The following is a 72,089-nucleotide window of genomic DNA, read 5'->3' as shown; positions in this document are numbered from 1 at the left end:
TGAAACTGTGCCTACTGCCAGAGCACAATAAACACACTCATCCACGATACCCAGCTTCATGTCCCATTTTGCAGGGCGGCGCAGGACACAGCTCTCAATGTCAGACCAGTGCGACCAGGTGGTCGGTTGGGAGGCAGCATATAATGCTTCCAGACGTTAAGCATCACCCTGTCTTCCACAAAGTCCAGTCTCAGTAACCAAGAGTCTGGTCAACAGAATCCTCACCCTAATCCTCCTTCCACCCACCATGGAGAGTCTTGGCAAACAAGTGATCCCACACTCGGGTATTCTGAGGAGCTCTTTTCATCGGGAAACCTTAATTTGGGCCCTAATTCCCAAACTCTGGAGCATCCACAGTCATAAGATGAGGGTGGGGAACGACAATTAGTGTTTCACGAGGTGGATGATGATGATGAGACACAATTGGCAATAAGTCAACCGCAATTATTGTCTCAAAAGGTTGATGTTGAGGATCAGACACAGTTGTCAGTAACTGAGGTTGTTGTTAGGTCGACAAGTCAGGAGGATGACCAGAGTGAGAAAGTGGAACAGAGGAGGTGCTGGACGATGAAGTCACTGACCCAACCTGGGAAGGTGGCAAGCCTAGCTAAGACAGCAGTACAGAGGGGGAGGTATCCACCGCACCACAACAGGCTGAAAGAGGCAGTGGGGTGGCAAAAGGGAGAAGGTGGGCCACACCAAACAGGCACGCAACTGTTCCACGGAGCACCCCCTTGAAGCAATATCCCTTGCCAAGCAGTAGGTGTTCCGCAGTATAGCGCTTTTTTGAGGAAAGTGCAGACGATGAAAGAATTGTCATTTGCAACCTGTGCGGTATGAAAAGGAGCAGGGACGTGAACACTAGCAACCTCACTACCACCAGCATGATCCACCACATAGCCTCAAAGCACCCTTATAGGTTGGCCGAACACCTGGGTCCACAACCAGTGTCTGCGGGTCACACCACTGCCTCCTCTTCCCATGTGTTACGTGATGGCCAATCCCCTTTCCAAGATACAGGCCAGGATCCCTCCCGTCTTGCACCTGGACCTTCACAAGCACCATCAGCTAGCACATCCACTTCTGTGTCCTAGCACAGCATACAGATGCTTATACCTGTTGTGCTTTTTCATAAGTTTAAACAATTATATCTACTTATTTTAGTTGTGGTCAGGGCGACGGCCCCTGGACGTAGGAACTAGCGCCAACCTCTGGCTGGTTAATGCCGGAAGCCTGTAACGAGGATAGGCCTAAAAGGGGGCCCACCCCAAAGGGAGAGCTAAGAAAAGGGGAGGGAGGGAGGGGTACCTGGCTGCACGTCCCGTCCCTTGCACTCCGTGGGATTTAATAGCCAAGGGGCGGGGCCTATGCCCCTCCCACAAATACAGGCTGCACGGCAGCCTTACCTACTTGTGGTCAGGGCGACGGCCCCTGGACGTAGGAACTAGCGCCAACCTCTGGCTGGTTAATGCCGGAAGCCTGTAACGAGGATAGGCCTAAAAGGGGCCAAAAAGGAGACACAACCATACGGACAGACACTTTGTTGTACTGTTACAGGGCCAGAGAACAGAAAGCATTACGGACCTCTGACTGAGGATTTGGAACGTATCTAGAAAAACACGACGACCTTCAGCGCCCTATGCACTTGATGACATGCGGAGGAATCTGGTGCCTAGCTGCCGCAGAGGCAGCCCCCAATACAAAAGGAGTGGCCCGAGATGCCCTTCGGGTCCTGACCTAACCCCGCCAACAATGAGCATACGTGTGACATGACCTGGGGCGTGGACAACGGCCCTCCCTTGAAGGGAAGTAGAGGACTGTCTGCTACCGCCACCTGCAGGGCCACAGACAATTGTCGCAGCACCTTGACCGGGCACCCGTCGCTGAGCGAGGGGTAGAATGATACCAGGGTTGGAGGCCCTGTCTGAGCGGTCTTAGTAGACGGAATGCTCAGAACCAACAGGTCGTGATGCCAGGTCAAGTGCTGCTTCTGGAGATGACAGCCGTCCCGGACGGAAGTGGTGAATTCCCCCGGTCGAAGGAACCCGTAAAACCCTAGGTAAAGGGCGGCTTCAATGATTGTGCTAACCAAGGGCCCAAAAGGAACACCACCCAGAGCCAAGGACAACTGCCTGAACAAGGAGCCGGACATAGGTTGACGGACCACCGGCCTACTTGCCCCGGCTTTCTCAATGCCCCGAAGCGTGGCCTTGATGGCCTGCGATGTAAAGAAAGAGATCCGGGCCGGATTGACCAACGTGAACTGATGTTGAACCCCCGCCAAATACAGGCGGATGGTATTGTGAGCGAGTCCGAGGTCGGCATGGCAATGCGCGATGAAAGCCATTATGAATGACAAGTCATCCACATTGCCCTGTGGATGATTTACGGCAAATTCTCCATACAGATTCCAGCCCGTGCGATAGTTCCTGACTGTATTCTCAGACAGGCTCTGGTGCCACAGGTCCTTTGCTGTGCTGACCAATGATGTTAATTCCACACCAGGTCACTATATGCTGGAACGCCTGCCCCTGTTGCGTCTGCGAGTGGTATGTTCTGAAAAAAGATATTGACGTTAAACTGGGACAGCGCATCAGCAGCAGTATTCCTGGAACCCTGAATGTGGGAGCCCTCAATGCAAACACTTATGCACCATGGACAACCAAACCAGCCTACGCATGAGAGCCATGATCTTAGGGGATTTTCCTCTGCCATTGCAGATGATGTCAACCAAGTCCTGACTCTCGGTGATGAATAACACCCTTGAGTCTGACCAATCGTGGCCCCATACATGGGCCGCTGCCATCTGGGACGGCCAGGCACCGGCAAGCCAGTGGTTGCCAAAAATGGCTGCAAAGCCCTTGGATGCGGCCGCGTCAGAATAGACCGTGGGAGAGGACGGGTCACGAGGGGGAATGAACAATCTCACGCCATTCCACGAGGACATGAATGTGCTCCACATTGACAGGTCTGCCATGGCCTGTTGGACGTACTTAGACAGGACACCATGCCGCCGAGGCGGCTGACGCGACATTGCCTGAACGCTTCAGACAGACGTGCAACAATAGACAAGCAAGACAACCTGGCCGTACCAGGCAGGACCACGTGCCACCGGCGTGGCAGACATACTTTGCCTGAACGCTGCAAGCAGACGTGCAACAGGAGACGATTATGGCCACCTGGACGTTCCAGGCAGGACCACCTGTTACCGGAGTGACCACCACAATAACGCCTGAACGCTTCAAGCGGACGTACGACATGAGACGAAAAGACACCCTGGAGATCCAGGCAGGACAATGTGCCACAGGAGTGGCGGACGTAAAAATTGCCTGAACGCTTCAAGCAGACGTACCACAATAAATAAAGTGACAACCTGGAGTTCCAGGCAGGACCACATGCCACAGGAGTGACGGACGCAACATTGCCTGAACGCTTCAAGCAGACGTACCACAATAGACAAAGTGACAACATGTGACACCGGAGTGGCTGACAGAATAGTGCCTGAACGTTCCAAGCAGACGAGCAACGAGAGAGACGAAGTTGAACTTATTGCACATCTGGCTCTTGCCCAGATACACAATCGGCCTACCAACCTTGTCCATGAGGGCCGGGCCCCTGGTGACCCCCGAAGTCCCTGGAAGGCTCTGTCTGGCTAAACGGCCGCCTCGTTGGGGCACCATCCTGCGGCATGAAAAATGGACTGGCATGTGCCACAAGGGTCAGAACCGATACTCACCTGGTTATGGAATTTGATGAGAATGGAACAGATACCGTACCGGAGGCCCGTACCCACTGACCGAGATGGAGGCCTTGTTTAAGGAAGGACGACGGCACTGAGACCCCACAACGTGCTGCTGTATAAACAAAGAACAATGTATGAACATCTTAGTGCACTGGAAATATTACCGACCTGGTTGCATCAGGCCGTGCAGCCTGCCCCTAAGGGTAAAGAAAAACATGGCCTGAACGCTTCAGGCAAACAATGATGAGGACTGACGAGCAGACCAACCAGGGGACAAGCCCCCCGGGGGTGCTGCAAAGTCATGCATGCTGCTATGGCGGATGTGTGCCAAGATTGGAGAGAAAGACCCCTTGGACATATTCAGACAGGACACCATGCCACCGGAGCGGCGGACGTAACCTTGCCTGAACGCTTCAGACAGACGTACAACAAGGGCGACGAGTAAGACAACCTGGACGTTTAACAGGCAGGACCACGACGTAACATTGCCCGAACGTTTCAAGCAGACATGCCACAAGAGACGACTATGACAACCTGGACGTTCCAGGCAGGACCCCGTGCCACAGGAGTGGCGGACGTAACATAGCCTGAACGCTTCAAGCAGATGTACCACAATAGACAAAGTGACAACCTGGACGTTCCAGGCAGGACCACGTGCCACTGGAGTGGCGGACGTAACATAGCCTGAACGCTTCAAGCAGATGTACCACAATAGACAAAGTGACAACCTGGACGTTCCAGGCAGGACCACGTGCCACAGGAGTGGCGGACGTAACATAGCCTGAACGCTTCAAGCAGATGTACCACAATAGACAAAGTGACAACCTGGACGTTCCAGGCAGGACCACGTGCCACAGGAGTGGCGGACGTAACATAGCCTGAACGCTTCAAGCAGATGTACCACAATAGACAAAGTGACAACCTGGACGTTCCAGGCAGGACCACGTGCCACAGGAGTGGCGGACGTAACATAGCCTGAACGCTTCAAGCAGATGTACCACAATAGACAAAGTGACAACCTGGACGTTCCAGGCAGGACCACGTGCCACAGGAGTGGCGGACGTAACATAGCCTGAACGCTTCAAGCAGATGTACCACAATAGACAAAGTGACAACCTGGACGTTCCAGGCAGGACCACGTGCCACTGGAGTGGCGGACGTAACATTGCCTGAACGCTTCAAGCAGATGTACCACAATAGACAAAGTGACAACCTGGATGTTCCAGGCAGTATCATGTGACACCGGGGTGGCTGACAGAACACTGCCTGAACGCTTCAAGCAGACGAGCAACGAGAGAGACGAGTATGACAACCTGGACTTGCCAAGCGGGACAACATGCCACCGGAGCGGCGGACATAACATGACTTGAAACCCAAGCTGACGTAAAACAACGTAGGTGAGTACGCCACCAAGGAACCCCGGCTGGCCACCTCTCGTGAGTGGGAGACGTGAGAACGTGCCTACGGCCAAACCCACCGTGACAGTGACACATAACATACCCGTATGTAAAATCAGAACGTACCACCTACTGTACGTACGGGAATCCTTGGAATGGTGTCAATCGTCAGATAACCGACCAGAACGAAGCCACTGAAATATGATGATGCATCACAACAATGTAACTGTATGGCGGAACTTTTTTTTTTTTTTTTTTTTTTTTTTTTTTTTAGCAGGGCCGGGCCAGCCCAGCTTTCCCGCCGGAGCCACAGGACGCAGGCAACTGCTGCCCCAGCACGAAGAGCCCCACAAGTCCACAATACCGGCTGACCAATGGCAATGTTAGAACCCACCGGATACCTGTTGGATCCAGGTAAGATGTATTCAAATGGACCACATGGAGCGGTCTTATCTATACATGCCTGATAAGGTAACTCCGGTAGTGTGCTCCACGGCCCAACAGACCACCGGGGTTGCGGGAGCTATGGACATGGCCTCAGATACAACTATGGAGGCATGACGTAACTGTCACGTATTGCCACCAATATGATGCGTGTATGAAAAGAGTGAGAAAGGTGTTTAGTAAAATGAATATTCTGGAACAGCTCCTGCCAACAATTCCCAGCCCACATATCCCAGTGCCGTGATCAGTGATCTTATTCAGATACACCCAGCATGGGATACAGCTCTGGGAAAAATGGGAACAGGGTGAATTGGAGAAAACATAACCCTGAGCGATTCAGGGAAGCCATGACACCTGCGATTCCTGGGGACCTGACACCTGTGATTTGGAGAAAAAACATAACCCTGAGCGATTCAGGGAAGACATGACACCTGCAATTCTTGGGGACCAGACACCTGCAATTTAGAGAAAACATAACCCTGAGGGACTCAGGAAAGACATGACACATGCAATTCTTGGGGACATGACACCTGAGATTTGGAGAAACATAACCTGAGCGATTCAGGGAAGACATGACACGAGCGATTTTTTGGGAACGTGACCTGCGATTCCGGGCACGTGACACCTGTGATTCGGGGGAAAACATGACCTTTGAGCGAAACAGGGAACAAAACCTGAGCGATTCAGGGAAGCCAGAGCACAGGCGTGCTTCAAGAAAAACCACAAACGCAAGCGCCTGAGCGGTTCGGGGAACGTATGACCCCCGACTGATTCCAGGAATTCTCAGCTGAAAAACCCTGAAACATAAAAACGTACACTTGCGAGGTTTGGCGACCCCAGTGCCTTGGTGACACCGGGAGTACTCTGACCCGTGGGTAACCGGGACAGGGGGTGGCCGCCGTATGCGATTCAGGGAACATAATGAGAATGTGCACAATGAATACATGTCTAGGTTCCCTGAATTACAATGAATACATGCCCAGGTAGACTGTCTCAACTGCACCACCTTACCTAAAGAAACTAGACGCAGATCTATAGGTATGTGATGCTGGGTGACTGTGCCCCTAAGTGAGCTGAGCCCAGACATAATGCTATTGACATGGTATTGACCGAAGTTCAGTAATGTGGGCACCGTATGTGGAACACTGAAGCAGGGTGACGCTCCCCTGTACCAGCCACGTGCATAGTGATGTGCACGTGCTGGTGTGCGTGCGCCTCTGTGACTGCACCCGCAGGGCCCCGGCCGGCGGCGGGGTTACCAACATAGGCCGAGCGTGACCAGGGGCGGAGCCGCCGAGCGTGCCTAGCAACCGGCACACGCGGCCGCCCCCGGACCACCCGCCCGTCCGCGAACAGCCAGCGCCGCCCGGCCTGAACCAGAGGTGAGGTGTGGAGTTCCGGCCCCAACTCCCCCCCCCCGCGTGTCTGCGGCGTCCCCGGTGTGGGACAGATATGATACACCATCACTGTATATATATGTGTATTTGTAGGTGCCCCGCAGATCCCCGTTGCAGCGGCGTTCTCGAGTGGCCAAGCGTTGCCAGGGGCGGGGCCGCTGAGCGTGCCTAGCGACCGGCACCCGCGGCCGCCCCCAGCACGCACGCCCGTACTTGATCACACGCCCCCGGCCGGCTTGCCACGAGGAAGCCCGCAGCGCCTCCGGCCCCCCCACCCCCAGCGTGCCCGCGTCATCCCTCGTGCAGCGAGGTCCCGACCAGTCGTGCGCCGCTCAGACACGGGTACCTTGCTTACCTGAGCCACCGTACCGAGCCGAGGCAGGTCCCATACTCACCCAGACCGAGGCTTGCGGGAACGGGACGTGCAGGAGCCAGACGAAAACCGGAAGTACCAGGTACCTGGCTGCACGTCCCGTCCCTTGCACTCCGTGGGATTTAATAGCCAAGGGGCGGGGCCTATGCCCCTCCCACAAATACAGGCTGCACGGCAGCCTTACCTACTTATAATGGGTATTCATTGCCTGTAAGAGCAATGTTGATTTATATTCACTGTTTTGTATGGATTTTCATGTAGGCCGAAGTAAATCCATGAGAAGATTACTGTGCTGTTCAAAAGCTAGTATTATTGTAACAATATATTATACATTTAGAAAGTTAGAAAATACACCACACCTGCAGATTCTGAGGATTCATTGTTTTTCCTATCTGAACATGAATTCCACAGTGTAAGAATGGTCTAGATGTTCCTCAAAGTATATATTCATGTATCAAAGTTTGTCTCTCAGCCCTGAGACAAGGCCTCCAGATGTCAGAGATGTGAAGTATTGAAAATATCAGGCATGTATGAGTTAACCCTTAATGGTATGATGCTTATTGCTTATACAACAGTGCCACCTAGATATGAGCAGTTAATACTACATCATTAGCAAAATTGCATTCTGGGTAGTATTATGACATCATGCTCCTTATCAATGCACACACCCATCCAACAATGATTGGAAAGTTCCAAATTTGGATGGCGTGTTCATCTGATAAGTTTTGGGTTAAGAAACCAGATACGAGGAAAGAAAAAAAAAAAAAGGAAAAAGGGAAAGAGAAAAAAAAACATTTGGATTATAGATATCTGGAGAATCATTTGGATTATCAGGAAAAACTCTTGAGAGCTGGCTGCCCCAAGACTCTGCACATCACTTGACCCTTGGGTAATGTATATTTTGTTTTTATGTAGTATTGATCTAAATTAATTGGCTTGATACTTAGCCAGATACCCGCTCATTTGCGGATGTGTAACTTTAGTTGCTACATCAGTATTTTCTCTGATTTCAGTTACGATGCATATAACTGAATAAAAGGGACAATATTGGAGAAACTCTTTGTTGGGAATCTTTGTATTCCCTAGTTGATATCAAGCCAACAATTTATAAGTTTTGTTGCAATACTATAATTATCTGAAGATTGGTCATCAATTTTGGGCAGAGCAAGGGCTCGTATCTGTCATCTTCTTGATTGAGTTTTCCTCAAAATCCATTGATTGTATATCTCTCACAAATTTAAAGCTGTATTGCATAATATTCTTGTGTTGGTTGAGTAGTGTTTTGTGGGTATCATATAGTGGTGAATTCTGGGTACTGCATATCATTGTATATTATTGAAATGTATGTTGATTAATTTTTGATTGTATTTTAAACTATTGTATAATAAACCATTTATATTTTTGCATAGACGCTTGTACTCTGTTTTACTGATTGCACAAAATAATCAGGTTCTCGATTGAACTCTTATTGAGATGTTTATGTTCATCTCACGGGTCAATATAGTTTGCATAATTTTTCTTTTGACCCGATAATTTTTTAAAAATATTTATATAAAGCATTTACCTTATATACCCGACATACCCCAGGCATTTGAACGAAAGCACAAATACCCAGCCACCCACTCACAGACCATAGCACTAAATGCACACATTTCCAAATTGCTGGCCCTGGAAATGTTGCCATTTAGGCTTGTGCCATTTAAGCTTTCTGCAGCCTGATGCCGGCAGCCGTCCCACGTTACACAATTCCCAGCCACAAACATGTGTCCCATAACATCACCTGTGCCCTGACCAACGCAGTTATTGGGAAGGTCTGCTTAAGGACTGACACATGGACAAGTGCTTTTGGCCAGGGAAGCTACATTTCCTTGACAGCACACTGGGTGAATGTTGTGGAGGCCAGGAGCGAGTCGTACCCTGGGATGGCACAGGTGCCACCGAGTACCAAGGATTGTAGGTCGTACTTCTATCAGGGTTTCTGCCGCCACCTACGTTAGTGGCTGCAAACCCCCCTTCTCCTCCTCCGCCTCCTACTCCATTTCCACCTCTGAATTATCATCTTGCATCACCAGTCAGCCGTCAGTCAGTAACTGGAAGCAGTGTACCATTGCAGTGGGCAAGCGGCAACAGACTGTGCTTAAACTGGTCTGCTTAGGTGACAAACAACACACCGCTTCACAGCTATGGCAGGGGATAAGGGACCAGAATGAGCTGTGGCTCTCGCCACTCAACCTACAACCAGGCATGGTTATGTATGATAATGGCCGTAACTTAGTGGTGGCTTTGCAGCTCGGCCAGCTCAGACACATACCATGCCTAGCCCATGTGTTCAACCTAGTGATTCAACGGTTTCTCAAAACCTAAACCAATTTTCCTGAGCTACTGGTAAAGGTGCGCCACGTGTGTGCCCATTTTTGCAAGTCATTGACAGCTTCTGCCCATCTGGCAACGCTGCAGCAGCGCTTGCAATTGCCAACTCATCGACTGTTGTGCGACTTGAGCAGCTGCTGGAATACGACGTTCCACATGTTGACCAGACTTTGTGAGCAGCAGAGGGCAGTAGTGGAATACAAGCTGCAACACGGTAGTCGCTTTTCCAGTCAGCTTCCGCTCTTCACAAGATGCTTTTCATGTGGAAGAGATGGAAATGGGGGAAGACATTACACATGGTGATAGCCAGACCACCCTCAGTTTGTCTTGTCAGCGCAAATTGGATGATGATGAGCAGGAGCAGGTTGCCTCCGCTACAGAGGGTAGTACCCATGGAAGTTTTATTCCATCTGTTCAGCATGGGTGGGTAGAAGAGGAGGAAGAGAATGAGGAGATTGAGAGTCATCCTCCTGATGAGGACAGCTAAGTCTTGTCTGTTGGGACTCTGGCATACATGGCTGACTTTATGGTAGGCTGCCTTTCCAGTGACCTTCACGTTGTATGCATTTTGGCCATCACTGATTGCTGGTTGTTCACCCTTCTTGATAGGGTTCAGCGAACCCAAACTGTAAAGTTCGGGTTCATACCGAACTTTAGGATTTTTTGACCCCGGACCCGATCCCGAACTTTTCAGTAAAATTTTGGATTCGGTTTCGGTGTTCGGCAATTTAATGGCGCATTTTGAAAGGCTGCAGAGCAGCCAATCAACAAGCGTTTTACTTTTGTGCCCTTAGAAGACAAAGCAGCCATGCCTACTAATGGCATGGTTGTGACTGGCCAGTGCAGCATGTGACCCAGCCTCTATATAAGCTGGAGTCATGTAGCGCTGCACGTCACTCTGCTCTGATCAGTATAGGGATAGGATGCAGCTGCTGTGAGGGAGAGAATAGGAAAGAATCTTTAATCTGAAGTGCTTGTTAACTCAGCGATCTACATAGATTTTGTTTTGTGGGTGCAGTGCACAATCTTTTTACCCTGCTCTGAGCCCAGTGACCCAGAAAAATAACTTTTATCCATCTGTTACTTAGATGGGCTCGGAGGCCATTTTATGCAAGCTCAGTGCACCAGCACAGCATATGTGCATTTGTGACAATCAAATACAAACTTGAAATACTGCAATTATATTCTGGGTTTAAAAAAAATCACCCATTTTTGGCAATATCCTACATCTGGGGCCTTTACAACATTTGTCAGTGTGAAATACAAGCTTTAAATACTGCAATAATTTTTTTGGTTAAAAAATCACCCATTTTTGTCAATACCCTACATTTGGGGCCTATGCTGCATTTGTTAAATACAAGCTTGAAATACTGCAATAATATTCTGGACTTAAAAAAAATACTAAATTTTCAGCCTTTGCTGCATCTTTCAGTGTGAATTACATGTGTTAGATACTGCTGTTATATTCTGTTATTAAAAAACACCCATTTTGGGCCAAATACAAAATTTGCGGTGTTTGCTGCATCTGTCAGTGTGAAATACAAGCTTGAAATACTGCAATAATATTATGGGTTTAAAAAAAAAACACCAATTTTGGCAATACCCTACATCTGGGACCTTTGCAGCATTTGTTAGTGTGAAATACAAGCTTGAAATACTGCAATAATATTCTTGTTTTTAAAAAAAAAAATCTAATTTTGGCCCAAATATTAAATTTGCGGCCTTTGCTGCATCTGTCAGTGTGAAATACACACGTTAGAAACTGCTGTTATATTCTGTTAATAAAAAAAACACCCTTTAGTCAGTCAAATACTAAATTTGCGACCTTTGCTACATTTGGTCGGGCCTAATGTGGCTCTATGAATAGTGAGGCCAGAACAAGTACAGGCAATAGTAGATTGGGTGGCTGACAGTGCCTCCAGATCCTTTACATTGTCTTCCACCCAGTCTCCTGCTAAAAGATCAGAGTTGGCATAAACAAGTGGGGGACAAAATCAGGTGTGCACTGCGCAACAGCATCTGTGGCAAGGTCCACCTAACTACAGCTACGTGGACCAGTAAGCACGGTCAGGGACGTTATAGCTCCCTAACAGCACACTGGGTAAATGCAGTGGCGGCTGGGCCTGAGGCGATTAGCAGTTTGACGCACGTCCTTTCACCTCCGAGGATTGCAGTGTGCTTCAGTTTGCCTCCTGTTGCTTCATCCTCCTTCTCCGCTTACTCATCCTCAAGCCCGACTTGGTGGTGTGCGATAATGGGTGAAATCTCGTAGCAGCTCGTGGACTAGCCAGTTTGACGCACATCCCTTGCGTCATGCATGTGCCTTGTTGCGTTGTTTTGAGTACTCCACCAACATGGCCACTGCCACTTCTATGCCTCCTTAAAAAAACGCTTTGGGCGATGATGGAAGAGGATGCACCACAGTTGGAGGAGGAGGAGTAAGAGGGATCATTTTATAGGGTTTCAGGCCAGTCATTGACAAGTAGATCCGAGGGTGGGTTCCTGCACCCACAAACGCAAGGTACACAATTGTCCAGCCAGGGCACAGTACTGGAGGATGATGAAGTAGAGGATAAGGAGGAGGAGATGGAGGAGGAGGAACCATGTTCACAGCAGGGTGGCACCCAAACCAGCTCATGGCCATCACTGGTGCGTGGCTGGGGGGATACAGAGCACACAGATGATACACCTCCTACAACTTTGTTGCCTCTGGGCATACTGGCACACATGAGCGATTACATGCTGCAGTGTCTCCGCAACGACCGCCGAGTTGCCCACATTCTAACTTGTGCTGATTACTGGGTGGCCACGGTGCTGGATTCCCGTTATAAGGACAACGTACCGTCATTAATGCCGTCAATGGAGCGTGATTGTGGGATGCGCGAGTAAAACCGCACGCTGGTAGACGCGCTGCTGGTGGCATTCCCACCTGACAGCGGGGGCACAGTGGAAGCAGAAGGTGAAGGCAGAGGAGGAGGAAGAGGTTACCAACGCAGCTGGGGCATCGCCAGCACCTCAGAAGGCAGGGTTAGCATGGCCAAAATATGGAAAAGCTTTGTCAGCACTAGTGATGAGCGGCAGGGGTCATATTCGAATTTGCAATATTTCCCGAATATTTTGTAGAATATTTGTTGAATATTCACAAATTCGAATATTCGTTATATTCTAAGATTTTTTACTCGAAAAATCGGCAAGGTAATGATCGTATAATATGCAAATTTTCGTAATGCAAATTTTTATTGCAAATTTTTCGACTTACAACTATTAGACAAAGAAGATTATAGCACTATAGTAGCTAAAAAGCTCTATATTCGTTGTTTTTTTCGAATATTCGCTATATTTCTATAACTTTGTTTTTTTAATATTCGTAATATTCTAAAACAAGAATATATAGCAATATAGCGAATATTCGAAAAAACTAATATAGAGCAATTTAGCTAATATAGTGCTATAATCTTTTTTTTATAGTTGTAATTTTTTTCCAATCTGATTTTCAGATGAGAAAAAAATTACAACTATTAGACAAAGAAGATTATTCGCAATAAAAATATGCATTACAAAAATTAGCATTACGAAAATTCGCAAATAACACTACTCCTAAAGTCAAATATACTGCAGCCTTCTCATTGGCCCACAAGCTAGAAGCAGGGAGGGATCATGTGTACTGATTAAAAAAAATATTGAATATTGAAAATTCCGAATATATATCACTATATTTGAATTATTCGCAAATTTTCAAAGAACCTATATTTGCAATAAAAATTCGAAATTTGAATATTCGTGATCAACACTAGTCAGCACGCCAAAACAAGCAGCACCACCAGCTGATATGGAACGTTTCAGCAGGAGGCAGCATTTTAGCAACATGGTGGAACAGTATGTGTGCACACGCCTACACGTACTGAATGATGGGTCTGCCCCCTTCAACTTCTGAGTCTCCAAATTGGGCACATGGCCTGAGCTTGCCCTTTACACCTTGGAGGTGCTGGCCTGCCCTGCAGCCAGTGTATTGTCTGAACGTGTGTTTAGCACGGCAAGGGGCGTTATCACAGACAAGCGCAGCCGCCTGTCCACAGCCAATGTGGACAAGCTCATGTTCATTAAAATAAACCATGAATGGATCCCACAGGATTTGTCTGTACCTTGTGCAGAATAGACATGTATACCGACCTTACCCAGCCATTGTTATACTACAGCACAATTGCTCATTGTTGTATTTTTGATATTTCCCACTCTTTTGGGGTGTACCCTAATTTCAAGAATTTTTATTAATTTTTTTACCAAAAACCAGTGTTGGCTACCTCTTCCTCCTCCACCGCCGCTTCCACTTACACCGCTACGTCCACCACCTCCTCAACCTCCTACTCCATATGGAGGTCCACCTCATACATCAAGATTATTTTTTTTAATTTGTACATATTTTATTTTATGTCATTTCACTAATTTGTCAGTTACATTTTTGGGTGAAATTTACCAATTTTTGGCTGTGATATACCCCTGCTCTACCTAGCAGACAAGTAAACAAATCTCGCTAATTTGTCTGTTACATTGTCAGGTGACATTCACCAATTTTTGGCTGTGATATACCCCTGCTCTACTTAGTGGACAGGTTAATAAATTTCACTAATTTGTCTGTTACATTGTCGGGTGAAATTCACAAATTTTTGGCTGTGACATACGCCTGCTCTACCTAGTTGACAGGTTAATAAATTTCACTAATTTTTTCTGTTACATAGTTGGGTGACATTCACCAATTTTGGGCTGTGATATACTTCTGCTCTACCAAGTAGACAGGTTAATAAATTTCAATAATTTTTCTATTACATTGTCGGGTTACATTCACAAATTTATGGTTGTGATATACCCCTGCTCTACCTAGTGGACAAGGAAATAAATTTCACTTATTCGTTTGTTACATTATTTGGTGACATTTTACAATTTTTGCTATGAATAAACCCCTGAATTGCATAGGTGACAGGGACCGAAAAAAAAAAAAAAATCGCCTGTTCCATTGATGGGTGACATTAACCCATTTTTGGCCATTAAAAAAACCCTGCTCTGCATAGGTGACAGGGAATTAAATTTCAAAAATTCATTTTTAATTGAAGCGCACCCCCTCCTTTCATTCGATGCTTCAACTTTAGCAACTTGTCCCACATTTCCGCTTGATCACATTGGAGCCATTGACCTCCCTTGGATGTGGTATTTCATACTCCCTCTCCGGCGTGGAACCCTGATTCGCCATTAACCGTGATCAACAACGTAGGCAGAGAAAAGAACATCAAAAGTTGATAGAGAAGATATCCAAATGGATAGTGGACGTCACGCGGATGTGCGATCAGGCAGAAGTAATCTAGAGTCAACAAAGCGGCAGCAGGGCCTCTCCTGTCTAACGTTTCCAAATACAAAATACCCCAGTGAAATTCCCTACAATTTTTTATTAATCCTTCCAATAACAGGGCATCTTAAGAGTCCTGTATTGTTATTTATCGTCACTACCTCCCTGAGTCGGGAGTGAGTAATTGCCGAGCGCCCCCTCCTTTCCTTCGATTCTTCAGTTTTAATAAATCTCCCACATTTCCGCTCGATCACATTTAATTTCATCCATTGACCTCCCTTGGAAGTGGTACCCCTTTCTCACGCTCCCTCTCAGGCGTGGAACCCTGATTTGTCACTAACCGTGATAAACATCTTAGGCGCAGAAAAGAACATCAAAAGTTAATAGAGCAGATATCCAATTGGACCGTGGACATCACGGGGACGTGCAACATGGTGGAGCAGTATATGTGCGCACGCCTTCACATACTGACTGATGGGTCTGCCCCCTTCAACTTCTGGGTCTTCAAATTGGGCTCATGGCCTGAGCTTGCCCTTTATGCCTTGGAGGTGCTTGCCTGCCCTGCAGCCAGTGTATTGTCTGAATGTTTGTTTAGAATGGCTGGAGGGGTTATCACAGGTTATATTTCCCAATCTTTTGGGGTGTACCCTAATTTAAACAAAATAAAAATAAAAAATAAAACCAAAAAGCAGTGTAGACTAACTCCTCCTCCTCCACCACAGCTTCCACCTACACTGCCACATCCACCGCCTCCTCAACCTCCTACTCCATATGGACCTCGTCCACTAAGATCAAGATGATTATTTTTTATTTTTACGGATTTTATGTTATTTGAAGTAATTTCCCTATTCCCATTTTATGCAGAGCACTTGCCATGCTCTTAACCACATTTTGCCGCCATTTGCAGCCCTCTAGCACTTTCCATGACTTTCTTAGAGCTATTTTAGTGCTCCAAAGTTCGGGTCCCTCATTGAATTTGATGGGGTTCGGGGTCAAGTTCGGGTCAAGATCGGGTCCCGAACTAGAACTTTTTTGTGAAGTTTGGCCGAACCCATCGAACCCCAACATCCAGTTGTCCGCTCAACTCTACTTCTTGACCCCCGCTACAAAGAGAACTTCTCATCTCTCATTCCTGTGGTGGAGAGGACAAGCAAAATGGTACAATTCCAGAAGGTCCTTGAGGAAAAATTGCTCCAAAGATTTCCAGCTGACAACCCTGGCTGCAGAGTACTTAGTTCCTTGGCCAACCGAGGAGGGGATATGAGGGGAACACACAGCAGTTCTTACAGAAGCAGGGCAACACTCATCAAGGGACAGTTTTATGACACCCTGCCAGCACTCTCAACCTGATGCGCGGCCTAGTGTCACAAGGAAGGAAACATTTTGGAAGATGGTGGAGTACGTAGCAGACCGTATCAGCGTCCTCAGTGATCCCTCTGTGCCTTACAACTATTGGGTGTCCATGCTGGACATGTGGCACAAACTGGCGCTCTATGCCTTGGAGGTGCTGGCCTGCCCCTCCACCAGCAATTCGTCTGAGTGTGTATTTAGTGCTGCTGGGGGCATAATAATTGATAAGCGCATCCGTCTGTCAACTGAAAATGCTGACAGGTTGACTCTAAATGTGGCTTTTATGGTGTATTGAATACACTGTATTCCCATGCATCCCTTCCACCACTAAAAAGGGTATATGGTTCAATATCCCTTTTTTTCATCCTCCTCATATCATCATGCTCCTAGTGTTTTAGAGGGTGAGCTCAGCAGCGTGCCCTCACCCATAATGTTTTAGAGGGTCACCAGCAGGCCCTCACCCATAATGTTTTTGAGGGTCACCAGCAGGCGTCAACCATAATGTTTTAGATGGTCAGCTTGGCAGCAGGCCCTCGCCCACAAGATTTTTTAGATGGTCAGCTTGGCAGCAAGCCCTCGTTCCTAAAGTTTTAGATGGTCATCAGCAGGCCCTTGTTCCTAATGTTTTTGAGGGTCACCAGCAGGCCATCAATTATAATTTTTCAAGGGTGTGTATGATGCCCTCCTTTATGTTTAATAAAGGGTGTATTGGAGTGCCAGTTCCTTGTAATTTCTGGCACTCCTTTCACTTAGGGCATAGGCTTTATGAGTGTAGGAGTCCCATTAACTGAACAATTGTACCACAATGTGAATGAGGCCTCACCAACTTGGAATCATGGTCACCGACAACGGGAAGAACATTGTGTCGGCGCTGCATTAAGGAAGGCTGAGCCATGCACCCTGCATGGTGGATATCTTTAACCCTTTCAACCCTGGGCCAGTTTTCACCTTCCTGCCCAGGCCATTTTTTGCAAATGTGTCAATTTGTGTGGAAATAACTTTAAAACGCTTAAACTTATCCAGGCCATTTTGAGATTGTTGTCTCGTCACATATTGTACTTCATGACAGTGATAAAACTGAGTCAAAATATTTCATTTTTATTTATAGAAAAATACAAAATTTACCAAAAATTTGGAAAAATTTCCAAATTTCAATTTCTCTCATTTAATATTTGATAGTAATAACTCCAAAAATTGTTATTATTTTACATTCCCATATGTCTACTTCATGTTTGGATCATTTTGTGAATGCCATTAATTATTTTTTTCTGGGGACGTTAGAAGGCTTAGAAGTTTAGAAGCACAAAACCCACTTTTTAAGGACAAGTTCAGGTCTGAAGTCACTTTGTGAGGCTTACATAATAAAAACCACCCAAAAATGACCCAATTTTAGAAACTACCCCCCTCAAGGTATTCAAAACTGATCTTACAATTTTGTTAATCCTTTAGTTCAGGCATCCTCAAACTGCGGCCCTCTAGCTGTTGCAAAACTACAACTCCCAGCATGCCCAAACAGTCTACAGGTATCAGCCTACAGCAGGGAATTGTAGGAGTTGTAATTTTACAACAGCTCGAGGGCCACAGTTTGAGGCTGCCTGCTTTAGGTGTTATACAAGAATTAATGGAAAGTGGAAATTAAATTTCAAAATTTCACTTTTTTGGCAGATTTTCCATTTTAATAAAAAAAAACAAAAAAAACAAAGCAAGGGTAAACAGCCAAACAAAACTCAATATTTATTGCTCTGATTCTGCATTTTACAGAAACACACCATACAGTATGTGGTTGTAAACTGCTGTATGGGCACAAGGCATTGCGCATAAGGAAAGGAACGATATATGGTTTTTGGGAAGCAGATTTCACTGGGATAATTTTAAGTTGCCTTGTCAAATTTGAAGACCCCCTGATGCACCCCTAGAGTAGAAACTCCATAAAAATTACCCCATTTTGGAAACTATGGGATAAGGTGGCAGTTTTTTTGTAGTAATTTAGGGTACATATGATTTTTGTTTGCTCTATATTACACTTTTTGTGAGGCAAGGTAACAAAAAATATCTGTTTTGGCAAAGTTTTTATTTTTTGTTATTTACAATGTTCATCTGACAGGTTAGCTCATGTAGTATTTTTAAAGAGCAGGTCTTTACGGACGTGGCATTACTTAATATCTATACTTTTTTATTTATGTAAGTTTTACACAATGATATCTTTTTTTTTATCATATTATGGTGTCTCCATATTCTGAGAGCCATAGTTTTTTTCAGTTTTGGGAGACTGTCTTAGCTAGGGTATCATTTGAGATGACAGTTTGATTGGCACTTGGGGTGCATATGACTTTTTGATCGCTTGCTATTACACTTTTTGTGATGTAAGGTGACAAAAATGGCTTTTTTGACACCGCATTTATTTTATCTTTTTTTACGATTTTCACTAGAGGGTTTAGCTCATGTGGTATTTTTATAGAGCAGGTTGTTACGGATGTGACAATACCAAATATGAGTACTTTTTTGGTTGTTTGTTTCACATAATAAAGCATTTTTGAAAAAAAATATTTTTAAGTGTCTTCATATTCGTAAAGCCATAGTTATATAATATTTTTTTTAGTGACTGTCTTATGTAGAGGCTTATTTTTTCGGTATGAGATTATGGTTTGATTAGTACTATTTGAGGGTGCGTAAGACTATTTGATCGCTTTAGTATTACACTTTTTGTGATGTAAGGTGACAAAAAATGTATTTTGTGACACACTTTTTATTTTAATTATTTTTACGGTGGTCACCTGACGTATGGTTATGTGATATTTGTATACAGTAGATTCTTATGGACGTGGCGATACCTAATATGTATACTTTTTTAAATTTATTTAAGTTTTACACAATAACAGCATTTTTGATTAAACAGAAAATCATGTTTTAGTGTCTTCATATTCTGATAGCCATTTTTTTGGGGGGGCGATTGTCTTAGGTAGGGTTTCATTTTTTGCAGGATGAGCTGATGGTTTGATTGGTATGATTTTGTGGTGTGTATGACTTTTTGATCGCTTGCTATTACACTTTTTGTGATGTAAAGTGACAAAAAATGGCTTTTGGGTTTTTATTTTTATTTTTTTATGATGTCCACCTGAGGGGTTAGCTCATGTTATATTTTTATACAGAAGGTTCTTATGGACGCAGCAAAACCTAATATGTATACTTTTTGTCTATTTATTTTTTTACACAATAACAGCATTTTTGAATTAAAAAAATCATGTTTCAGTGTCTCCGTATTATGAGATCCCTATAGTTTTTACTTTTAAGTGGGGTATCATTTTTTGAGGGATGAGATGACGGTTTGATTGGTACTATTTTGGGGTGCGTATGAATTTTTGATTGCTTGGTATTACATTTTTTGTAATGTAATGTGACAAAAAAATGACTTTTATGACACGTTTTTTTTTTAGTTTCAATAGTTTTTTATTATCAGAGAATATGCTCATATACAATGTATACAGTATGCAAATGCAATGATGTCATAAGAACATATCTCCAAAATTTTTCAATTTTGACAAAGAACATAGGTAAGTCCAATCCAAGAACATTAGTTCGCTCAGAAAGCAAAAAGAAAAGAATACAAAGTAAAATATAACATACAAACAAAGTCATGTCTGAGGATCAGTACACATTAATGCCAGTGGGAGACATAAATAGTGTATGCTTCATCTAAATATAATTATGCAGCCAAAGAGTCTGGGAGCTATCCAACACTCTGACTGTCACAATTAACCTCACCCTACTCCAATTCTTTCTTGAATCGATGGAGTCAGACCCCTCCAGGACCCACAGGATTTAAGGTGACGATTAGGGATGAGCGAACCCGAACTGTATAGTTCGGGTTCGTACCGAATTTTGGGGTGTCCGTGACACGGACCCGAACCCGGACATTTTCGTAAAAGTCCGGGTTCGGGTTCGGTGTTCGTCGCTTTCTTGGCGCTTTTTGAAAGGCTGCAAAGCAGCCAATCAACAAGCGTCATACTACTTGCCCCAAGAGGCCGTCACAGCCATGACTACTATTGGCATGGCTGTGATTGGCCAGAGCACCATGTGACCCAGCCTCTATTTAAGCTGGAGTCACATAGCGCCGCCCGTCACTCTGCTCTGATCAGTATAGGGAGAGGTTGCAGCTGCGACGTTAGGGCGAGATTAGGCTGATTAACTCCTCCAAAAGACTCCATTCATTGATCGATCTGCAGCTGTGGATGATTGAACTGCTGCTATTGAATTGCTCACTGTTTTTAGGCTGCCCAGAGCGTTTTTCAGTCACTTTTTTCTGGGGTGATCGGCGGCCATTTTGTGTCTTGTGGTGCGCCAGCACAAGCTGCCACCAAGTGCATTTAACCCTCAATGGTGTGGTTGTTTTTTGGCTAAAGCCTACATCAGGGTGAAGCTGTCACACCAAGTGCATTTAACCAGCAATAGTCTGTTTATTTTTTGGCCATATACTACATCAGGGGCAAGCTGCGCCTGTCACCAAGTGCATTTAACCCTCAGTAGTGTGGTTGGTCAAGCTGTCACACCAAGTGCATTTAACCATCAATAGTGTAGTTATTTTTTGGCCATATCCCAGTCTAATTCTGTCAGTAAACGTATACCTGTCACCCAGCGCCTAAATACTAGGCCTCAAGTTTATATCCAGCTAAATCTGTCATTACTGGTGTGGCTGGTCAAGTTATTTAGTGTCCGTCAAAGCACAGTTTTTGTTCTGGGTTGAAATACAATTCCCAATTTAGCAATTTCCTAATTTAGTGGTTTCTGCTGTATCAGAGCTATTTTAAATCTATCCCTAAAAGGGTATATAATATTCAAGGTGCACATAGGGTCATTCTGAATAACTTCATACACACGCTACAGTGCATTTCCAAGTCTAATTCTGTCAGTAAATCTATACCTGTCACCCAGCGCCTAAATACTAGGCCTCAAATTTATATCCCGCTAATTCTGTGGTTATTGCTGTGGCTGGGCAAGTTATTTAGTGTCCGTCAAAGCACATTTTTTGTTCTGGGGTGAAATACAATTCCCAATTTAGCAATTTCCTAATTTAGTGGTTTCTGCTGTATCAGGCCTACTTTAAATACATCCCTAAAAGGGTATATCAGAATCAAGGTGCTGATAGGGTCATTCTCAATAACTTCACACACACGCTACTGTGCATATCCCAGAAGTGATCCTCTCTTTCAGTATAGAGTTTGGTCCTAGTTCACACCATGCGACTTTTGAATGCGATGGAGACAGGCAACTATCCTATACTATTTTATCGGATGGATAATGAAACCAACAGATGGACATATGGAATTACAAGAGAATATAATATGAACAAGCTAATAAGAAATACAATATGATGAAAAACTACTCTGTTGTGCTGAATTTTGTCTGGAGATTTTATGCCTGTCACGTCTTTGAATATTACATCCATTGATATGCAACCTGCACGAAATAAAAGTGCTGCGCTGGAGAGAAAGATTACAGAGGATTTTTTATGTCATTTATACATACATACATTGAAAGATGTTTTATTTATGTATACTTTTTCTATGTAACTTATAATGTTTGTATGGAGCACTTTTGGGATTTTAATTATGCAACATGTGATTGGGTTTACACAGGTGTCTCCGATGGACCCAGCTGATTTTGCTGTTCGCCCTGTTCCACCATGCTCCTCCCTTACTGGGCGGTGATGGTGGCGGGTGAATAGTATTTTAGCTTGGAACATGAGAGACACTTAGGATCATGACTAAGAACACGTCAGTTCGAAACGCGTAGATCCGGGGCACCGGGGACCACCAGTGTTTTTTGTGATTGTTGTACTCACCTGGATTCTTGGTGACAATAAAGACCGGGACTTTCATACTATCCACCGTGGTGCTGGAGCATTTCTTTCATTTTTCTTCTGTGCATATCCCAGTCTAATTCTGTCCGTAAAACGTATACCTGTCACCCAGCGCCTAAATACTAGGCCTCAAATTCATAGTCAGCTAAATCTGTGGTTACTGCTGTGCCTGTATTAGTGTAATACGGTACCTAAATAGATAGCCAGTGTTAGGTGTCTGTAAAAAAAGGCCTGAATTTGAATTCAATACATTGGGCCAAATAATATTTTTTTTTTTATTGTGGTGAACGATAACAATGAGGAAAACATCTAGTAAGGGACGCGGACGCGGACATGGTCGTGGTGGTGTTAGTGGACCCTCTGGTGCTGGGAGAGGACGTGGCCGTTCTGCCACATCCACACGTCCTAGTGTACCAACTACCTCAGGTCCCAGTAGCCGCCAGAATTTACAGTGATATATGGTGGGGCCCAATGCCGTTCCAAGGATGGTAAGGCCTGAGCAGGTACAGGCATTAGTCAATTGGGTGGCCGACAGTGGATCCAGCACGTTCACATTATCTCCCACCCAGTCTTCTGCAGAAAGCGCACAGATTGCGCCTGAAAACCAACCCCATCAGTCTGTCACATCACCCCCATGCATATCAGGGAAACTGTCTGAGCCTCAAGTTATGCAGCAGTCTCTTATGCTGTTTGAAGACTCCGCTGGCAGGGTTTCCCAAGGGCATCCACCTAGCCCTTCCCCAGCGGTGAAAGACATAGAATGCACTGACGCACAACCACTTATGTTTCCTGATGATGAGGACATGGGAATACCACCTCAGCATGTCTCTGATGATGACGAAACACAGGTGCCAACTGCTGCGTCTTTCTGCACTGTGCAGACTGAACAGGAAATCAGGGATCAAGACTGGGTGGAAGACGATGCAGGGGACGATGAGGTCCTAGACCCCACATGGAATGAAGGTCGAGCCACTGACTTTCACAGTTCGGAGGAAGAGGCAGTGGTGAGACCGAGCCAACAGCGTAGCAAAAGAGGGAGCAGTGGGCAAAAGCAGAACACCCGCCGCCAAGAGACTCCGCCTGCTACTGACCGCCGCAATCTGGGACCGAGCACACCAAAGGCAGCTTCAAGGAGTTCTCTGGCATGGCACTTCTTCAAACAATGTGCTGACGACAAGACCCGAGTGGTTTGCACGCTGTGCCATCAGAGCCTGAAGCGAGGCATTAACGTTCTGAACCTTAGCACAACCTGCATGACCAGGCACCTGCATGCAAAGCATGAACTGCAGTGGAGTAAACACCGTAAAAACAAGGAAGTCACTCAGGCTCCCCCTGCTACCTCTTCTGCTGCTGCCGCCTCGGCCTCTTCTGCTGCTGCCGCCTCGGCCTCTTCCTCCGCCTCTGGAGGAACGTTGGCACCTGCCGCCCAGCAAACAGGGGATGTACCACCAACACCACCACCACCTCCGTCACCAAGCATCTCAACCATGTCACACGGCAGCGTTCAGCTCTCCATCTCACAAACATTTGAGAGAAAGCGTAAATTCCCACCTAGCCACCCTCGATCCCTGGCCCTGAATGCCAGCATTTCTAAACTACTGGCCTATGAAATGCTGTCATTTAGGCTGGTGGACACAGACAGCTTCAAACAGCTCATGTCGCTTGCTGTCCCACAGTATGTTGTTCCCAGCCGCCACTACTTCTCCAAGAGAGCCGTGCCTTCCCTGCACAACCAAGTATCCGATAAAATCAAGTGTGCACTGCGCAACGCCATCTGTAGCAAGGTCCACCTAACCACAGATACGTGGACCAGTAAGCACGGCCAGGGACGCTATATCTCCCTAACTGCACACTGGGTTAATGTAGTGGCTGCTGGGCCCCAGGCGGAGAGCTGTTTGGCGCACGTCCTTCCGCCGCCAAGGATCGCAGGGCAACATTATTTGCCTCCTGTTGCCACCTCCTCCTTCTCGGCTTCCTCCTCCTCTTCTTCCACCTGCTCATCCAGTCAGCCACACACCTTCGCCACCAACTTCAGCACAGCCCGGGGTAAACGTCAGCAGGCCATTCTGAAACTCATATGTTTGGGGGACAGGCCCCACACCGCACAGGAGTTGTGGCGTGGTATAGAACAACAGACCGACGAGTGGTTGCTGCCGGTGAGCCTCAAGCTAGGCCTGGTGGTGTGCGATAATGGGCGAAATCTCGTTGCAGCTCTGGGACTAGCCGGTTTGACGCACATCCCTTGCCTGGCGCATGTGCTGAATTTGGTGGTGCAGAAGTTCATTCACAACTACCCCGACATGTCAGAGCTGCTGCATAAAGTGCGGGCCGTCTGTTCGCGCTTCTGGCGTTCACATCCTGCCGCTGCTCGCCTGTCTGCGCTACAGCGTAACTTCGGCCTTCCCGCTCACCGCCTCATATGCGACGTGCCCACCAGGTGGAACTCCACCTTGCACATGCTGGACAGACTGTGCGAGCAGCAGCAGGCCATAGTGGAGTTTCAGCTGCAGCACGCACGGGTCAGTCGCACTACAGAACAGCACCACTTCACCACCAATGACTGGGCCTCCATGCGAGACCTGTGTGCCCTGTTGCGCTGTTTCGAGTACTCCACCAACATGGCCAGTGGCGATGACGCCGTTATCAGCGTTACAATACCACTTCTATGTCTCCTTGAGACAACACTTAGGGCGATGATGGAAGAGGAGGTGGCCCAGGAGGAGGAGGAGGAGGAGGAGGAAGAGGGGTCATTTTTAGCACTTTCAGGCCAGTCTCTTCGAAGTGACTCAGAGGTAGGTTTTTTGCAACAGCAGAGGCCAGGTACAAATGTGGCCAGCCAGGGCCCACTACTGGAGGACGAGGAGGACGAAGATGAGGAGGAGGTGGAGGAGGATGAGGATGAAGCATGTTCACAGCGGGGTGGCACCCAACGCAGCTCGGGCCCATCACTGGTGCGTGGCTGGGGGGAAAGGCAGGACGATGACGATACGCCTCCCACAGAGGACTGCTTGTCCTTACCCCTGGGCAGCCTGGCACACATGAGCGACTACATGCTGCAGTGCCTGCGCAACGACAGCAGAGTTGCCCACATTTTAACGTGTGCGGACTACTGGGTTGCCACCCTGCTGGATCCACGGTACAAAGACAATGTGCCCACCTTACTTCCTGCACTGGAGCGTGATAGGAAGATGCGCGAGTACAAGCGCACGTTGGTAGACGCGCTACTGAGAGCATTCCCAAATGTCACAGGGGAACAAGTGGAAACCCAAGGCCAAGGCAGAGGAGGAGCAAGAGGTCGCCAAGGCAGCTGTGTCACGGCCAGCTCCTCTGAGGGCAGGGTTAGCATGGCAGAGATGTGGAAAAGTTTTGTCAACACGCCACAGCTAACTGCACCACCACCTGATACGCAACGTGTTAGCAGGAGGCAACATTTCACTAACATGGTGGAACAGTACGTGTGCACACCCCTCCACGTACTGACTGATGGTTCGGCCCCATTCAACTTCTGGGTCTCTAAATTGTCCACGTGGCCAGAGCTAGCCTTTTATGCCTTGGAGGTGCTGGCCTGCCCGGCGGCCAGCGTTTTGTCTGAACGTGTATTCAGCACGGCAGGGGGCGTCATTACAGACAAACGCAGCCGCCTGTCTACAGCCAATGTGGACAAGCTGACATTCATAAAAATGAACCAGGCATGGATCCCACAGGACCTGTCCATCCCTTGTGCAGATTAGACATTAACTACCTCCCCTTAAAGGGCTTCTGTCAGCCCACTAAACCCTTTTTTTTTTCCCCGTTAATATTAATCCCTACACTGCAAGCTCCCTGTACATATGCTAAATATTAATTTTCGTTCAGTAGATATTGTTAAAAATCAAGTTTTATAATATGTAAATTACCTTGCTACCAGCAAGTAGGGCGGCTACTTGCTGGTAGCAGCCGCATCCTCCTCTCATCATGACGCCCCCTCCGCCGTTTGATTGACAGGGCCAGGTAACGGGTTAGTTCTCTGCTGGCCCTGTTCGAATTCAAAATATCGCGCCTGCGCCGTACCTTTTTTTAATCGGTGCAGGCGCACTGAGAGGCGGCCTCTCTCCCGGCCGCTCCATCCTCAATGCGCCTGCGCCGGGTGTAGATGTGACGTCATCGGCGCAGGCGCATTGAGGATGGAGCGGCCGACAGAGCGGCCGCCTCTCAGTGCGCCTGCGCCGATGACGTCACATCCACACCCGGCGCAGGCGCATTGAGGATGGAGCGGCCGGGAGAGAGGCCGCCTCTCAGTGCGCCTGCGCCAATGACATCACATCCACACCCGGCGCAGGCGCATTGAGGATGGAGCGGCCGGGAGAGAGGCCGCCTCTCAGTGCGCCTGCACCGATTAAAAAAGGTACGGCGCAGGCGCGATATTTTGAATTCGAACAGGGCCAGCAGAGAACGAACCCATTCCCTGGCCCTGTCAATCAAACGGCAGAGGGGGCGTCATGATGAGAGGAGGATGCGGCTGCTACCAGCAAGTAGCCGCCCTACTTGCTGGTAGCAAGGTAATTTACATATTATAAAACTTGATTTTTAACAATATCTACTGAACGAAAATTAATATTTAGCATATGTACAGGGAGCTTGCAGTGTAGGGATTAATATTAACGGGGGGGGGGGGGAAAGGGTTTAGTCGGCTGACAGAAGCCCTTTAACCGTATATTATTGTACTCCAGGGCACTTCCTCATTCAATCCTATTTTTATTTTCATTTTACCATTATATTGCGAGGCTACCCAAAGTTGAATGAACCTCTCCTCTGCCTGGGTGCTGGGCCTAAATATATGCCAATGGACTGTTGCAGTGGTGGCTGACGTGAAGCCTGATTCTCTGCTATGACATGCAGACTAATTCTCTGCTGACATGAAGACAGATTCTCTGTTACGGGACCTCTCTCCTCTGCCTGGGTGCTGGGCCTAAATATCTGACAATGGACTGTTGCAGTGGTGGCTGACGTGAAGCCTGATTCTCTGCTATGACATGCAGACTGATTCTCTGCTGACATGAAGCCAGATCCTCTGTTACGGGACCTCTCTCCTCTGCCTGGGTGCTGGGCCTAAATATATGTCAATGGACTGTTACAGTGGTGGGTGACGTGAAGCCTGATTCTCTGCTATGACATGCAGACTGATTCTCTGCTGACATGAAGACAGATTCTCTGTTACGGGACCTCTCTCCTCTGCCTGGGTGCTGGGCCTAAATATCTGACAATGGACTGTTGCAGTGGTGGCTGACGTGAAGCCTGATTCTCTGCTATGACATGCAGACTAATTCTCTGCTGACATGAAGCCAGATTCTCTGTTACAGGACCTCTCTCCTCTGCCTGGGTGCTGGGCCTAAATATATGACAATGGACTGTTACAGTGGTGGCTGACGTGAAGCCTGATTCTCTGCTATGACATGCAGACTGATTCTCTGCTGACATGAAGCCAGATCCTCTGTTACGGGACCTCTCTCCTCTGCCTGGGTGCTGGGCCTAAATATATGCCAATGGACTGTTGCAGTGGTGGCTGACATGAAGCCTGATTCTCTGCTATGACATGCAGACTGATTCTCTGCTGACATGAAGCCAGATCCTCTCTTACGGGACCTCTCTCCTCTGCCTGGGTGCTGGGCCTAAATATATGCCAATGGACTGTTGCAGTGGTGGCTGACGTGAAGCCTGTGTCATGGAACCATGAACCAGACGTACAACAAGAGATAAGTGGAAATAAGAAGGCTTTATTGAAAAGCAAGCTGTAAGCAAAAGTCCAAACGGATGGCTAAACCGAAGCAGGGTCTACGTAGACAGAGGTCAGGAACCAGAAGGGTAGTCAGACGAAGCCAGGATCAGGAACCAACGGGGTAGTCAGACGAGGCCAGGATCAGGAACCAGAAGCAGCAGCAGTCTTAGAAGCATGTGAACACAGGAGGACCAAGCAAGGAACTGAAGCCACAGACCTCCTATATATATGAGCTAGGCATTTAGCTCCTCCCAGTGGGAAGGAGAAGCCGCAGGGTGGGAGGCTACAAGAAACCCAGAAACCAAGATGGCCGCCAGCACATGTCAAACGAAGGAGAACAGTAAGAAGGTAAGACCATGACAGCCTGATTCTCTGCTATGACATGCAGACTGATTCTCTGCTGACATGAAGACAGATTCTCTGTTACGGGACCTCTCTCCTCTGCCTGGGTGCTGGGCCTAAATACATGACAATGGACTGTTGCAGTGGTGGCTGACGTGAAGCCTGATTCTCTGCTATGACATGCAGACTGATTCTCTGCTGACATGAAGCCAGATTCTCTGTTACGGGACCTCTCTCCTCTGCCTGGGTGCCGGGGCCTAAATATCTGAGAATGGACTGTTCCAGTGGTGGGTGACGTGAAGCCAGATTCTCTGCTATGGGACCTCTCTCCAATTGATATTGGTTAATTTTTATTTATTTTATTTTTATTTTTATTCATTTCTCTATCCACATTTGTTTGCATGGGATTTACTTACATGTTGCTGCCTTTTGCAGCCCTCTAGCCCTTTCCTGGGCTGTTTTACAGCCTTTTTAGTGCCGAAAAGTTCGGGTCCCCATTGACTTCAATGGGGTTTAGGTTCGGGACGAAGTTCGGATCGGGTTCGGATCCCGAACCCGAACATTTCCGGGAAGTTCGGCCGAACTTCTCGAACCCGAACATCCAGGTCTCCGCTCAACTCTAGTGACGATTAACTTGAAACGCTTGATGAGCAAGCATATACTCATATGACCTGGTCATATCTACTGATCTAACAATTTCCTCTACGACAGGGATATTTTTGCTTTTCCAGTTCCTTGTAATTGCTAGTTTGGTTGCTAATAACAGGTGGGCTATTATAACCCTTAATTTGAAAGATAATTGGTCAAGATCTATGAAAAGTAGGGCCAAGGCGGGGTCCGGAGAGATCCGATATCCAGCAATCTCGGATATCTTTGTGAATACCTGGATCCAAAGGTGATAGCTCTTCGGGCAAGACCATAGGATATGGTAGAGTGTCCCATGCTCCCCACACCCTCTCCAGCACTAACATTAGGAAAGAGCACATGTAATTGAACCAGCGTGTAATACCATCTGCGTGTAGTTTTGATGTAGGCTTCTACGTGTGAGGAACATCTGAAGATAGACATTGCTATTTTATAGGCAGTTCTCCACTGCGCCAAAGAAAATGATGTCTTCAAATTCTTCTCCCATGATAAAAGAGGGGTCGTTTTGACAAACTGGTCCTTATCCCCTAAATACATATATAAGAACCTAATCCCCGTATTTACATGGTTAGCCGAAGACCAACGGGTTAATAGTTGGAGATTCCCTTTGAGACTAAAGGACGGATTGTCCCCTAATACACGTTTAATTTTAATATAAGAGAAGGTTTCGCTGGGGGGGATATTGAACTTGCATGCAATTGTGTCAAAGGGCATTAAGGTCGATCCTAAGACCACATCAGCTACCAATTTTATACCTTTATCCTTCCACACCTTTAGGTTTAGGTCAGTAGAAAGATGCTGTAAGGACTCAATTGGCACTAGATGTGCCATAGATATTGAGTCACCATTCCCTTTGCTGTGATATATTTGCCATAGTGCTAAGTAGTGATGAGCGGGAGGTGCCATATTCGATTTCGCGATATTTCGCGAATATTCGAATGTATATACGTGTTATATTCGTCGAAATCGAATATTCGGAATTATTCCAATTATCGCGAATAATATACGAATAAAATTTTCGCGTATTGCGATTATTTATCTTGATAGTATAAGGCAACGTTCCTATGCTAATTGACAATGGCTAGGCTAATATGTGTATTTTACGAAATTTCGTGATTTGCTCTAACTTCGTCTCTTAGAATATTACGAATATTCTAAAAGACGAAGTTCGAGCAATATTACGAAATTTCGTAAAATACACATATAGATTGTAATTTAGCTAATATAGTGCTATAATCCCTTTTTTTCCTCTAATTTTTTTTTTGCCTCTTCTGAACTTAAGTTTTGTAAAATATGTACACTATTAAAAAATATCACTATAGCAGTATATTAGCTTAAATACAATCTATGTGTATTTTACGAAATTTCGTAATATTGCTCTAACTTCGTCTTTTAGAATATTCGTAATATTCTAAAAGACGAAGTTAGAGCAATATTAAGAACATTTGCAAAAGCCGAAATTGCGATGCGAGTAATATAATACGAAATAATCGCATGAAGATTTCAATTTAGCACAGCTATATTCCATACTAGGCTAGAATATGGAATATAGCAGTGCTAAGTTGAAATCTTCATGCGATTATTTCGTATTATATTACTCGCATCGCAATTTCGGCTTTTGCAAATGTTCTTAATATTGCTCTAACTTCGTCTTTTAGAATATTACGAATATTCTAAAAGACGAAGTTAGAGCAATATTACGAAATTTTGTAAAATACACATAGATTGTATTTAAGCTAATATAGTGCTATAGTAATATTTTTTAATAGTGTACATATTTTACAAAACTTAAGTTCAGAAGAGGCAAAAAAAAATTAGAGGAAAAAAAGGGATTATAGCACTATATTAGCTAAATTACAATCTATATGTGTATTTTACGAAATTTCGTAATATTGCTCTAACTTCGTCTTTTAGAATATTCGTAATATTGCTCTAACTTCGTCTTTCAGAATATTACGAATATTCTAAAAGACGAAGTTAGAGCAATAATAAGAACATTTGAAAAAGTCGAAATTGCGATGCGAGTAATATAATACGAAATAATCGCATGAAGATATCAACTTAGCACTGCTATATTCCATATTCTAGCCTAGTATAGAATATAGCAGTGCTAAGTTGAAATCTTCATGCGATTATTTCGTATTATATTACTCGCATCGCAATTTCGGCTTTTGCGAAATTTCGTAAAATACACATATAGATTAGATTGTAATTTAGCTAATATTGAATATAGCACTGCTAGGTTGAAAACGCCACTGACTGGAGCAGCCAGGAAGCCAGGAATCCAAAGGACAGGTAAGAACAACTTTAGGGAAGTGGGAAAGGAAAAAATTATAATAATAAAAATAAAAAAAAAGATGAATATTCGAATTCGCGAATATATAGAACGATATTCTAAATATTCGCGAAATCTCGAAATTGCGATATTCGAGAAAAAATTTCGCAATTCGAATATTCGCGCTCAACACTAGTGCTAAGGATGTAGAAACATAATAAGCAGGTTGTATAGCCGCATAACTATCGTGCAACGCAGCCATGAGTAAGGCGCGTAAACTGTGACCTGGGATTTGTGATTGTTCAATATGCACCCAGTGTTTCCTTATGTCCTCTTTCCACCACTCCTTTAGTTGATTAATTCTGGATGCTAAATAATAGTCGTAGAGGTTCGGCAGACCCACTCCACCACTTCTTTTATGTCTATTCATTATGCTTTTTGCCACTCTCGGTTTAGACTTATTCCAAATAAAGGTATTTAACATCTTATTGGCTGAGTGGAAAAAGGACATTGGAATAGGTATAGGAATAGTGCAGAATAAATATAACATCTTTGGAAGGGTGTGTTGTTGAAATGCCGCGATACGTCCAAGCCATGACAATTCTGCCCTAGCCATGCTGTCTAACTCTGGTTGGAGTGAGCTTAACAGATAAAGGAAAGTGTGCTTTATACAATTCTTGGGGGGTGGCCGTTACATTGAACCCTAAGTACTGGACATTCGTAGTTTGCCAATCTAAAGTGAACTCTTTTCTCATTTGGGTCAAAATTCCATCTGGGATACCTATTGGAAAGGCTTGAGATTTACTTTCATTAATTTTATAATACAAAAGGGCTCCATAGGAACGGATGATCTCCATCACAGTCCTTAGAGACTCCTGGGGGTTGGTCAAGGACAGGATTATGTCATCCGCATACATAGATATGCTGTGTTGCCTATCCCCCTATATTAATAGATTGATTGACGGATTGCCTGTGCCAGACACGGTTTTTATTTTAAAAAAAATTAAGTTGTTCCCCTGAGGGGTTAGGTCATGTGATATTTTTATAGAGCAGGTCGTTACGGACATGGCAATAGCTAATATCTATACTTTTTTTTAGTTATGTTTAATTTTTATTTATATATTTATTTATTTTTATTTATGTTTAAGTTTTACATACTGATATAATTTTTGAATTAAAAATCATATTTTAGTGTCTCCATATTCTGAGAGCCATAATTTTTTTTTTTTTCGTTTTTGGGCGATCGTCTTAGGTAGGGTATAATTTTTGCGGGATGAGATGACGGTTTGATTGGCACTATTTTGGGGTCCACTATTTTGGGGTCCATATGACTTTTTGTTCACTTGCTATTACACTTTTTGTGATGTAAGGTGACAAAAAATGGCTTTTTTGACACCATTTTAATTTTCTATTTTTTACGGTGTTCACCTGAGGGGTTAGCTCATGTGGCATTTTTATATAGCAGGTTGTTACGGACGTGGCAATAGCTAATATGTCTACTTTTTTGTTTATTTTCACATTTAACACAATGAAAATATTTTAAAAAAAACACGTTTTAGTGTCTCCATAGTTTGCGAGACATTTTTTGCGGGATAAGGTGATGGTTAGATTGGTACTATTTTGGGGGTCATACGCCTTTTTGATTGCTTGGTGTTGCACTTTTAGTGATGTAAGGTGACCAAAAAAAGTTTTTTTAGCACAATTTATTTTTTATTTTTTGACGGTGTTCATCTGAGGTGTTAGGTCATGTGATATTTTTATATATGGACGGGATGATACCTAATATGTCTACTGTTCCTTTTTTTCCTACTTTATTTTGAGAAAAGGAACCTTTTTTTTTACTTGAAACTTTTATTTTTTTATAAAACTTATTTATTTTTTTCATTTTATTTTTGGTGCCACTCTGGGACTTTACAATGCATCACAATACTTCTGTATTGTGATGCATTGGTTGTAAATGTATTACCAGTGTAATACACTTACAGCCTGCTTGCCTGTGAGATCCAGGGGGCTGGATCTCACAGGCTGTCACAGAAGGCAGCCACGATGCCTAAGTAAGGCATCGGGCTATCAGGCTGCCTTCCCTGCCATTGAGTCCGTGTCACAGCAGCGCGGGGACCCGATGGAAGCTCTCTTCCTCCCTCCACACATCGCATATGCCGCGGTCAGCATGGACTGCGTCACATCAAGGATTAATGCGCATACAGCAGGGGTCCGGCTATTAGTCACTGCCGTACCCCTGTTGCTGATCGGGCGGGTGCAGCTCCTGAACCCGTCCGATCATCCCGCCGTAATAGTAAAGCGCTGGGTGGCAAGTCACGTCCCTCTGAGCCGTACTATTACGGCGCTGGTAAGGAAGGGGTTGATCTGATTGTAAAGCGGTTCCTGAAGTCTTACACCCATCTGCAAGACATCCTGAAAATGGTCAGGAAACTGTGAATGCCCTTCAGCCACTCTTACAATGAATGCACACCCTTCTTGAGCTGCAAACGCAGAATTGTGCTCCCCAACATTGCCACGTATGTGACGTTTCAACCTGTTGGAACTCCACCCTCCACATGTTGGACCGACTATATGAGCAGAGGAAGCCATAAACTATTTCTTGATGATGCAGGTGGACAGGAGCACTCCCCTCTGTAATTTTGACATTAGCCAGTGGCAGCTAATGTGTGACACCTGACGTTTGCTCTGGCCCTTTGAGGAGGCCACTTTATTTGTCAGTTGCCAGGACTCGGGGATGAACTACATAATTCCACTGCTTAATGTCCTGTAACAGATGCTGCTAAATCTGGCTGGCCAGTGGACAGGAGACGTGGCGCCTACATCTCACAGACACCTGAGTCCTGTGGAGACTGACCTGGAGGAGGAGGAGGAGGAGGAGAAAGACATTCACACACAAACAATGTATACAGAAATGGGTGTTTTTTTCTGCACAAGTGGCAGGAGAGGAGGAGCAGGAGGAGATAGAGGGTGATGAGGAAGACCAGGCAGATTACCCTGACACACCGTAGCAGTATGAGCTGGAGATAGAGGCAGGGAGTCCCTCCAAGTCCCTTGCAGAAATGGCCCAATGCATGCTTAGTTGCTTACATAGTGACAGCAGAATTGTCACCATTTGGCAGAGCGATGACTACTGGCTCTCCACCCTGTTAGACCCTTGCTACCGGTGCAAAATGGGGGCCTTTTTTCCACCTGCTGAAAGGAAGGGTAAACTGAACTACTATCGAGACATCCTATGTAGTTGGCCGCTGCCTATGTTTGCAATCCTCGTGAAAGTCTGACCGGGGAGGGCCCTGAGCGCTCATGTTTCCCTGCCATGGCTGCTAGAGGGGGGTGGGGGGCAGGAGCAGTACCAGCTCCTTTAGCAGCAACTTAAAACTAGAGTATTTGATGAGCAGTTTTTTTCACCCGTGTACCAAAGAAACCACCCACCACCACCCAAGCTTTGTCAAAAGAGAGACACTTCTTCTGACCACCTGCTTTAGCTACTATTCGGATGCTGCCACCCGCCTGATGCCACACACCTGCTGCCATGTGCTCCTATTGCCACCCACCATCTTGTGCTTTTATTGCCACTGCTTTTGTCCCCCACCTCCCCACTCTGAGACAGGGCTGCTGTGCTGACTGCTCATACTGTTGCCAACACACCACTGTGTCAGTAGGCCACTGTATAGACTCCTCATGCTGTTGTCACCACACCACTGTGTCACTGGGCCACAGTGTTGTCTCCTCATACTCTCGCTGCCACACCACTATGTTAGTGGGCCACTCTGTTAACTCTTCATGCTGTTGCCACCCTCACCACTCTGTGACAGGGCCACTTTTCTGACTTCTTAAGCTGTTGCCTCCATACCACTGTGTCAATGGGCAACTGCGCTGACTCCTCGTGCTGTTGCCACCACATCACTATATCACTGGGGGCCACTGTGCTGACTGCTCATGCTGTTGCCACCCTCACCACTCTGTGTCAAGACCACTGTGCTGACTCCTCATGCTGTTGAAACCACATCACTGTGTCACTGGGCCACTGTGTTGACTCCTCGTGCTGTTGCAACCACACCACTATGTCCCTGGGCCACTGTACTGACTTGTCATGCTGTTGCCACCACACCACTGTTTCACTGGACCACTCTGTTAACTCTTCATGCTATTTCCACCCTCACTACTCTGTGACCGTGCCATTGTTCTGACTTCTCAAGCTGTTGCCACCTTTCCACTGTGTCACTGGCCACTGTGTTGACTCCTCGTGCTGTTGCCACCCTTACCACTCTGTGTCAAGACCACTGTGCTGACTCCTCATGCTGTTAAAACCACATCACTGTGTCACTGGGTCACTCTGTTAACTATTCATGCTGTTGCCACCCTCTCCACTCTGTGAAAGTCACTGTTCTGACTTCTCAAGCTGTTGATACCACATCACTGTGTCACTGGAACACTGTGTTGACTCCTCGTGCTGTTGCCACCACACCACTATGTCACTGGAACACTGTGCTGACTCCTCATGCTGTTGCCACCCTCAACACTCTGTGACAGGGCCACTGTTCTGACGTCTCATGCTGTTGCCACCATACCACTCTGTGACGGGGCCATTATTGTCCCTGTATGGCTTTGTTGACATCACCATTTATTTTTCCCTTCTTCTGATCTCTCAGAAGGACGGAAAAATTAGAAACACAATGGATCCTTTCAGTGGAGCAGCCGTAAGGCCGGTGTCACATGGTCCTTATTTTGCATCAGGATTGAATCATGAGTTAATTTCTAACCAAACATATTATTCATTGTTTAGTTTAATACTGTCTTATTTTCAGTTATAAGAAGCCTCTCCCAGTGAGCCACCTAACTATCAGTTAATCTAAATGACTGGTCCCATCTGTCTACTTCAGTCACTTCAGTGCGATTATCGTGCCCGGATCCTGTGGAAATCTCTGTTTATCTGACATTATAAAATCCATCAGCATGAACAGATTTTTTTCATTGCCATCAAAAGACCCAACAAGGCTTATACAGTATATCACAGCTGAAAATACCCCAGACCCCTTCTCAGCCTCCTCTGAGGGGGATCATTAGTAAGTAGAATATAGTACCTAATATATTTTTAGGACTATATAATTTAGGTCTTTTTTGTAGCTGCTTACATTTTCTCAATTTAAAGGAGAAAATATGTGTGAGGAGAATCAGACACAAATCACTCAGATACGTCTTCTTGGATTCCAAGGTCTACACAAGTACAAGACTCTTCTATTTATTGTTCTTTTCCTGACTTATGCATTTATCATTGTTGGAAACCTTCTAATTATCCTTTTAGTGACCACTTTTGACCACCTCAAAACCCCAATGTTCATCTTTCTGAAACACTTATCCATAGCTGATGTTTTAGTAACCACCAGCATTATGCCCATGATGCTGGGCATAATATTTGACGAGGAGGGAATTTTGCCCCTTTGGGGCTGTCTCATGCAGTTGTATTCCTTTGGTATATGTGGATTTATTCAATGTCTTCTCATTGCTCTCATGTCGTATGATCGATACTTGGCCATTTGCCATCCATTACGTTATTCTTCACTGATGAGTCCAGATCTTTGTCTCCAGCTCATTATTGGGTCATGGTTTTTAGACACTGTGTTGACATCAAGTGAGTTCTTTTTTTTAATACAGTTTAAGTTCTGTGGTTTGAATTACATTGACCATTTTTTCTGTGACTTTGGTCCCATGGTGGAATTGACCACTTCAGACATTTCAATTTTTATGTTACAAGACTTTGTTTTTTGTATCTTTGGGATATTTTTCCCATTTATGTTTATCATTATGACCTACATTTTTATTTTTTTCACCATCCTTAGAATTTCTTCAACTTATGGTAGAAGAAAAACCTTCTCCACTTGTAGCTCTCATCTGACCACAGTATGTGTATATTATGGAACCCTAATTACAGTTTATGTGGCTCCATCTAATGAAAGAACATCCAATACCAATAAATACAGATCTCTCTTGTACATAGTAGTGACACCAGTGATGAACCCCATCATCTACAGCCTGAGGAACAGTGAGATCAAGAGAGCTATCCAGAAGACGATGAGTTACATCTTTCAAAATGGATGGAAAAGATAAAACATTTGCTTCAAATGTTCAGTGCTACATGATGGCTCCATTTAATATTGCTTTATAGAAGCACCAGCATTGTCTTGACCTGCAACATGCGCTTTTTGTCTAAACATAGAACACCTAAATTTTTTTCAGGGCTGCTTATGTATTTTGTATTGGAGAGGCTGCTTTACACAAATTTTACATGACTGTTCATTGTGACAGACACATATTTGTGGTTACTGTTAAATATATGCCTTACAAAAATAATTTATGCATATATAATTTCCAACTTTTGGCAGTAGGTAAGAAAAGCTGGTTTGTGTTCCAGCATGACTGCGCCTGTCACGAGGGTGTCAAGAACCACGCCTGACTCCGTTATACCCAGGGTCAGAAAGTCGCAGCGGTTGTCTGCGCGCTCTATGTAGATAGATAGGGCTGTTTCTTTATGGTAGCTTTCTGGGTTTGCTTTGCAAAACTTTTTTGGCTCATTCAGGGATCCGTAGCTCCTTCTCCTCAGCTGTTTCTTGTCCAGCACTCCCAACCTCCTTATATTCCCCTCTCTCACTTCTCTGGTTGCCAGATATAGAGCTTCCTACCTGGACTTCTATACTGACCCACTGGAGCTGTGTTGCTGCGTTCTCTGGTTGTTGGTCCAGAACGTTACCCTCCGGATCCCTGTTGGACCTTTGTGGTCTGCTGTTGTCGCCCACCTGGGTTTATGTGTTTGTCTGTATTGTCTGTCCTCTCCCTGATGTTTTCCTCTTAGTGTCAGTGGTGCGGACTAGCGATCCCACCGGCCCGTTCACTATCTAGGGCTCATTTTAGGGAAAGCCAAGGTTTAGGCAAGTGATCGCCGCACGGGTGAGGAACCCGTCTAGGGACGTCAGGGCAGTCAGGTGCCAGCCGCAAGGTGAGTCAGGGGTCACCACCTTTCCCTCTCCCTTAGGCAGGGCTTTCCCTTTTCCCTCCCTGTGCGTGACGCCGGTCATTACATTATATCTGGCCCTTATTTTGTGTACCTAGAATCCAGTATGGATCCAATTTCTGCTCTGTCCAAGCAATTTCATGGCCTGTCTTTGGAGGTGGCAGGATTGAAGGTGTCGGTCCTCCAGCAACAGCAGCAATTTCAACTGACCGCAAGCCCAGCGGTTGCTACTGGTAACCAGGCTGTTGCGGAACCCAAGGTTCCTCTCCCTGACAGATTTTCTGGGGGAAGAGACAAGTTTTTGACATTCCGTGAGGCCTGTAAATTATATTTTAAACTGCGCCCTTACTCCTCTGGTAATGAAGAACAGCGGGTGGGGGTTGTTATTTTCCTGCTGCAGGGGGACCCGCAGTCCTGGGCGTTCTCTTTACCCACTGATTCCCAGGCTCTTCGGTCAGTGGATGAGTTTTCCGGGGCCTTGGGTCTCATATATGACGACCCTGACCGAGTCGCACTGGATGAATCAAGATTACGGAGACTCCTACAGGGAGAGCGGCAGGTAGAGGAGTATTGCTCTGACTTCCGTAGGTGGGCTACGGATACCCAATAGAACGACCCGGCTCTCAGGAGTCAGTTCTGTTCTGGGTTATCTGAAAGGGTTAAGGATGCGCTTGCATTATATGAGACCCCCTTTTCCCTTGATGCGGTTATGTCCCTTTCTATCCGAATAGATAGACGCCTTAGGGACAGGTTGAAAAAACCGGAGCAATTGGCAACCCCTCCCAAGCAGCAGTTAGTCTGTACGGACTTAGACGAGCCTATGCAGCTAGGAGGAACCACTCGTCAGGTCCATCCTCCTGAGGTTCGCCGTAGGCGTGGGGTTTGTTTTTTTTGTGGGGAGAGGGGTCATTTCATTAATGTCTGTCCTTCTTTCCTCAGAAACAAAAGACTGTCGGAAAACAACTAACCCCAGGCTGTGTGGAGGATGTCAGCCGGGGGGTATATGTTTCCTCCATACGTACATCGCAATTTGTGTTGCCAGCGGTTATTTCTTTCTTTCTAGACAGTGGAGCAGGGGTAAATTTGATAGATGCCCATTTTGCCCGCACTATGGGTTTGTCTCTCTGTACTCTACAGAGACCTATTCCCATATTTGCTATTGATTCTGCTCCTCTGTCTCAGAGAAACCTCACCCACATTGTTCATAATTTACATCTTCGGGTAGGGGACCACCATAACGAGATGCTTTCATGTTATGTTCTGGAGGGACTTCCCACTCCGGTGGTGCTGGGCCTTCCCTGGTTGGTAGCGCACAATCCAGTGGTAGATTGGCAGGCCAGGGAGATATCGGAGTGGAGTGAGCATTGCAGAGAAATTTGCTTAAATAGCAATTGCTTAGTCGCCTCCATAACTACCCTACCTACATTTATTTCGGATTTTGAGGACGTCTTTTCTGAAAAGGGTTGTCAGAAGTTACCATCTCACCGTCCTTATGATTGCCCGGTTAACCTTATTCCCGGCGCAAAATTACCCAAGACCAGGTTATATAATCTTTCGGGTCCAGAGAGACAAGCCATGAAAGATTATATCTCCGAGAGCTTGGCTAAGGGACACATCAGACCCTCTTCTTCACCAGTAGCTGCAGGGTTTTTCTTTGTTAAAAAGAAAGATGGGGGTCTGCGTCCTTGCCTAGATTTTCGCGAATTAAATTGGATAACCATCCGAGACCCATACCCTCTTCCTCTCATTCCTGACCTGTTTAACCAGATTGCGGGTGCTAGGTGGTTCTCCAAACTTGATCTTAGGGGGGCCTACAATCTGATTTGTATCAAGGAGGGGGTGAGTGGAAGACAGCTTTTAACACCCCTGAGGGGCATTATGAAAATCTAGTTATGCCTTTCGGTCTGACCAATGCTCCTGCCGTCTTTCAACATTTCGTTAATGACATTTTTAGTCATCTTATCGGCAGGTTTGTGGTAATATACCTAGATGATATTTTAATTTATTCGTCTGATCTGAGAACACATGAGGTGCATGTCAGACAAGTACTGCAGGTCCTACGGACGAATGAATTATATGCTAAAATTGAAAAATGTGTCTTCGCCGTTCAGGAGATACAATTCCAAGGTTATTTTTTATCTGCTTCAGGTTTCCGTATGGATCCTAGGAAGGTCCAGGCAATTTTAGATTGGGATCTTCCTGAGAACCTCAAAGAACTGCAACGGTTCTTGGGCTTCGCGAATTTCTATAGGAAATTCATTAAAAATTATTCAGTTATTGTAAAACCCCTTACTGACATGACTAGGAAGAGATCACAGAAATCACCATTAAAACTAAATGATAATATTATAAATCTGAGCACAGTTAATCTTACTAGTGCTCAGATTACACTTTTAAATAAAGGCCTAAAATTTGCGCCGTCGGCTACCTTGAATAAATTTGATACCTATATAGGTATTCAAAAGTTCATTCGAAAAATTTGTTTAAAAAAATATTTCATCAAAAACCCACCAATTTTAGGAATACCATCAAAAGATCCCTATATCCATACACAACTAAAAAATAAATCAAAGAAATTCCCAAGAACTGAAATTGGCCCAGAGATGGCCACATTTCAAAAAAGTGTAGAAGTGGATCTAGAGAAATTAAAAATAAAAAAAGGGTATAGAAATAATCTAACAAATGGGGAAACAAAGGCTATAAGAGAACTACAAAAAAATGAAAAAGTAGTCATCCGTCCGGCAGATAAGGGAGGAGCCATAGTGATCTGGGGAGAGGAACAATACAACGTAGAATGCCTCAGACAGTTAGCGGATTTAACCACCTACATGCCATTGAAAAGAGATCCAATGGAGGATTTTAGACGGTCCCTTTCCCTTTACTGCAAAAAAGGATTAGAAGAAAATATATTAACACAACAAGAATTTGATTTCATTATGAATACACAAGGGAGACTACCCATATTTTATTGCTTGCCAAAAGTCCACAAAAGTATTGTGGACCCACCAGGTCGCCCTATTATTTCGGGAATTGGATCCTTAACTGTAAATTTGTCAAAATACATAGATACTCTGCTTCAACCTGAAGTAAGAAAAATTAGATCCTATATACGGGACACAACCGAAATTATTGGTATTCTGGAGGAACTGCATGTCCTGGACCATTGGATTATGGGTACCCTGGACATCCAGTCCCTCTATACCATAATAAATCATGATCAGGGCATATTAGCCCTAAGGGAACAATTATCCAAAAATAAATTGTGGAATGGGAAGCAGATTGATTATGTACTGGAAGGAGTGGATTATATCCTACATCATAATTACTTTTTATTTTCTGATCAATTTTATTTACAGAAGAGAGGCACCGCCATGGGTACCAGGTTTGCCCCCAGTTATGCCAATTTATTTTTGTCGCATTGGGAGACTAAGAATATTGATCCCAAACTGGGGGTAGACCTGGTCCTATGGCGGAGGTATATAGATGATATTATTTTTATTTGGGGTGGAACAAGAGAAGATCTTGAAAACTTTATCAAAAAGATTAATGTTAATGACAATAATTTAAAATTCACCTCCAATTTTGGAAGTGAAAAGATAGAGTTTTTGGATATTGCGATTACATGTAAAGAAAACAAATATAGATGCAATACATTCCACAAGCCTACAGCAAAAAATGGGTATATTCCCTTTACAAGCTGCCACCTACCAAGGTGGCTTACAAATGTCCCTTTCGGCCAATTCCGAAGGTTGAAACGGAATTGCACGGAAGATGATACATTTGTGGAGGAAGCAAATATTATGAGGGACCAATTCAAAGAAAAGGAATACCCAGAATTCATTATAAATGATGCCCTCGAGAAAGTAAAAAAATTGGATAGGAACACCTTTTTTCAGCCAACTCAAAAAACAAAACAGGAGGAAGACTCAAGCTTTCGGATTATTCTGCCATACAATATTCAGGCAAGACAGGTTGAACATATCATAAAGGCACATTGGCACCATTTATATAATGACAAAACAATAGGGATGCTTTTGCCTTTAACACCGAAAATAATTTACTCAAGGGCCCCAAATTTAGGGATTCAAGTAGCCCCTTCAGTGAAAGATAGACGTAAAAAAAGTACGGTTACCAACTGGTTGCAACCTAAAGGCTTCTTCCGATGTGGAAAATGCCTGGGATGTAAAAAAACTAAATTCCCGTGAAAAACCACATCAGTTGTCTCTACACAGAACTCCCACTCAATGACAATTAAACATTTTCTCACCTGTAATTCTAATAATGTTATATACCTAGTCCAGTGCCCTTGTCAAAAACAATATATAGGGAGAACCAAACGCACCTTGAAGGTCAGGATAGCAGAACACCTGAATAATATCAGTAAAGGTTATGACAAACATTCGCTGTCCAGACACTTCAAGGATGCACACAATCAAGACCCTAGGGGCCTCTCCTTTACGGCACTGGAGAAGGTTGAGAAACATTGGCGGGGAGGCAACCAAATTGAAAGACTATCGAGGGCAGAATCGAGAAAAATTTATGAATTCGGTAGCATGTTACCAAGAGGCTTAAATGCCGAATTAGAAATATTCGGCTTTTTATAGACATGGGTGTTCTGTGTGGGCGTTGATGGAGAGTTGCAAGTTTGGCTGTTTTCCAGCACTGCAACTCCCCCTCCACCCCACATAGGCCACCCTTCCCCTTCTATATCCATATTTAAGAGAGAGGATGAAAGGTATTTAGGAAAATGAATGTATGAAACATCTGAATTGGCTCCTTATGAATTTGAACAATCTGGGAATCCCAAGAATAGCATAAGAACTAAAATATAGGCAATTTCCCAAAAAAACGCAATAAAACCGCATATGCGTTTTTTCTTATAAATGTATCTGCGAGTACCTGCTAACAAAGAGGAAATATCAAAGCTGTAAAATTCGCATGTATTTATTTATTTTAATTGAATTTGTTTATATAATGATTTTTAGTAAATGCTGATTGATTTTTAATGATATGTGAAGAAAAGAAAAACCTGTATACGGGCAAATAGGAAGAAAAAATGTATGAGAAATTATGTTGAGATGATGTTTAATAGCCTACTATTTAAATATATAAGAAAGACTAAGAAAGCAACTTAATGAAAAGAACCGCAGTAAAAACGCAAATAAAATATGGAACAAAAAATAGATCCAGACCGGGGTTTCCTTTGAGACACAATTAGAATCCAGATCGGGTTTTGAAATAGATCGAAAGTCAGTATAAATAGAGACCGTTGTAAGATTTGGGGTATGCCACTGAGGAAGAGGACAGCGTCTCCTCGAAACGCGTCTGGCGGAATACCCTGAACCACAGATGACCTACGAATAAAGAGTGCACTATAAAGAACAAAGAAAGAAAAAAGAACGGTCTTATTCCGTAAGGACAGAAACCCTGAGACGTCATTAACCTGCGTCGGGTGATCCTCCTACTGATTTAAACCCTGCAAGCCAGCTGAGAGACACGTGGGACGCGGTGAACTTCAGAGCCGGGACGCCGGCATATACTGTGGACCGCAAACCCACCAAACGAACAGAGGCACGCAGGTGAAGGTAAGCCCACATAGTGGGTTAAGCTTGTTAAACTACCATATCCAAGCAGTAAGAGGAAAAACATCATCTACATTTAAAGACAGAACTTTGATACAAATATAGCAACAGTTAAAGAAGGAAGCCCATCTTTCCTATAGAGATTGCTACATACGTGAAATAACATCTCCAGATGCAGGTCAAAAACCTATTGAGATAAATACTCAGTGTCAAATAAGCATCTATTTTTGCTTCCCCCCATATAGGACTATACTGAATGAATTTTTATTCTGTTTAGCTAAATGTGTTAAGCATTTTTTATACGTATTTTGTATAATCATTTTGCCTGGCTTGGCAGGAACTTGCCGTCCGAACAGCCTTTGTTTTTCCTGTAACCAGGAGTAACCATCAGTTATACAACTTGGCTGTTTGGACTGCCAGCTTCAGTTTAAAGCCAGGATTGTGTGGTATCCAATAGAATATTTTTATGTATGAACTGTATTTTTTATTATCAATTATTTTAATATTAAAGTGTGCCCTATACCTCCTTATATGAGTGCCCATCCATACTTAATTTACAACATGACTAGGAAGGGGACTGATTTTTCTAAATGGTCGCTAAAGTTGCTTTTTCCTCTCTAAAAGAGAGGTTTACCTCGGCACCTGTACTAGTCCAACCTGATGTCTCTCAGCCTTTTATTGTTGAAGTCGATGCGTCAGAGGTGGGAGTGCGGGCTGTGCTGTCTCAGGGTCCGTTTCCTGGCAAATGGCGTCCTTGTTAGGGATGAGCGAACTCGAACTGTATAGTTCGGGTTCGTACCGAATTTTGGGGTGTCCGTGACACGGACCCGAACCCGGACATTTTCGTAAAAGTCCGGGTTCGGGTTCGGTGTTCGTCGCTTTCTTCGCGCTTTTGTGACGCTTTCTTGGCGCTTTTTGAAAGGCTGCAAAGCAGCCAATCAACAAGCGTCATACTACTTGCCCCAAGAGGCCATCACAGCCATGCCTACTATTGGCATGGCTGTGATTGGCCAGAGCACCATGTGACCCAGCCTCTATTTAAGCTGGAGTCACATAGCGCTGCCCGTCACTCTGCTCTGATTAGCGTAGGGAGAGGTTGCGGCTGCGACAGTAGGGCGAGATTAGGCAGATTAACTCCTCCAAAGGACTTGATTAACTGATCGATCTGCAGCTGTGGATCATTGAGCTGCTGATCCTCAATTGCTCACTGTTTTTAGGCTGCCCAGACCGTTTGTCAGTCACATTTTTCTGGGGTGATCGGCGGCCATTTTGTGTCTTGTGGTGCGCCAGCACAAGCTGCGACCAAGTGCATTTAACCCTCAATGGTGTGGTTGTTTTTTGGCTAAAGCCTACATCAGGGTGAAGCTGTCACACCAAGTGCATTTAACCAGCAATAGTCTGTTCATTTTTTGGCCATATACAAAATCAGGGGCAAGCTGCGCCTGTCACCAAGTGCATTTAACCCTCAATGGTGTGGTTGTTTTTTGGCTAAAGCCTACATCAGGGTGAAGCTGTCACACCAAGTGCATTTAACCAGCAATAGTCTGTTCATTTTTTGGCCATATACAAAATCAGGGGCAAGCTGCGCCTGTCACCAAGTGCATTTAACCCTCAATGGTGTGGTTGTTTTCTGGCTAAAGCCTACATCAGGGTGAAGCTGTCACACCAAGTGCATTTAACCAGCAATAGTCTGTTTATTTTTTGGCCATATACTACATCAGGGGCAAGCTGCGCCCGTCACCAAGTGCATTTAACCCTCAGTAGTGTGGTTGGTCAAGCTGTGACACCAAGTGCATTTAACCAGCAATAGTCTGTTCATTTTTTGGCCATATACTACATCAGGGGCAAGCTGCGCCCGTCACCAAGTGCATTTAACCCTCAGTAGTGTGGTTGGTCAAGCTGTGACACCAAGTGCATTTAACCAGCAATAGTCTGTTCATTTTTTGGCCATATACTACATCAGGGGCAAGCTGCGCCCGTCACCAAGTGCATTTAACCAGCAATAGTGTGGTTATTTTTTGGCCATATCCCAGTCTAATTCTGTCACTAAATCCATACCGGTCACCCAGCGCCTAAATACTAGGCCTCAAATTTATATCCCGCTAAATCTCTCGTTACCGCTGTCCTGTTGTAGCTGGGAAAGTTATTTAGTGTCCGTCAAAGCACATTTTTTGTTCTGGGTTGAAGTACAATTCCCAATTTAGCAATTTCATAATTTAGTGGTTTCTGCTATATCAGAGCTATTTGAAATCTATCCCTAAAAGGGTATATAATATTCAAGGTGCACATTGGGTCATTCAGAATAACTTCACACACACCCGCTACTGTGTATTTTCAAGTCTAATTCTGTCACTAAACCCATACCTGTCACCCAGCGCCTAAATACTAGGCCTCAAATTTATATCCTGCTAAATCTCTCGTTACCGCTGTCCTGTTGTAGCTGGGAAAGTTATTTAGTGTCCGTCAAAGCACATTTTTTGTTCTGGGTTGAAGTACAATTCCCAATTTAGCAATTTCATAATTTAGTGGTTTCTGCTATATCAGAGCTATTTGAAATCTATCCCTAAAAGGGTATATAATATTCAAGGTGCACATTGGGTCATTCAGAATAACTTCACACACACCCGCTACTGTGTATTTTCAAGTCTAATTCTGTCACTAAACCCATACCTGTCACCCAGCGCCTAAATACTAGGCCTCAAATTTATATCCTGCTAAATCTCTCGTTACCGCTGTACTGTTGTTGCTTGGAAAGATATTTAGTGTCCGTCAAAGCACATTTTTTGTTCTGGGTTGAAGTACAATTCCCAATTTAGCAATTTCATAATTTAGTGGTTTCTGCTATATCAGAGCTATTTGAAATCTATCCCTAAAAGGGTATATAATATTCAAGGTGCACATTGGGTCATTCAGAATAACTTCACACACACCCGCTACTGTGTATTTTCAAGTCTAATTCTGTCACTAAACCCATACCTGTCACCCAGCGCCTAAATACTAGGCCTCAAATTTATATCCTGCTAAATCTCTCGTTACCGCTGTCCTGTTGTAGCTGGGAAAGTTATTTAGTGTCCGTCAAAGCACATTTTTTCTTCTGGGTTGAAATACAATTCCCAATTTAGCAATTTCATAATTTAGTGGTTTCTGCTATATCAGAGCTATTTGAAATCTATCCCTAAAAGGGTAGATCATATTGAAGGTGCACATAGGGTCATTCAGAATAACTTCACACACACCCGCTACTGTGTATTTCCAAGTCTAATTCTGTCACTAAACCCATACCTGTCACCCAGCGCCTAAATACTAGGCCTCAAATTTATATCCCGCTAAATCTCTCGTTACCGCTGTCCTGTTGTAGCTGGGAAAGTTATTTAGTGTCCGTCAAAGCACATTTTTTGTTCTGGGTTGAAGTACAATTCCCAATTTAGCAATTTCATAATTTAGTGGTTTCTGCTATATCAGAGCTATTTGAAATCTATCCCTAAAAGGGTAGATCATATTGAAGGTGCACATTGGGTCATTCAGAATAACTTCACACACACCCGCTACTGTGTATTTCCAAGTCTAATTCTGGCACTAAACCCATACCTGTCACCCAGCGCCTAAATACTAGGCCTCAAATTTATATCCCGCTAAATCTGTCCTTAGTGCTGTAGCTGGGCGAGTTATTTAGTGTCCGTTCAAGCACATTTCTTGTTCTGGGTTGAAATACAATTCCCAATTTAGCAATTTCATAATTTAGTGGTTTCTGCTATATCAGAGCTATTTGAAATCTATCCCTAAAAGGGTATATAATATTCAAGGTGCACATAGGGTCATTCAGAATAACTTCACACACACGCTTCTGTGCATTTCCAAGTCTAATTCTGTCACTAAATCCATACCGGTCACCCAGCGCCTAAATACTAGGCCTCAAATTTATATCCCGCTGAATTTGAATACAATACATTGGGCCAAATAATATATTTGTTGTTGTGGTGAACCATAACAATGAGAAAAACATCTAGTAAGGGACGCGGACGTGGACATGGTCGTGGTGGTGTTAGTGGACCCTCTGGTGCTGGGAGAGGACGTGGCCGTTCTGCCACATCCACACGTCCTAGTGTACCAACTACCTCAGGTCCCAGTAGCCGCCAGAATTTACAGCGATATATGGTGGGGCCCAATGCCGTTCTAAGGATGGTAAGGCCTGAGCAGGTACAGGCATTAGTCAATTGGGTGGCCGACAGTGGATCCAGCACGTTCACATTATCTCCCACCCAGTCTTCTGCAGAAAGCGCACAGATGGCGCCTGAAAACCAACCCCATCAGTCTGTCACATCACCCCCATGCATACCAGGGAAACTGTCTCAGCCTCAAGTTATGCAGCAGTCTCTTATGCTGTTTGAAGACTCCGCTGGCAGGGTTTCCCAAGGGCATCCACCTAGCCCTTCCCCAGCGGTGAAAGACATAGAATGCACTGACGCACAACCACTTATGTTTCCTGATGATGAGGACATGGGAATACCACCTCAGCATGTCTCTGATGATGACGAAACACAGGTGCCAACTGCTGCGTCTTTCTGCAGTGTGCAGACTGAACAGGAGGTCAGGGATCAAGACTGGGTGGAAGACGATGCAGGGGACGATGAGGTCCTAGACCCCACATGGAATGAAGGTCGTGCCACTGACTTTCACAGTTCGGAGGAAGAGGCAGTGGTGAGACCGAGCCAACAGCGTAGCAAAAGAGGGAGCAGTGGGCAAAAGCAGAACACCCGCCGCCAAGAGACTCCGCCTGCTACTGACCGCCGCCATCTGGGACCGAGCACCCCAAAGGCAGCTTCAAGGAGTTCCCTGGCATGGCACTTCTTCAAACAATGTGCTGACGACAAGACCCGAGTGGTTTGCACGCTGTGCCATCAGAGCCTGAAGCGAGGCATTAACGTTCTGAACCTGAGCACAACCTGCATGACCAGGCACCTGCATGCAAAGCATGAACTGCAGTGGAGTAAACACCTTAAAACCAAGGAAGTCACTCAGGCTCCCCCTGCTACCTCTTCTGCTGCTGCCGCCTCGGCCTATTCTGCTGCTGCCGCCTCGGCCTCTTCCTCCGCCTCTGGAGGAACGTTGGCACCTGCCGCCCAGCAAACAGGGGATGTACCACCAACACCACCACCACCACCTCCGTCACCAAGCGTCTCAACCATGTCACACGCCAGCGTTCAGCTCTCCATCTCACAAACATTTGATAGAAAGCGTAAATTCCCACCTAGCCACCCTCGATCCCTGGCCCTGAATGCCAGCATTTCTAAACTACTGGCCTATGAAATGCTGTCATTTAGGCTGGTGGACACAGACAGCTTCAAACAGCTCATGTCGCTTGCTGTCCCACAGTATGTTGTTCCCAGCCGGCACTACTTCTCCAAGAGAGCCGTGCCTTCCCTGCACAACCAAGTATCCGATAAAATCAAGTGTGCACTGCGCAACGCCATCTGTGGCAAGGTCCACCTAACCACAGATACGTGGACCAGTAAGCACGGCCAGGGACGCTATATCTCCCTAACTGCACACTGGGTAAATGTAGTGGCAGCTGGGCCCCAGGCGGAGAGCTGTTTGGCGCACGTCCTTCCGCCGCCAAGGATCGCAGGGCAACATTCTTTGCCTCCTGTTGCCACCTCCTCCTTCTCGGCTTCCTCCTCCTCTTCTTCCACCTGCTCATCCAGTCAGCCACACACCTTCACCACCAACTTCAGCACAGCCCGGGGTAAACGTCAGCAGGCCATTCTGAAACTCATATGTTTGGGGGACAGGCCCCACACCGCACAGGAGTTGTGGCGGGGTATTGAACAACAGACCGACGAGTGGTTGCTGCCGGTGAGCCTCAAGCCCGGCCTGGTGGTGTGTGATAATGGGCGAAATCTCGTTGCAGCTCTGGGACTAGCCAATTTGACGCACATCCCTTGCTTGGCGCATGTGCTGAATTTGGTGGTGCAGAAGTTCATTCACAACTACCCCGACATGTCAGAGCTGCTGCATAAAGTGCGGGCCGTCTGTTCGCGCTTCCGGCGTTCACATCCTGCTGCTGCTCGCCTGTCTGCGCTACAGCGTAACTTCGGCCTTCCCGCTCACCGCCTCATATGCGACGTGCCCACCAGGTGGAACTCCACCTTGCACATGCTGGACAGACTGTGCGAGCAGCAGCAGGCCATAGTGGAGTTTCAGCTGCAGCACGCACGGGTCAGTCGCACTACAGAACAGCACCACTTCACCACCAATGACTGGGCCTCCATGCGAGACCTGTGTGCCCTGTTGCGCTGTTTCGAGTACTCCACCAACATGGCCAGTGGCGATGACACCGTTATCAGCGTTACAATACCACTTCTATGTCTCCTTGAGAAAACACTTAGGGCGATGATGGAAGAGGAGGTGGCCCAGGAGGAGGAGGAGGAGGAGGAGGAAGAGGGGTCATTTTTAGCACTTTCAGGCCAGTCTCTTCGAAGTGACTCAGAGGGAGGTTTTTGGCAACAGCAGAGGCCAGGTACAAATGTGGCCAGCCAGGGCCCACTACTGGAGGACGAGGAGGACGAGGATGAGGAGGAGGTGGAGGAGGATGAGGATGAAGCATGGTCACAGCGGGGTGGCACCCAACGCAGCTCGGGTCCATCACTGGTGCGTGGCTGGGGGGAAAGGCAGGACGATGACGATACGCCTCCCACAGAGGACAGCTTGTCCTTATCCCTGGGCAGCCTGGCACACATGAGCGACTACATGCTGCAGTGCCTGCGCAACGACAGCAGAGTTGCCCACATTTTAACCTGTGCGGACTACTGGGTTGCCACCCTGCTGGATCCACGCTACAAAGACAATGTGCCCACCTTACTTCCTGCACTGGAGCGTGATAGGAAGATGCGCGAGTACAAGCGCACGTTGGTAGACGCGCTACTGAGAGCATTCCCAAATGTCACAGGGGAACAAGTGGAAGCCCAAGGCCAAGGCAGAGGAGGAGCAAGAGGTCGCCAAGGCAGCTGTGTCACGGCCAGCTCCTCTGAGGGCAGGGTTAGCATGGCAGAGATGTGGAAAACTTTTGTCAACACGCCACAGCTAACTGCACCACCACCTGATACGCAACGTGTTAGCAGGAGGCAACATTTCACTAACATGGTGGAACAGTACGTGTGCACACCCCTCCACGTACTGACTGATGGTTCGGCCCCATTCAACTTCTGGGTCTCTAAATTGTCCACGTGGCCAGAGCTAGCCTTTTATGCCTTGGAGGTGCTGGCCTGCCCGGCAGCCAGCGTTTTGTCTGAACGTGTATTCAGCACGGCAGGGGGCGTCATTACAGACAAACGCAGCCGCCTGTCTACAGCCAATGTGGACAAGCTGACGTTCATAAAAATGAACCAGGCATGGATCCCACAGGACCTGTCCGTCCCTTGTCCAGATTAGACATTAACTACCTCCCCATAACCATATATTATTGGACTCCAGGGCACTTCCTCATTCAATCCTATTTTTATTTTCATTTTACCATTATATTGCGATGCTACCCAAAGTTGAATGAACCTCTCCTCTGCCTGTGTGCTAGGCCTAAATATATGCCAATGGACTGTTGCAGTGGTGGCTGACATGAAGCCTGATTCTCTGCTATGACATGCAGACTAATTCTCTGCTGACATGAAGCCAGATTGTCTGTTACGGGACCTCTCTCCTCTGCCTGGGTGCTGGGCCTAAATTTATGACAATGGACTGTTGCAGTGGTGGCTGACGTGAAGCCTCATTCTCTGCTATGACATGCAGACTGATTCTCTGCTGACATGAAGCCAGATTGTCTGTTACGGGACCTCTCTGCTCTGCCTGTGTGCTAGGCCTAAATATATGCCAATGGACTGTTGCAGTGGTGGCTGACGTGAAGCCTGATTCTCTGCTATGATATGAAGACTGATTCTCTGCTGACATGAAGCCAGATTGTCTGTTACGGGACCTTTCTCCTCTGCCTGGGTTCTGGGCCTAAATTTATGAAAATTGACTCTTACAGTGGTGGGTGACGTGAAGCCTGATTCTCTGCTATGATATGAAGACTGATTCTCTGCTGACATGAAGCCAGATTGTCTGTTACGGGACCTTTCTCCTCTGCCTGGGTTCTGGGCCTAAATTTATGAAAATTGACTCTTACAGTGGTGGGTGACGTGAAGCCTGATTCTCTGCTATGATATGAAGACTGATTCTCTGCTGACATGAAGCCAGATTGTCTGTTACGGGACCTTTCTCCTCTGCCTGGGTTCTGGGCCTAAATTTATGAAAATTGACTCTTACAGTGGTGGGTGACGTGAAGCCTGATTCTCTGCTATGATATGAAGACTGATTCTCTGCTGACATGAAGCCAGATTGTCTGTTACGGGACCTTTCTCCTCTGCCTGGGTTCTGGGCCTAAATTTATGAAAATTGACTCTTACAGTGGTGGGTGACGTGAAGCCTGATTCTCTGCTATGATATGAAGACTGATTCTCTGCTGACATGAAGCCAGATTGTCTGTTACGGGACCTTTCTCCTCTGCCTGGGTTCTGGGCCTAAATTTATGAAAATTGACTCTTACAGTGGTGGGTGACGTGAAGCCTGATTCTCTGCTATGATATGAAGACTGATTCTCTGCTGACATGAAGCCAGATTCTCTGTTACGGGACCTCTCTCCTCTGCCTGGGTGCTGGGCCTAAATTTATGACAATGGACTGTTGCAGTGGTGGCTGACGTGAAGCCTGATTCTCTGCTATGACATGCAGACTGATTCTCTGCTGACATGAAGCCAGATCCTCTGTTACGGGACCTCTCTCCTCTGCCTGTGTGTGTGCTGGGCCTAAATATATGCCAATGGACTGTTGCAGTGGTGGCTGACGTGAAGCCTCATTCTCTGCTATGACATGCAGACTGATTCTCTGCTGACATGAAGCCAGATTCTCTGTTACGGGACCTCTCTCCTCTGCCTGTGTGTGTGCTGGGCCTAAATATATGCCAATGGACTGTTGCAGTGGTGGCTGACGTGAAGCCTCATTCTCTGCTATGACATGCAGACTGATTCTCTGCTGTCATGAAGCCAGATTGTCTGTTACGGGACCTCTCTGCTCTGCCTGTGTGCTAGGCCTAAATATATGCCAATGGACTGTTGCAGTGGTGGGTGACGTGAAGCCTCATTCTCTGCTATGACATGCAGACTAATTCTCTGCTGACATGAAGACAGATTCTCTGTTACGGGACCTCTCTCCTCTGCCTGTGTGTGTGCTGGGCCTAAATATATGCCAATGGACTGTTGCAGTGGTGGCTGACGTGAAGCCTGATTCTCTGCTATGACATGCAGACTGATTCTCTGCTGACATGAAGCCAGATCCTCTGTTACGGGACCTCTCTCCTCTGCCTGTGTGTGTGCTGGGCCTAAATATATGCCAATGGACTGTTGCAGTGGTGGCTGACGTGAAGCCTCATTCTCTGCTATGACATGCAGACTGATTCTCTGCTGACATGAAGCCAGATTCTCTGTTACGGGACCTCTCTCCTCTGCCTGTGTGTGTGCTGGGCCTAAATATATGCCAATGGACTGTTGCAGTGGTGGCTGACGTGAAGCCTCATTCTCTGCTATGACATTCAGACTAATTCTCTGCTGACATGAAGACAGATTCTCTGTTACGGGACCTCCCTCCTCTGCCTGGGTGCTGGGCCTAAATATATGCCAATGGACTGTTGCAGTGGTGGCTGACGTGAAGCCTCATTCTCTGCTATGACATGCAGACTAATTCTCTGCTGACATGAAGACAGATTCTCTGTTACGGGACCTCTCTCCTCTGCCTGGGTGCCGGGGCCTAAATATCTGAGAATGGACTGTTCCAGTGGTGGGTGACGGGAAGCCAGATTCTCTGCTATGGAACCTCTCTCCAATTGATTTTGGTTAATTTTTATTTATTTAATTTTTATTTTAATTCATTTCCCTATCCACATTTGTTTGCAGGGGATTTACCTACATGTTGCTGCCTTTTGCAGCCCTCTAGCTCTTTCCTGGGCTGTTTTACAGCCTTTTTAGTGCCGAAAAGTTCGGGTCCCCATTGACTTCAATGGGGTTCGGGTTCGGGACGAAGTTCGGATCGGGTTCGGATCCCGAACCCGAACATTTCCGGGATGTTCGGCCGAACTTCTCGAACCCGAACATCCAGGTGTTCGCTCAACTCTAGTCCTTGTGCTTTCTTTTCTAAAAAACTATCTGCAGCAGAAAAGAACTACGATATTGGCAATAGGGAACTATTAGCTATTAAACTAGCGTTTGAAGAATGGCGTCACTTTTTAGAGGGGGCAGTCCACCCCGTCACTGTGATTACGGACCACAAAAATCTTCTGTACCTCGAATCAGCTAAGCGTCTCACTCCTAGACAAGCTAGGTGGTCGCTATTTTTTTTACCAGGTTTAACTTTGTTATTACCTATCGTCCTGGGGCAAAAAATACCAAGGCTGATGCACTATCTCGTTGTTTCCCTGGAGGGGGTAATGTGAGTGATCCGGTACCCATTCTTCAAAGAGGAGTGGTTGTTTCTGCGGTACATTCTGCTCTGGAGGGGAAGGTGTTAGAGGCCCAGGGGGACGCTCCGGTCTCTTGCCCCTCAGAGAAATTGTTTGTACCGTTGAACCTGCGTTTCGAATTATTAAAGGAACATCATAATTCGGCACTTGCTGGGCACCCGGGTAGTAAAGCAACCTTGGAGCTATTGTCTCGTAGTTTTTGGTGGCCAAGGTTGCGTCAGGATGTATTGGATTTTGTGTCTTCTTGTTCTACCTGTGCGCGCAAAAGTTTTGCATACATGTCCTGCAGGGTCTCTATTACCACTCGTCATTCCCAATAGACCATGGACACATCTGTCAATGGATTTTATCACTGACTCACCTTTGTCTGCGGGTAAAACAGTTATTTTGGTAGTCGTGGACAGGTTTAGAAAAATGGTACACTTCATTGCATTACCCGCACTACCTAATGCCAAGACTCTTGCTCAGGTATTCATCAGTGAAATCGTGAAGCTTCACGGGGTCCCTTCCGATGTTGTTTCAGATCGGGGTACCCAGTTTATTTCTAAATTTTGGAAAGCTTTTTGTTCCCGTCTGGGGGTCCACTTGTCATTTTCCTCAGCTTTCCATCCTCAGTCGAATGGGCAGACTGAGCGTACCAACCAAAACCTTGAGACATATCTAAGATGTTTTGTGTCTGAAAACCAAGAGTTGTGGTCATCATATTTACCGTTAGCTGAGTTTGCCATAAATAATCGTCGTCAGGAATCCACTGGCAAGTCACCATTTCTTGGTACATATGGTTTTCATCCCCAATTCTGTACTTTCAAAGAGGGGGGTCTTCTGGGGTTCCCGAAGAGGAACGGTTTTCGTCATCTCTTTTATCGGTATGGCAGAAGGTGCAAGTTAACTTGAGGAATATGGGAGGTAAATACAAATGCATGGTTGATAAGAGACGGTCACCAGGTCCGGACCTAGGAGTGAATGACTATGTGTGGTTATCTACTAGGAATATTAAATTAAAGGTTCCCTCTTGGAAACTGGGTCCTAGGTTCATTGGTCCTTACAAAATTATAGCCATCATTAACCCCGTGGCTTTCCGCCTGGAGCTACCTAAAATCCATAACGTCTTTCATTAATCGTTACTCAAGAAATATGTTCCACCTCTAGAACCGTCACCGCTGCCACCCCCTCCTCTTGTTGTAGATGGTAGTCTAGAGTTTCAGATATCCAAAATTGTTAATTCTCGTCTGGTCCGCCGCTCTCTTCAATATCTGGTGCATTGGAGGGGTCACGGTCCCGAGGAAAGAATGTGGGTTCCTGCTTCTGAGGTAAACGCTGACAGGCTAGTTTGGGCTTTTCATGCCTCTCATCCTGAGAGACCTGGTCCTGAGTGTCTGGAGGCCCCTCGTAGAGAGGGGGGTACTGTCACGAGGGTGTCAAGAACCACGCCTGACTCCGTTATACCCAGGGTCAGGAAGTCGCAGTGGTTGGCTACACGCTCTATGTAGATAGATAGGGCTGTTTCTTTATGGTAGCTTTCTGGGTTTGCTTTGCAAACCTTTTTGGCTCATTCAGGGATCCATAGCTCCTTCTCCTCAGCTGTTCCTTGTCCAGCACTCCCAACCTCCTTATATTCCCCTCTCTCACTTCTCTGGTTGCAAGATATAGAGCTTCCTGCCTGGACTTCTATACTGACCCACTGGAGCTGTGTTGTTGCGTTCTCTGGTTGTTGGTCCAGAACGTTTCCCTCTGTATCCCTGTTGAACCTTTGTGGGCTGCTGTTGTCGCCCACCTGGGTTTAAGTGTTTGTCTGTATTGTCTGTCCTCTCCCTGGTGTTTTCCTCTTAGTGTCAGTGGTGCGGACTAGCGATCCCACCGGCCGTTCACTATCTAGGGCTCTTTTTAGGGAAAGCCAGGGTTTAGGCACGTGATCGCCGCACGGGTGAGGAACCTGTCTAGGGACGTCAGGGCAGTCAGGTGCCAGCTACAAGGTGAGTCAGGGGTCACCACCTGTCCCTCTCCCTTGGGCAGGGCTTTCCCTTTTCCCTCCCTGTGCGTGACGTCGGTCATTACAGCGCCCCTTTGCACAACTTGATCTTCATAAAGGCATGATTTATCTATCTCATGCCAGTTTACATTGTTTTCATTCTCATTTTTCCTTCCCTTTCCAAGAGCCATAACTTTTCACTTTTTGATTTCTGCAGGTCGAGTTCTTCTTTTTAATAGCACCATTTAATTTACAATAAAAAAAAAATAATAATCTTGTGTGACACGGTCAAAGGTTTGGTGTGGAGAGGAAGGTATGTGCTGCTAAACTGATTGACACCCAAGTGAGGTCAAGCACTGGACCAGATCTTATATGCCGGTCCGGGCTTTGCTGACAGCTGACTGTCTTAAAAGGCCAGCAGAACGGCAGTAGGTGGTATGTTAGGCCTGTGGCTGGATGTGGCTTGAGGACTGTCTGGGAGGACAGGTCAGCGAACACCTGGACTTGTTCGTCTTCCGTGGTACCAGCAGCACAGTGTAAATTAATCACCATGACTGAACCTTCTTAAGCGGTACCCGCGGCTGTATTGAGCAACAGGACTTAAAACCTAAGGTGACTTTTGTTTTTGTTAACCTGCTTCTGTGAATAAACACTGAACTTTAAGAACTGTTTTGTGCCTCTGTACTGCGTTCACTTACCCTACCTACCAGAGCGAATCCCCACAATAGGTGGCGGTGATGCAAGCATACACAACGAGGCTGACGCAAAAATGGAATATTTAGTTTTTTCATTTTTTCCGGGCACTGTTTTATGTCCTGGATTAAGTACTCTAAATTGCAACCAGTGTCACTGGGCAAGATGAAGGCTGTAATGAAGGCCCTCTTGGAGGCTAAGCAGTGACAGCAAGAAATGAACTAGCACCAACAGGAGGCTAATCAGTAAAAGCAAGAAACGAACCAGCTGTTGCTGCAACACGTGATGGCCTTACAGACGGCAGGAGCATCACAGATGGTCAACGATGCCCAAAAAGCAGTCCGCACGGCGATCCCCAAAATGGCTTTAATGAATGACATTGAGACCTACCTGGTGGTGTTCAAGAAGGTGGCCGTGAGGGAAAGTCTACCCCGAGACCAGTGGGCGGAGGTCATCGCTCCATTCCTGGCATCAGGACCCCAACAGGTTCACTTTGATTTACCAGACGAGCAAGAGGTGTACTACAATAAAGTCAAGGGTGAGATCCTGGCACGACTGGGGGTGAATGTGTTGGTCCAAGCCCAGCACGTGCATCAGTGGGAGTTTAACCCTGCCAAACCAGTGAGGCCACAATATTATGATTTGCTGCACCTGTTGCAAAAACGGCTTCAGCCCAAGCTTCTAAATCCTACTGTTATGCTAGATCCTATTGTGACTGACAAGTTCTGGAGGGCTTTGCCACACCCCCTCCAGCCCTGGGTTGGCCAGGTGTCTTTTGCTAGTGCCTTTGAGACGGTAGACCTGGTAGAGCGGTATGAGGCTACCAAGAACCTGCAGGGGGGATCTCTGGGGAGGGGGTCAATAAAACCTAGAAAATCCCCCCCCCCAGACCCAGCGGCCAGAGCCGAGAAAGACCGCTCGGGATGTACCTACTGGGGATCCGGCCCCGATAATCTGTTGGCGGTGTCATGATCCTGTCTATGTAAGGGCTGACTGTCCCCACCTTGCTGAGCCCATACACACGCACTTTGGATACCGACAGTCGCTGAATGGTAGAAAGGTCTGTATGTCAGGTACCCTAGAGACTCTCGATAACAAAAATTTGTGTCAGGTGGAAGTAGAAGTCACTCCTGAGGTGGCTCTGCTGGACTAGAGGAGTCTGGTGCAACCCACTGAGTTTACTGGCCGGAAAGTCTGCGTGTTATGTATAAATGGAGACTAAAAAGACTACCCCACCGCTCTGGTGTTTCTAAACACGGTTGCCGCCAGGCAGATCCATGAGGTGGCAGTGGCTACGAACCTGCACTATGAGTTAATACTAGGAAGAGACTTCCCATTGTTCCTGGCCCTGTGGCTAGCAGTTATATCTCCCGATCCTCAAGAATAAGGGACAGCCCCAGGCCTTGCTCAGACAGGGTGCCAGAACCCTGGTAACCAGAGCCAGAAAGGCCAGTGGTAGGGGTGACCACAACGCCGGTGGATGAGGAGGAGACCACCCCGCTAAATGTGATGGTTGGGGAGGTGGAGAACTTGCTACCGGGGAGGTGGAGAACTTGCTACCGGGCCCTGAATTGGCAGACCTGAATGTCTCAGGTGACAATTTTGGCATTGCACAACACAGATACCAAATTTGATAGTTGATAGGGAACCACAACAACCCGGAGCCGAGTCAGTTTTTACGTGTTTTGTGGTTCACCATGATTTGCTGTATCAGGTCACCCAACTGTGGGAGGAGAATGTTGAACAGTTGCTGGGGCCCCAGGCATATCATAAGCTGGTATTAGAACTGGCCCACCAACATGTTCTCGGTGGACACCTGGGGCTACAGAAAACCCAGAACCATATACTGCAGCGGTTTTACTGGCCCAGTGTGTTCAGAGAGGTGGAAGAATTTTGTAGGTCTTGCCCGACCTGCCAGATAACTAGCCCCAAGCCACACTTCCATAGTCCCCTTGTACCTCTTCCGATTATGGAGGTACCCTTTGAGAGAATTGCCATGGACCTTATAGGACCAGTACCTAAGTCCGCTGCACATAAAACAGTTCCAGACGTCTGTTTACCATCCGCAAATGGATAGTCTGATGGAGAGACTTTACTAAACTTTAAAAAATATGTTAAAAAGAGTGGTGTCCAAAGATGGGAGGGACTGGGACCTCCTTCTGCCCTTTCTAACAGTGCGAAAGTTGCCCCAGGCATCTACCGGGTTCTCGCCCTTCAAAATGTTATATAGCAGACATCCCCGAGGGTTGCTGGATGTAGCCAAGGAGGCATGGGAAAAACAGCCCTCTCCGACCACTCCATTGAATATGTCACCAAAATGCAAGAACGGATAGAGACAGTGTTGCCACTGGTTAGGGAGCATATGGAGGCAGCACAGCGAGCCCAGAGTCGGGTCTATAATCGAGTGGCTCAGATCTACAACTTTAACCCGGGAGATTGGGTCTTGGTTCTTGTACTGACCATAGACAGTAAGTTCCTCACTAGGTGGCAGGATACCTACGAGATACTAAAGAAAGTAGGCAAGGTAAATCACAAAGTATGCCTGCCAGATCGGCGGAAGCTGGAGCAGGTCTACCATGTCAATTTACTGAAACCTTAGAAGGATAGGGAGACCTTTACTGAGAACAACCTGCGGCCTGTTTGTCTTAGGGAAGAGATCCCCAAGCCGGATGGGACATTACGGTTCTGTAATGATTTCCCTTAACTGAATGAGGTCTCCCATGCCCCGGGTGGATGAGTTAATCGAGCGATTAGGGCAGGCACAGTATTTTTATCTCTATTCAGTTTTGAGTACCTTTAGGGGTGTAATTTCCAAAATGGGGTCACTTAAAATTATCCCAGTGAAATTTGCCCTCCAAAAACCATATGGAGTTCCTTTCCTTCTATGCCCTGGCATGTGCCCGTACAGCAGTTTACAACCACATATGGGTTGTTTCTGTAAACTACAGAATCAGGGCAATACATATTGAGTTTTGTTTGGCTGTTATCCCTTGCCTTGTTAGTGGAAATTATTTTTATTAAAATGGAAATTTAATCTACATTTTCCTTTAATTCTTGTGGAACACCTAAAGGGTTAATGCATTTTGTAAACTCAGTTTTGAATACCTTGAGGGGTGTAGTTTCTAAAATGGGGCCATTTATAGGTGGTTTCTATTACGTAAGTCTCACAAAGTGGCATCAGACCTGAACTGAGAAAAAAGGGCAATGCAACAGCACTCTGCACACCAAATAAAGTACAGTAAAGCCATAGTCAAGTGCTAATGCTACGCTTATTTTATAAAGTGAGATGCTTGGCAAATGCATTTTTTCTCAGTTTCTAGCCATGGCAGCGTGCACCTGTGCATTGGGAAGTGCTGACTAACCCCCTTTTGCAGATTCAGACCTGAACTGGACTTTAAAAATTAGGTTTTGGGGGGCGGAGCTTGGCTGCAGAGCGAGACGCACATGTCTGTGTGAGCTCCGCTTCTGGCTAAGTTCACACAAGCTTAATCAGCTACAACCGGAGCCTAGAAATGGGTAAAGTTGGTAGAGAAAGAACCAAAGACACCCCAAGCAGGCGTGGGAACCTTTCTACCCACGGAGAGATGGAGAAATACATTAGAAGAGGAGTCGGGCCGACAAGAGCCGAATCTAAGATGGCGCCGGATAGAGAAGCCTCTGAACATGGAGAGCAGACGGACGCCTCGATCGACTCTGATGGAGGTAGGGACAGCGAAACAAGCACCAGACGTCCCAGAGACAACCTCCCAGTATCCAGGGACTTTATCACCCAAGCATTAGGAGCTGCATTAGCTCCGCTGAGACAGGACCTGCAAGATATTAAATCAGACCTGAAACAGGTTGGTGACAGGGTAGAATCCCTAGAAGCAGACTGGGAAGGAGCTATTGCCTTTAATTCAGCGGTAACAAACAGCTTCGATCATGCCCAAGCCCACATTAATCATTTATACAATCTGATAGAGGATCAAGACAATCGTGGGCGCAGAAATAACCTGCGCATAAAAGGAGTGCCGGAGACTCTGCCTTCAGACGCCATCATGGCTTCAATGGTGGAACTTTTTCACAAAATCCTAGGCCCGGACGCCACAGATGATTTCACTATGGACAGGGCCCACAGAGCACTTCGTCCTCTCCCTAAACCTCAAGAGGCACCAAGGGACATAATTTGTCGCTTAGCTAGCTTTACCACAAAGGAGAAGCTGCTTAAAACAGCGAGGAATAAACATCCATTAGCCTGTTTTGGCTCCACAATCGCTTTGTTCCAGGATCTGTCACCTATGACACTGCAAAAACGACGAGCTTTGAAGCCGCTCCTGGAAATCCTACAAAATAGGAAAATCATTTACCGCTGGCTTCATCCGTTTGGTCTTTTGGTGAACACACCGGGGCGCAAAGTTGCTATTAGATCACCTGCAGACCTGATCCAGATCTACAATATCCTGGAGATTGAGCCTTTAGATATCCAGGACTGGACAACTGTGAGAAATCTTACGGATCTCCCTGCGGTTCCGACGCTGACTGCCTGGACCCCGGCCTCGGTTTCCAGGTCCCAAAGGCAAAAGAAGAATGTACCTAAGATGACTCCTAAGCGGCTGACACTGCATCCAGATTGAATTCTTATGCTTATTTGTATTGCTGAGCTATGCATTTATGTTGAGGTATAGAGAGGAGATTTAGTTTGATCTTGAGCTATCTAGAGGAAAAAATTATTTTCTCTTTTCATTGAAGTTACCAGGATGTTATTTTCTAGGTTAACTAAAAATGATCCTTTGGTTGTTATAAGGTTTTATAGGGATCATAGGAGTGGTACTTCCTCTCTCCTCTCTTGCTCTCTTGCGTATCTCCCTGCCACTTGCCCCCCTCCCCCCTTCTTTTAGAGAGTTTTGTAGACCAGAAGTCAATTTGGGAGGGATGAAGGGGATGGAGGAGGGATGTGGAATGAGGATGAAGGGTAATGCTCCTCTTTGTTGAGTGGTTAGGAGCGGTTTTCTCCTTGCATAATTAGGTCGATATTGCTAGATATGCCAATTAAGTGCAGACCTGTATGCCTGTGTTTATCATGTTATTTCTGGTTGAGACATAAGGAATTTCTATATGCTTGTGTGCACGGATTAGCCGTGTTTTCGGTCCAATTCTCCCCCCCTAGATAGCCTCCTTGTGTGAGGGACTTAGACACTAGGATGTTTATCTTAATACCATACATTATATACGTCATATGGAAAGAGATATCTATGATTTCATGTATTAATGATGTTTTCTTTATTCTTTTTGTAATATGTTTTTCAATTCCCTTCCCTTCCCCCCCTATCCCTCCTTTTCCCCTGCAGCGGGCGTTTCCACAGTCCACCCCTATAGGCCTCAATTGCTTCCTACCAGAAGTCATGAAATGGCTACCATAAAGATCTGTTCTTTCAATGTCAGAGGGTTAAACTCACCAGCCAAAAGAAGTCAGATCATTCAACTTATGCGCAAGCAGAAGGTGAGCGTCTTGATGTTGCAAGAGACACACTTTAAGAAGGGCCATGTGCCGAGATTGCACCATCTTACTTACAATAGGTGGTATCACAGTACATGGCCCTCCTCAGCCTCAAAGGGAGTTTCAATAGCCCTACATAAAAATTTCCCTCTAAACGTGAGCTCTACCTTAGAAGATCCAGAGGGTAGAGTTCTTTTTATTAAAGGAACAATAGGCAATAGTACCTATACACTTGGCAACTTGTATGCACCAAACACTCTGCAAACCAAGTGGATATGTACTACCCTAAACCTCCTAAGAGATTTCACGGAAGGTACTTTAGTTCTAGGTGGAGATCTAAATATCACACTACATCCGCTTATAGACACATCGATGAGTATATCGTCTACCTCGCATATAGCCTTGAAGAGAGTACACTCTGCCATAGGCTCTATGGGGCTGGTAGATGTGTGGAGGACACTGAATCCGACTGTGAAGGATTACTCTCATTACTCGGTAGCCCACAGATCATATCAGAGACTTGATTATCTGTTTGCCCCTACTTGTAAATTGACCTCTTGTGTTAACGCATCCATTGGTACTTTGTTGTTGTCAGATCACGCCCCGGTGTTCCTAGAGATGGGTTTTGAGTCATTGCCTAAACCTATGTCAAACTGGAGGCTAAATGAGACATTATTAGATTCACCGGAGCATGTTCAGAAGGCTACAGAAAAGTTAGAGGAATATTTCCAACTAAACGTTACTCCAGATGTTGCACAAGGTGTGATTTGGGAGGCCCATAAGGCTGTAATAAGAGGTCACTTTATTAGTCTAGGTTCATTCCTTAAAAAAAAAAGAGAGGAACAGGTGATATCCCTAACACAGAAAATACAGTCTTTGGAAAGTTCTCATAAAGATACCCGTTCTGAGAGTGATCTGACACAGTTGAATTTAGCACGTTCATCCCTCAAAAATATTCTGAACCAAAAGACGGCAAAGCTTTTTCTCTCTGCGCGATTTAAATATTATGCGCATGGGGATAAAGCTTCGAAATTCTTACTCGCACAGATTAAAAAGAGGAAAGCTAAATCATTCATACAAAAGATCCACACAACGACATCCTCATTAGCTAGAAATACAGAAGAAATAGCGATTCGGTTCAAAGAATTTTATGAAGCGCTCTATAATCTACGGATAGGGGATACACCACAGGATAGAGATCAGAGATCAAAAAAGATTGATGATTGGTTAGCTTCTCTGGAACTTCCCACATTGGGGAACCAACAAATAGCCTCTCTACTCAAACCTGTTACATTACAAGAGATAATAGAAGTAGTCAATTCCATCCCAATGCATAAGAGTCCGGGCCCTGATGGCCTTCCAATGATTTATTACCGCAAATTCCAAAAAGTTTTGTTGCCTCAATTTTTGACATTATGCAATGACACATTCAGAGGGTGTCCACTGCCAGAACAGATGCTGATGGCTCACATCACTATTATCCCTAAAGAGGGAAAAGATTAAACGAATTGCGCGAGTTATAGGCCCATATCCCTATTAAATAATGATTTAAAAATATTTGCAAAAATGTTGGCTCTCAGGTTAAAACCATTACTACCAAATCTTATAAACAGTGAACAAGTGGGATTTGTAGCGGGGAGAGAGGGTAGAATGAACACTACTCGCCTTATCAACATCATTCAATACGCACGTAGCCGATCTGCACCTCTATTACTTTTGGGGACAGACGCCGAAAAAGCGTTTGACCGAATTGATTGGTTGTTCATGCAAAAGGCCTTGATGAAGTTTAAAATCCCTGCAGACTTTGTCAACGCTATCATGGCCATGTACTCCAAGCCATCTGCAAAGGTGATGGTCAATGATACACTCTCTCCCCCCCTGCAGATTTCCAATGGAACGAGACAGGGCTGTCCGTTATCGCCCTTATTATTTGTTTTGACAGTTGAGTGCTTATTTCAGGCTATAAGGCAGGATGATAGAATACGAGGTGTTGAGCTTCAAGGGGTGCACCATCAGCTAGGCAGCATTTGCTGACTGACCTTTTGGTACTAATTACAAATCCTAATGAAGCATGTACGGCGATTCAGTCATTATTTGAACTTTTTGGGGAGCTATCTAACTTTTTGATTAATCCCACAAAGTCTCAAGTCTTAAATGTGACATTGGATATTCAAACCCAGAAAGGATTGGAGCTCAGTACCCCGTATCAATGGTCGACCACTAGCATGAAGTTTTTAGGCGTTAAACTAACATCGGATCCCACTCGGTTATACGATGAGAACTATAAAGAACTAGCTGATGATATTAGACATACACTAGACTCATGGGAAATACCATTTACTTCATGGTTTGGTAGACGCTCATTAATTAAAACCATTATATTACCTAAAATTTTATATCTTCTCCAGACCCTTCCCATTCCCCTCCCTCGATTCTTTTTCACCAAATTAGAATTAATACTGTCCAAGTTCCTGTGGAATAAAAAAAGACCTAGACTTACAAAAAAATACACTTCTATACCTGTTAAACAAGGAGGAATGGGGGTTCCGGACTTTTATGGTTATTATCTGGCGGTTCATGGTATGAGATGCCTGGAATGGCTTCGCTACAAGGCTGATAGGTTGGATATTCAATCGGAGTTTGCCATTAGCCAATCTGCATTAAGACCTATTCTACTGCATGGAAAATATACGAATGAGACATGTATTGGAAATCCCATTACCAAAAATACAATATGGCTATGGAGACAAAAATTGAGTATTCACTTTCTCACTGCTAGAATTTCCCCTTTGACACAGTTAAGAGATATTTTGCAAGATGCTTCCCTTCAATTTATTCAAACTTTACCTGAAAAGGCTAAAGCTATTACTACACCAGTTGTGGACTTATTAGATTCCTGGGGGGTGGGGGGGGGGGGCATTAGAGAAGGATTGGGACAGAGGGGAAAATACTACTTCTTTGTCTTTTTTACAAAGATCATATATAAGAGACTACTTAAAACCACTGACCCCATTACATAAAACAGAGAAAATAGCTCTTCAGAAACAGGAACCAGTTAAAAAAATCTCTATATTATACTCCATGATTCTTACCTTCACAAGCCCAGAGATTAACCCATATCTGGTGAAATGGGAATCAGACTTGAGCTTGAATAGAGAAGATAAATCACTAATTAGGTGTCTCTCAATGACTCCAAAGATTTCGACTTGCGTGAGATTGCAGGAAAACTATTTTAAAATACTTACCAGATGGTATTATACGCCAGATATCTTACATAAAATGTACCCTGAAGTGAGTGAGACATGCTGGAGATGCAAAAGAGAAACAGGCTCCTTTTTTCATATCTGGTGGGACTGCGAGATAATTGGAGTCTATTGGAAACAGATCTGCTCAACAATCTCAAGGATATGTAAGGTTCCTGTACATCCATCTCCACAGATATGTCTAATGAACTTATTGGACAAAATAAAGAGTTCAAGTCTGATTAAACGTCTCATAACACATTTGCTGGCAGCTGCGAGAGTCTTAGTGGCAGCCAAATGGCGAGATACATCCCCTCCTTCATTGGGTGCTTGGGAACTTAGATGCGATGACATATATAGGATGGAACAAATAGCAGGTTGGGAAAACAGATCTACCCAGAAATTCCAACAAATTTGGAACCCTTGGATATTATACAGAGACTTCCAGACTAATTAAAGTAACACCTACTTTATCCTTTTTCCAAAGGCTTGTGAGGCCTGAAGAGTCTCTTTATGTGTGGTGTTGAAACGCACGCTGCAGTACCCTTCCCTCCCTCCGCCTTCCCCCCCCTCCGCCTTTCCCCCCCCCTCCCTCCCTCCCCCCCTCTTTCCTGGTATGTATAATTTACTTTTTATATCACTATTCTTATACTCAGGATTATCATTTCTACATTTGGATTTAATAGTGTAATAGCTATCTTGTGATGTATAAGTTGTCATTTTCACCTTTATTGACATTCATACAATGATCTTTAACATTTTTGGTACTTATGAGACAAATATGTACAATAAAAATTGTTTGAACATAAAAATTAGGTTTTGGAAATTTTCAGAAAAATGTCAAAATTTGCTTCTAAACTTCTAAGCCTTATAACATACCAAAAAAAAAAAAAAATGGCATTTACAAAATGAACAAAATATGAAGTAGACATATGGGAAATGTAAAGTAATAACTATTTTAGGAGGTATAATTATGTGAATTAACCCCTTCAGAAATTTTCTAAAACGCACTTTTCAAGGACCAGTTCAGGTCTGAAGTCACTTTGTGAGGCTTACATAATAGAAAACACCAAAAAATGACCACATTCTAGAAACTACACCCCTCAAGGTATTCAAAACTGATTTTACTAACTTTGTTAACCCTTTAGGTTTTCCACGAGAATTAATGGAAAATAGAGATACAATTTCAAAATTTTACTTTTTGGGAAGATTTTCCATTTTAATAATTTTTTTCCAGTTACAAAGCAAGGGTTAACAGCCAAACCAAACTCAATATTTATGGCTCTGATTCTGTATTTTACAGAGACACCCCATATGTGGTCGTAAACCGCTGTACGGGCACACAGCAGGGCGCAGAAGGAAAGGAATGCCATGCGGTTTTTGGAAGGCAGGTTTTGCTGGACTGTTTTTTTTTTTACACCATGTCCAATTTGAAGCCCCCCTGATGCACCCCTAGAGTAGAAACTCCAAAAAAGTGACCCCGTTTTATAAACTACGGGATAGGGTGGCAATTTTGTTGGTACTACTTTAGGGTACATATGATTTTTGGTTGCTTTATATTACATTATTTATTTATTTATGTAAGTTTTACACAATGATTTCTTTTTTGAAACAAAAAAAAAATCATGTTTTAGTGTTTCCATATTCTGAGAGACAGAATATGGCTTTCCTGCTCAGTAATACACTATCTACACCGTGCAGTTGAGGATAGCTACCATTAGTGTTACCCCCCTCTATTATGACTAACCCATAGGTATGTTCAATTGATGAAACGCGTAGGGACAGGTGAACATACTTATCCATCACATTCACGGTTTTATTACCACTATACCAGGTGTCCTTTCAATCACCCCGGCAGGGTCTTACAGGGACCTTAGACCAGGGTGAGGTTCCGGACGGAACTACCCCTTGCGGGGCACGGATCCCGTGGTAGGGCACTAGGGTCTCAATAGGTCAAGTAGGGTGCAACAGGGATAGTTTACCTCCCTGAGGCCCTCTACGACGTATGACCAACTCCCTGAAGACCCCTCCTCAAAGGACACCTTACGCGCTGGAAAAGACCACCACTTCCAGCGACATTTTGAGCTTGGCGAATAACGCTGCCTGTGAATCTTTACCGGTAAGATCTTTCCTTGCTTTCTTACCATCACAAGGCACTGTCCTGGTCATTACATCGTTACACAGGACGCTGACTTTAATCTTCACCATCACGCATGGTTAAACAAGGGTCTGCCCGTGGGGCCCCATCTGGCGTGACCTGCCTCCCCGCGGGATACGCGCATTTAGGGTCCCACTTGTGTCTGTCTGTCTATGTGTGTAAGGGGATAATATTCTTATCTATATCATTAAAAGTTACATTTTAATTAGAGTTGAGCGAACACCTGGATGTTCGGGTTCGAGAAGTTCGGCCGAACATCCCGGAAATGTTCGGGTTCGGGATCCGAACCCGATCCGAACTTCGTCCCGAACCCGAACCCCATTGAAGTCAATGGGGACCCGAACTTTTCGGCACTAAAAAGGCTGTAAAACAGCCCAGGAAAGAGCTAGAGGGCTGCAAAAGGCAGCAACATGTAGGTAAATCCCCTGCAAACAAATGTGGATAGGGAAATGAATTAAAATAAAAATTAAATAAATAAAAATTAACCAAAATCAATTGGAGAGAGGTTCCATAGCAGAGAATCTGGCTTCCCGTCACCCACCACTGGAACAGTCCATTCTCAGATATTTAGGCCCCGGCACCCAGGCAGAGGAGAGAGGTCCCGTAACAGAGAATCTGTCTTCATGTCAGCAGAGAATTAGTCTGCATGTCATAGCAGAGAATGAGGCTTCACGTCAGCCACCACTGCAACAGTCCATTGGCATATATTTAGGCCCAGCACCCAGGCAGAGGAGGGAGGTCCCGTAACAGAGAATCTGTCTTCATGTCAGCAGAGAATTAGTCTGCATGTCATAGCAGAGAATGAGGCTTCACGTCAGCCACCACTGCAACAGTCCATTGGCATATATTTAGGCCCAGCACACACACAGGCAGAGGAGAGAGGTCCCGTAACAGAGAATCTGGCTTCATGTCAGCAGAGAATCAGTCTGCATGTCATAGCAGAGAATGAGGCTTCACGTCAGCCACCACTGCAACAGTCCATTGGCATATATTTAGGCCTAGCACACAGGCAGAGCAGAGAGGTCCCGTAACAGACAATCTGGCTTCATGACAGCAGAGAATCAGTCTGCATGTCATAGCAGAGAATCAGGCTTCACGTCAGCCACCACTGCAACAGTCCATTGTCATAAATTTAGGCCCAGCACCCAGGCAGAGGAGAGAGGTCCCGTAACAGAGGATCTGGCTTCATGTCAGCAGAGAATCAGTCTGCATGTCATAGCAGAGAATCAGGCTTCACGTCAGCCACCACTGCAACAGTCCATTGTCATAAATTTAGGCCCAGCACCCAGGCAGAGGAGAGAGGTCCCGTAACAGACAATCTGGCTTCATGTCAGCAGAGAATTAGTCTGCATGTCATAGCAGAGAATGAGGCTTCACGTCAGCCACCACTGCAACAGTCCATTGGCATATATTTAGGCCTAGCACACAGGCAGAGGAGAGAGGTCCCGTAACAGACAATCTGGCTTCATGTCAGCAGAGAATCAGTCTGCATGTCATAGCAGAGAATGAGGCTTCACGTCAGCCACCACTGCAACAGTCCATTGGCATATATTTAGGCCTAGCACACAGGCAGAGGAGAGAGGTCCCGTAACAGACAATCTGGCTTCATGTCAGCAGAGAATCAGTCTGCATGTCATAGCAGAGAATCAGGCTTCACGTCAGCCACCACTGCAACAGTCCATTGGCATATATTTAGGCCTAGCACACAGGCAGAGCAGAGAGGTCCCGTAACAGACAATCTGGCTTCATGTCAGCAGAGAATCAGTCTGCATGTCATAGCAGAGAATGAGGCTTCACGTCACCCACCACTGCAACAGTCCATTGGCATATATTTAGGCCTAGCACACAGGCAGAGCAGAGAGGTCCCGTAACAGACAATCTGGCTTCATGACAGCAGAGAATCAGTCTGCATGTCATAGCAGAGAATCAGGCTTCACGTCAGCCACCACTGCAACAGTCCATTGTCATAAATTTAGGCCCAGCACCCAGGCAGAGGAGAGAGGTCCCGTAACAGAGGATCTGGCTTCATGTCAGCAGAGAATCAGTCTGCATGTCATAGCAGAGAATCAGGCTTCACGTCAGCCACCACTGCAACAGTCCATTGTCATAAATTTAGGCCCAGCACCCAGGCAGAGGAGAGAGGTCCCGTAACAGACAATCTGGCTTCATGTCAGCAGAGAATTAGTCTGCATGTCATAGCAGAGAATGAGGCTTCACGTCACCCACCACTGCAACAGTCCATTGGCATATATTTAGGCCTAGCACACAGGCAGAGCAGAGAGGTCCCGTAACAGACAATCTGGCTTCATGACAGCAGAGAATCAGTCTGCATGTCATAGCAGAGAATGAGGCTTCACGTCAGCCACCACTGCAACACTCCATTGGCATATATTTAGACCTAGCACACAGGCAGAGCAGAGAGGTCCCGTAACAGACAATCTGGCTTCATGACAGCAGAGAATCAGTCTGCATGTCATAGCAGAGAATCAGGCTTCACGTCAGCCACCACTGCAACAGTCCATTGTCATAAATTTAGGCCCAGCACCCAGGCAGAGGAGAGAGGTCCCGTAACAGAGGATCTGGCTTCATGTCAGCAGAGAATCAGTCTGCATGTCATAGCAGAGAATCAGGCTTCACGTCAGCCACCACTGCAACAGTCCATTGTCATAAATTTAGGCCCAGCACCCAGGCAGAGGAGAGAGGTCCCGTAACAGACAATCTGGCTTCATGTCAGCAGAGAATTAGTCTGCATGTCATAGCAGAGAATGAGGCTTCACGTCAGCCACCACTGCAACAGTCCATTGGCATATATTTAGGCCTAGCACACAGGCAGAGGAGAGAGGTCCCGTAACAGACAATCTGGCTTCATGTCAGCAGAGAATCAGTCTGCATGTCATAGCAGAGAATGAGGCTTCACGTCACCCACCACTGCAACAGTCCATTGGCATATATTTAGGCCTAGCACACAGGCAGAGCAGAGAGGTCCCGTAACAGACAATCTGGCTTCATGACAGCAGAGAATCAGTCTGCATGTCATAGCAGAGAATGAGGCTTCACGTCAGCCACCACTGCAACAGTCCATTGGCATATATTTAGGCCTAGCACACAGGCAGAGCAGAGAGGTCCCGTAACAGACAATCTGGCTTCATGACAGCAGAGAATCAGTCTGCATGTCATAGCAGAGAATCAGGCTTCACGTCAGCCACCAGTGCAACAGTCCATTGGCATATATTTAGGCCCAGCACCCAGGCAGAGGAGGGAGGTCCCGTAACAGAGAATCTGTCTTCATGTCAGCAGAGAATTAGTCTGCATGTCATAGCAGAGAATGAGGCTTCACGTCAGCCACCACTGCAACAGTCCATTGGCATATATTTAGGCCCAGCACACACACAGGCAGAGGAGAGAGGTCCCGTAACAGAGAATCTGGCTTCATGTCAGCAGAGAATCAGTCTGCATGTCATAGCAGAGAATGAGGCTTCACGTCAGCCACCACTGCAACAGTCCATTGGCATATATTTAGGCCTAGCACACAGGCAGAGCAGAGAGGTCCCGTAACAGACAATCTGGCTTCATGACAGCAGAGAATCAGTCTGCATGTCATAGCAGAGAATCAGGCTTCACGTCAGCCACCACTGCAACAGTCCATTGTCATAAATTTATGCCCAGCACCCAGGCAGAGGAGAGAGGTCCCGTAACAGAGGATCTGGCTTCATGTCAGCAGAGAATCAGTCTGCATGTCATAGCAGAGAATCAGGCTTCACGTCAGCCACCACTGCAACAGTCCATTGTCATAAATTTAGGCCCAGCACCCAGGCAGAGGAGAGAGGTCCCGTAACAGACAATCTGGCTTCATGTCAGCAGAGAATTAGTCTGCATGTCATAGCAGAGAATGAGGCTTCACGTCAGCCACCACTGCAACAGTCCATTGGCATATATTTAGGCCTAGCACACAGGCAGAGGAGAGAGGTCCCGTAACAGACAATCTGGCTTCATGTCAGCAGAGAATCAGTCTGCATGTCATAGCAGAGAATGAGGCTTCACGTCACCCACCACTGCAACAGTCCATTGGCATATATTTAGGCCTAGCACACAGGCAGAGCAGAGAGGTCCCGTAACAGACAATCTGGCTTCATGTC

General features: G+C 45.6%; 1 protein-coding gene across 1 annotated transcript; it reads left to right on the top strand.

The window, feature by feature from the left end:
- The first annotated feature begins 36,445 nt into the window (after positions 1-36,445).
- Positions 36,446-37,393, top strand: LOC122925436 (putative olfactory receptor 5AK3). Its single transcript, XM_044276796.1, has one exon. The coding sequence runs from the start codon at positions 36,446-36,448 to the stop codon at positions 37,391-37,393; it is 948 nt and encodes a 315-aa protein (XP_044132731.1).
- The last annotated feature ends 34,696 nt before the right edge of the window (positions 37,394-72,089 follow it).

The sequence above is a fragment of the Bufo gargarizans genome, chromosome 2, assembly GCF_014858855.1.
Source record: "Bufo gargarizans isolate SCDJY-AF-19 chromosome 2, ASM1485885v1, whole genome shotgun sequence".
In the NCBI taxonomy this organism is placed as follows: domain Eukaryota; kingdom Metazoa; phylum Chordata; class Amphibia; order Anura; family Bufonidae; genus Bufo; species Bufo gargarizans.
This window is presented reverse-complemented; position numbering and strand designations above follow the sequence as displayed.

Coding starts and splice junctions, on each gene's coding strand:
- LOC122925436 (XM_044276796.1), top strand. CDS start 36,446: ATGTGTGAGGAGAATCAGACACAAATCACTCAGATACGTCTTCTTGGA.